The following is a 63,293-nucleotide window of genomic DNA, read 5'->3' as shown; positions in this document are numbered from 1 at the left end:
ATTTTTGTTGCTTATAAGATTCCATTAAGAGCAAGAGTGGAAATATGAATTTGATTATTTCATTTGTGGTAGTGTCTAAATTTACCAAATAAGGAAAGATTCTCATCACCCAAGTTTCAGTTGGATAGAAACTTGGAATCATGCCAGTTGTATAGCATGATGAATGAGAACTTTCAAGCATTGGAAAATTAAGACTAATTACTTGTTCACATGGATGTGTGAGTCAAGTAAAGGACTAAGGGATCGAGTACACATTCTTGTGCACTGGTTAAGTCCACCACAAAATATCGATAAGGCTATTCATCATGATTTACTAAAGTTTAGTAAATATGGTTATACTTACAGGTTTAAGTGTAATTCTGATACATTAGAAAAATTCCAATGTATGGCAGAGCGAATAAGAAGAATCAACTTAGGTAGAAAGATAAAAGTTTCTTAAATTTGAAAAAATGGGAGAGTACTTTAGTATTATGTTATATGATCATCTCAATGATGAAGATACCTTATCACAATTCATCCTCTAAGTGCATTCTGATAGATAAGAAGAGGAGCTATGAATTGTTGAAGTGGTCAAATCAAGAAGATTAGTCATACTTCGTTCCAAAACAAGTCTTAGAGTCATACTCCAATACTGTAAGTTGAGTGACATGTCTTAAAGAAGGTTTAAAACACTTGTCAAATGTAAGATTAAAAGTTTTCTACTCTTGTACATTTGAAATTGGTAAGTTGTGATGTTTTGGATAAAACAGAGACCAACTAAGGCCAATTGTGTGAAGTGTTTATCTTGATAAAGAATCCGCACTATATTTTGAATATTTGAAAAGAGAGTCTTATATGTCAAGAGGACAGTGGGAGTCTTAAAGGTCTCGAAAGTCTCAAGAACTAATCAAGAATAAAAACCTGAAGTCTCTTCACTAGCACACGACTTGAGGTTTATAACCTATCGTGTTGACATATTCGTTGCCTATTCCAATTAAAGTTGGATTTGCATATGAGTTCTTAGAGTTCTCAATTGGTTGCACAACAACTTGGAAGCAATGTCAGGCCCTTGAGCTGCCAAATGGCAAGAAGTTAAGATGACACAAGTTCAATCCATAAGAGTTTGGATTTGTCACTAACCATGTCTTGTGATTATGGTTTTGACAATTCACATGGATAAGAACACATACACCATTAAATCTAAGTCTCATAAGGTTTCTCTCCGATTCATGAAAATGATGGTGAGAAAACATTTTCACTAAGTAGATTTTAGCTAGATAGCAATTGTAATATTTGCATTCTCAAAGTTGTTAGTGGAGCATGTGTGGTTAACCGACACACTAACATGGACTAGTGAGAAGTGGAAAAGGTATAAACAATCAAGACTATGATTATGACATCCCTTTTCATAGTTCTTAAAATTGTTTAAACACACATGTGAGCTATCTAAGATAAGGTGTATGATATTGATAAAGTTTTATCAAAGCAATATAGTATCAGAAATCTGAACTTTGGTAAGAAAGTCAATAAAGTATTGATTTATAGAAGTCCAGCTGATTTCTGAGTACATGTCAAAGCTAGTGGGAGCATAAGTGTTATGCTAATAATCATCATGTTAGTGGGAGCATGATAATTATGATAAAGGTTGCAATTTAGCAATGTTAGTTATAGAAAACAAAAGGTTTCAATTGGGAAAAAGTTGTTTTGCTATAATTAAGGGAGAGGAAATTATACTTCATCTCAAATCTAAAAGCTTAGATTGAGGTTTTAATCATATTTAGTCAAGGATATATATATATATATATATATATATATATATATATATATATATATATATATGAATTTCATGTTGGAATGGCTCAACATAAGGAAATTCTATATATGGGTCCATTATTTTCTTTCTAAAATTCGATTATGATTACGGCATCCCTTTTCATAATCTGAATTATGAGAACTTGGCAAATTGAAATGGAAATATTATAGCAAAATACTGGTTTAATCTTTATGTGAGACATCATGAATCGTGTCCCATATGCTTCGGATATAGGATCGATTACATGTGCTATATTCATCCTTTCTAAAATTTTCCAAATGCCTGGGGCATTAAGAAGGGAAAAGGTCTATAATTGGATGTGACTAAAAGGATTAAGCAATCGTCGAGGACAGTCTAAGGTTTACCAAAGATTGGTTGCTCAAGGACAGTTGGAAGTATAGTGTTAATTGGTGGAAGGACCATATTGAATTATTCTGAAACAAGGAAACTCGTGTTCAGAAGTGGTAGTCAAAATGGAATATGGAAATGTTTCAAAGTTAGAAATTATTCAATCTGTGTAAGATTAGGAAACTTAATGCAAGAAGGATGTTTCCAAGGAGTTGATCTCCTTTGGAATGTTCTGTAACGTTTGTTGTCAAGTCTTTCTGACTTTGTGCATAATCATTACAAGAGGAATAATGCATATAAGTTTAGAATCTAACAAATTTTGGTAAATGGCATGAATTTGGAATTCTTGCATTTGCAGTAAGGATTTAGGAATGTGAAAATAGGATCATTGGAGTTATATTCAATTTATCTATTTCACAAAGTAAAGATCATAGACAAACATAGTATGCATACTTGGTGTGTGGCATGACTAGTGTTTAGAAAACATAGTGTACATGCTTGGAGCATGGGGCAGCTATTGTTTTAATTCAAGAATAAAGTTGATAGCTGAAATAGTATACAATGAATAATGTGTGATCATATGGTGATAAATAAAATGTGTTTTATTTATATTCATAAGTTTTGAGACCATATTGGATTCAATTATTCTTGTGTTTCATTTTGCATGTTTTGACTTCCAGAATAACTAGGTCGTTCTTCCTGATTGACTAAGTTATTCAAACCATCAACATTCGGTCATATGTTGGAAGTATATATGAATCAATACTGTCATGGGTTGTCTTGTAGAGGTCCAAGTTTGTAACACTAGTCAAAATAGGTCTATAGATAATCACATGTGATTATGCAAATCATATAATGTGATTATATTAACCTAGTAATGTGGTAAGAATGTTATGTAGTTCACGATAAATTCTAATACAAATATTAACTTCCTTTATGATATAAATCAAAGTATATGTCCATACGATTCCAAAAATATAGAGAACGTCTAAATCGACTTCGCATTAAGAAGTTATGATAAACCGAACACTATAAATCTCTATAATAAGAGGAATTTAAAATAGACTTAGAATTAGCTATTTAAGTCTAAAAGGGAGTTGTATTACTCGTAAATACCTACGCATGCATATAAATAATGTCAAAAACGGAGTTCGTATGCAAAAGTTATGGCATTCCGAAGATTTAGCTTTTAAAAACCCTAAACTAGCTAATTCACGACGTGAGTTTTATGACGCTCACGACATTCTGTCATAATTCGGAATCTAGAAGCTGCGAGAGGATAAGATCCAATTCACGACGTGAGCTTTATGACACTCACGACGTGAGGTGTCATGGCCACCATCCGAAGCTAGGGACGCAAATGGCAAGTCTACGGAGTGAATCATGAGACTCACGATGTGAGTCTTATGACACTCACGACGTGAGTGTCATAAAAACTTACTATAAATAACAAGATCGACCCATTCACTTCCTTACAACATTTCCTTTCTCCTCTCTCATTTGCTGAAGCCCTCTTGCATCCCGAGCCCCGACAATCTTGCACGCTGACCGTTTCTACCTAGATTACATAAAATCACGTTACTAAGGTGAGTTTCACGGTTCCACTTTCTAATATTTCGGGGGAAAACGCATGCTAAATATTATATATACGTTATTATTATGTCTATATGATAGTATATTAGTATCAACGTAGATAGTTATAATAACCGGGATAAGTCTTATTTCGTATATGAAATTATACAACTATCGTAAACTTGTTAGCATGTTATTATACTAATGTAGACCTTAAGTTATACTCAGGAGTTCTATGTATAGTATGTGTGATATAGCCTCGATGCTATACTCGAGAGTTATATATATTAGTTTCTAAGTATATTATTATTGTTGGTTTTATGTCAAGATAAAACCTGGTGTGTTATATGTTATTATTGTTGGTTTTATGTCAAGATAAAACCTAGTTTTACTTCAAGTTATAGTTGTTATACTGCCTAAATGTTATGAAATTAGGAGTAATGTTTAAAATCATAGTCTAGTAACTTAGAGTTTTAGACACGAAAATGCTTTTGTTGTTAGAACCATAGAACGTCGTCAAAGTCTACCTGAGCTATTGTATTCATCATCTAAGATTGGGGATCTTAGTGAAAGCCCTCTGACCTGTATTCGTTAATCCCGTGTGAGCGAGGAAGTCGTGTATAAATAGTATACGGGTTGACCACCCCACTCGTGACTGTTAGCTACAGTCAACCAAAAGCGAGTGATGAACTATCCTTTTATTTGTTATTGTTCCGGCGTTGATGAAACGTGCGGAAACTACCGCAATGTATAATCCTTGTACTACCGCAAGGTGTGATCCTTGTACTACCGCAAGGTGTGACCCTTGTACTACCTCAAGGTGTAATCCTTGTACTACCGCAAGGTGTGATCCTTGTACTACCGCAAGGTGTGATCCTTGTACTACCACAAGGTGTAATCCTTGCACTACAGCAATGTGTGATCCTTGTAATAATAATAAGAGGTATAAAACTAAGTCATACAGTCACGGCTACAGACTCATGGTAGAACAACTTTAGAAGCATTATACTTTGTCGATATACAAGTATGAATGTTAAGTATAAGTTTCCTAAAGACTTATACTCTAAGTATAAGAATCTAGTAGGTATATCACATGTATATTAAGTAGACCACTATACCTATCCTACTTACTCGTATAGAATTGAAATAAGATTTATACGTAGCAACTTAGTTTTTATGGAATTACAAACATTTATATTTATAATATATGAGACTTATAGGTATATACTTATTTGGTAAGTAAACCATTATACCTAGGATATATATACTAAACGTTGGGAACTCAAAATAATACTTTCAAAACTATACTTTTGAACTTGGAAAATGTATTATTTTTATATGGAGTCAAAACCTGTGAACTCACCAAATTTATGTTGACGTATTTTAAATTGCATGTGTTTTCAGGAAGTTGATAACTATGATACGAGAAATGACGTTACACTGCCCGGTGTTTCCGCCGACGGCCGGGGTGTGACAAAGTTGGTGGACAAAGTTGTGCTACAACACTCATGAGTGCTCATAAGTTCTGAGTATTGGATTCAAACCGCGCTCATTGGAATCACTTCATGGATTTTATCACAAGTAATCATGAGACGGTAATATCTTATATTCTTCAAACCTTGAGATATGAGTTGTTACTATGACTTGGTTATACATTGATTGCAAGAAAACACGTTGGTAACTCGATGTTATAAAACGTGCATTTGTGTATGATTCAACAAGTAGTAGAACAAGCCATATGAGTCGAAGTTTATCCATTCCTTTTACCTTCAGGATAAAAGCGATATCTGTGGGCCCCTCGATGATTTGGTGATGACAAATGTAAGTGCTCGGCCGGGCCTGGACTGATTTGATTTGTTCAATTAGTCAGTCGTCATAAATCGGAAATCGGGAAACAACAAATGGACAGAGAGAATGATTATAATCCATGTCTCGGTCCATATGATATCTAGAATGGAGGAATATATGATCCCTTATCTAATGGACAAGTCATTGACAAATGTCAGAGATCATCGGCAAGGTCAGAGTTCGACAGAAGCTTTTGAGAGCTACGATTGCCAGTCGGTTCTTGAAGTCATACTTGATGGGTTTGAGCCATAAGAACTTTCCTATGTGCACATGCAAACCCTAATTGCTTGGATCTAGGTTTCTCTAATTGAACATGCATTGTATCCAATACTTACAATACTAGATCTAATGTAAACAATTGAATCTAATCATATGAATTAGGATCTAGAACATTACCTTGGATTACTTGCTTGATACTTCTTCTTCTTGGAGCTTAGAGTCCCAATTGTCACTCCTCTAATGGCTTACAAACACCAACTAGCAAGAGAATGATCTTGAGAGAGAGGGAGGAGGGTGAGAAATCAGCTCTAGGGTTCCTTGCCTTGCATGAGTGGTGATTTCCCTCACCCAAGGGATCTATTTATACTATGCGCCATTAGGGTTTCACCTTTAACCCTAATTGAATAACTTAGGCCCTAAGCAATCCAAGATCCTTCTAGATATTAGGCTTGGACGATTTTATGGTCTCCCAAACCTAAAATCTGTCCACCCTTATATCCATAAGGATACATAGCCCAAAACACAACTATCACACATTTGACAGTTTATGCCCCTTTATTCAATTAACCTCTTTAAGCCACCAAATTAATTCTCAATTAATATATGACTTATATTAATCAAATAACATTATTATTCCTTTAATATATCATTCTCATAATATATTAACAATAATATCTCTTCTCTCTTAACAAATCATCCTGTCAAGTTGCTACGGTGAAGGCAACCCAAAAGGACCATGCACAACCGGGTCATGTACTTACCAAATATAGTTATAGCCTTAGACACTAATCCAACAGTCTCCCACTTGGATAAGTCTAGTAACTATATATGCAAACACAATCCGATTAGCAATCGTATCTCTCAAAGACGCTGTCAAACTCTGATCTTATCAGTATCCTGTCCTTTAGATAAGGGATCGTACAGTCCTCTGTTTAGATATGGTGCGGACAATCTCATGGAACTTATTGTCCAACAGTTGGTTTCTCGATCTCAGATTCATTTGACATAGATCTTAATTGAACACATCAATTCAGTCCTGACCGGGCCCGACACATAAGTCAAATCAAATCATCGAGGGGCCCTGATATCGTTTTTACCCTCTTAGGATAAAATTAACAGATAAACTTCGACTTATATGCATTTATTATTTACTAATCAATCATACACAACAATGCGTTTTATGACATCAATTTACTGATGCGGTTTCGCATTGTCAATGCACAACCAATTACTAAACAATAAACCATATATCTAGGTTTTAAGACCATATGATATTATCGTCTTGTGATCACTTGCGTCACATTCCATAAAGTGATTCCAGCAAGCGCGGGTTTATTCCAATGCTCAAAACTTGTTCGTAAGCACTCACGAACGTTGCAACTAACCTTTGCTATGTCTAATACCTTTTAGACAATCTACACACCAATTCATGACAATCTTCATTCATACCTACTTCCAACATATGAACGATTGTGGACCATTTGAATAATTCGATTATTCTTAATAAGTCAATTATTCAGGAAGTCAAAACATGCAAAGTGAAGCAATAGTTAAACAATTAACATAACACAATAGCTTTACTTATAAATAATACTCCTTTATTTAATCATCAAATGTCAATTACATTTATCTATTACATGTTTCTAAAACTATCTAATCTAAACTAATATCGTCTTTCAGCCTAATGCTCCTAGTGTGCTGCAAATGCTTAACCCTACTCAGTCCCTTCGTAAGCGGATCTACTGGGTTATCTTCTGACGATACCCTCTTTACTACGAGGTGTCCTTCTTCTACTCGATGTCTAATAAAGTGATATTTTCTGTCGATATGCTGAGATCTACTATGATCCCTTGGTTCCTTGGTCAAGGCAACCGCTCCTTCATTATCACAGAAAATTTCCATAGGCTCCTTTATGGTAGGCACAACTCCAAGATCACCAATGAAGTTCTTCAACCACATCGCCTCCTTTGATGCTTCGCTCGCTGCAATGTACTCTGATTCGCACGTTGAATCAGCTACGGTTTCTTGTTTGGTCCAAGTCACTGCTCCTCCATTAAGGGTAAAGACCCAGCCCGACTACGAACGGTAGTTGTCCCTGTCGGTCTGGAAGCTGGTGTCACTATACCCTCGCACCTTTAAGTCATCACTCCCTCCGAGGACTAAAAACCATTCATTGGTCCTCCGAAGGTACTTAGGTATATTCTTGACCGCAATCCAATGATCTCTGCCAGGGTTCCCTTGATATCTACTGACCATGCTCAAAGCGAAGGCCACATCAGGGAGAGTACAAGTCATAGCGTACATGATTGAGCCAACTGCGAAAGCATAGGGTACTCGGCTCATCTCAACTATCTCGACTTCTGTACTCGGACTTTGAGTCTTACTCAATTTGACATTACTCTGTATCGGTAGTTCTCCCTTCTTCGAGTTTTCCATACTAAAACGTTTTAGTACTTTATCCAAGTAAGTATTCTGACTAAGTCCTATTAGTCTCTTACTTCGTTCTCTCACTATCCTTATTCCCAAAATATAGGAAGCCTCTCTGAGGTCCTTCATAGCGAAGCACTTCCCGATCCAGGACTTAACCTCCTGCAAAGTTGGGACGTCGTTTCCTATGAGCAGTATGTCATCGACATACAAAACGAGGAAGCTAACTATACTCCCACTTGCCTTGACATATACACATGATTCATCTTCACTTTGTACAAATCCAAACTCTTTGAATTTCTCATCGAAGCAAAGATTCCATCTGCGAGATGCTTGCTTAAGTCCATAAATGGACTTCTCAAGCTTGCACACTCTATTGGGATGCTTCGGATCGACAAAACCCTCTGGCTGAGCCATATAAACATCCTCAACCAACTTCCCATTAAGGAAAGCGGTCTTGACATCCATCTGTCATATCTCATAATCATGAAATGCAACAATGGCTAGCATCACCCTAATAGATTTTATCTTAGCAACTGGTGAGAAGGTCTCATCATAGTCAACTACAGGAGTTTGAGTAAAGCCCTTCGCAACCAATCGTGCCTTATACGCGTGCACCTTCCCATCCACGTCGGTCTTCTTCTTGAAGATCCATTTTCATCCAACCATCTTACGTCCGGGCACATTGTCTACCAAATTCCAAACTTGGTTGTCATACATGGACTGAATCTCGCTATACATCGCCTCTTTCCATTTTACAGACTCTGGGCCTGCCATGGCTTCCTTATAGCTATTAGGTTCATCAAGATTTACTAGTGTACCATCACTAATATACGTGTCCCCTTCGGTAGTAATATGAAAACCATAAAACTGGGGTTGAACTCTAACTCTTTCGGAATGCCTAAGAGGTAAGGACTCGTCAATCGGTTCAACCGGAGTTTCCTCCTCGGGTTGAGCGCGAGCGTCAGAGGATCCTTCATCGCTCGACTCTTGAATCTCTTCAAGATCGATTTGCCTCCCACTGTCCCCTTGGCGTATGAGTTCTCGCTCTCGGAAAACCCCTCTCCTCGCAACGAAGACAACATTGTCACTCGGTCTATAGAAGAGATATCCAAAGCATTTCTGCGGGTAGCCGATGAAAATACATCGCCACTAGGAGATTTGAGCTTGTCGTGATTTTCTCGTCTTACGAAAATTTCACAGCCCCAAACCTTGATATGTGCCAACGAGGGAGCTTTCCCTGTCCACATCTCGTGAGGTGTTTTGGCAACCTTCTTTGTAGGGACTCGGTTAAGGATATGGGCGGCAGTCTCTAAGGCATACCCCCAGAATGAGATAGGTAGTGAAGCACGACTCATCATAGAACGGACCATGTCTAACAGGGTTCGATTACGCCTTTCTGCCACACCATTCAACTGTGGTGTCCTAGGTGGCGTCAATTGCGAAACTATTCCGCATTCCTTGAGATAGTCGTGGAATTCAAGACTTAGGTACTCTCCTCCTCGATCGGATCAAAGCATCTTGATTTTCCTGCCCAATTAATTCTCCACTTCATGCTTGAACTCTTTAAACCTTTTCAAACGTTTCTAACCTGTGCTTGATTAAGTAAATATACCCATATCTACTATAATCATCGGTGAAAGTCACGTAGAAGCGGTTCCCATCCTTTGGTGGATCCAAAGGGCCCACACACGTCGGTGTGTATGAGATCCAATAAACCCTCACCCCTCTCACAAGTGCCAGTGAATGGTGACTTGGTCATCTTTCCAAGTAAACAAGATTCACACGTGTCATCTTCCCTAAGGTCGAGTGACTCCAACACTCCATCCTTTTGGAGTTGGGTATGCGCTTCTTGTCGACATGTACAAGACGACAATGCCACAAAGATGCTTTATCCATACTATTGGAAGAATCCATACACAACACATCCTAGGTTATCTACAACCATAACAGTTTCATAAATTCCATTACAAGGCATTGCTTCAAAATATAAAACACCATTTAGATAAGCATAAATCGAACCATTCTCATTATTAAACGAATATCTAAATCATTGTCTAAATAAACCATGAAAAGAAATGATGTTTCTTGCCATATCTGGCGAGTAGCAACAATTATTTAAATCTAAATTCAATCCATTACTAAGCACTAAAGAATACACTCCAATCTTGGTAACAGGCGACGATCTTCTGTTCCCCATGATTAGATTTATTCTTCCAAGCTCCACATCCCTATTTCTTCCTAGTCCCTGCAAATCAAAACAAATGTGGTAACCACACCCTGTATCAAGAACTCAAGAAATAGCATGAGATGAATCATTAGATTTGATTGTGTAAATACCTGCGAAAGATGGCTTGATCTTCCCATCCTTGATGGCTTGCAGATATTCCGGGCAGCTTCTCTTCCAATGCCCTATTTTGTGGCAATGATGACACTCTGCCTCCTTTGGGTTTGGGTTGTGCTTAGCAGGATCAACCTTGGTCCCACTAGAAGAGGAACCATTTTAGGACGTTCCCTTGCGGTGGTTCTTCGAAGAAGCCTTCCTCTTCTTGCCCCTTCCCTGTCCAATAGCCAAAACAGGAGCAGCGGGTGGATTGGGAGTTGGTGCAACAGACTTGTCCTTAAGGTTGCTCTCAGCAGTCCTTAGGAGCCCCTGGAGTTTGCTTAGGGTGGCCTCTTCCTTGTTCACGTGGTAGGTCATCCTAAATTAGTTGTAGCATGAGGGAAAGGAGTGAAGAACAATGTCGATAGCCAAATCTTCCCCAAAGTTGACATTCAACTTGCGAAGACGATCAACATACCTTTGCATCTTTTGCAAGTGCACGGTTAGAGACTCTCCACTTCCCATTTTAGCAGTGATCATATTCGTTATGATCTCATAGCGCTCTTGCCTCGCGCTTTGGTGATATCTCTCCAACAAGTCTAGATGCATCTCATAAGGATACATGTCCTCATAGGACTTTTGGAATTCAGAGTTCATTGTGGCTATCATGATGCAATGGACTTTCGTTGCATCATGCTCATGGGTCTCAAAGACAACCATTTCTTTGGGAGTAGCAGTTTCTGGATTGATATTCTCAAGCTTCTCATCGAGAACATACTCTTTGTCCTCATAACGCGCGATCGTGAGAATGTATCTTATCCATTCGCCAAAGTTCGATCCATCGAAAGTCACTTTTTAACAAAGGCTCATTAGCGTGAATGAGCTAGCAGCAGCGTTGTTTGCGTTAGACATCTACAAATAGAAAAGAACAAAGTTGATTAGAATTAAGTCCCTAATTAAGACCCAAAATGAAAATTTAGGGCTAGGACCCAACAACATTATTTACACATTAGAAAAGGAATGTCGTGATCCAACATGCAAATAATTTGGAGGTAAGTGAATGACGATTCACTAATTCTTCACCATGAAAAACATAAGCATAAGTTTTAAATGTATTGAGAATTCCAAGATTTCTTTGAGATTCATTGAACTTTTCAATGGCATGTTTAAATCTTGATATGCCCCTCTAGTTTGTGAGTGAGATATCGAGGATCACAAAGCGGGTGTGAATAACCATGCAAATCTACATGGCGCCTTCTTTGTTACAATCACCTATTCAATGTGCCGGTAAACCACACACGCTCCACCGAACTATGACAAACAAAGAATCACCCTTTGCCACCTTTTCTTAGAACCAATTAGTGTGCCGGTTAACCACACACGCTCCACTAACATCTAAACAAGGGTGCAAAGTCTAATTTCATGGGATTGCATCAGTTCACTTTTCCTAAAGTAACTAAGATTGGGAATTTTATGAAACATGTTTAGTTACTTTAAATAGATTCATTATACTTATTAATGAGAAGAGGTTTGTCCTATCCTACCCGTTCGGCTAACGACCCTCCACCAGTCAAGCAAGCGGTGGGTGTGAGTGTACACCCATTAAACGTCATTTTATAGGCAGCAACCTTATACCCACCTTATAGACCGGCTTCGTGAATGAGGCCTACTAACGGTAAGACTAGCATTTTTAATCATATATATATATATATATATATATATATATATATATATATATATATATATATATTAAGCTTGTAATAATATATTAGTATAGTGTTGAATTTTAAAATTGTAAAATTGTAGGGTTTGAAATTTAAAATTTTCAAATTAAACTTTTAATCACAAAAATTAAATTTCAAAACTTGAGGACAAGTTTTAAACTTTTTCAAAACATAAGGATAAAATAGCAAATAATATAAATCAACTAATTAGATTATCTCAATTTGATCTTATTCAATTTTACTTGCAAGACAATTCACCAATTCAATTCAAATAAACAATTATTATCATATAAGGAAATTATTATTCAACTAATTGGTAATTATCTTTTGTTTGGTCAAGAATATACTCATATATATGATTAAAATCGGATTTTAATGACCCAAAACAGTTAAGGAAAGTATCCTCAAGAAAAACAGCAAGAAATCCTGAAACTACCTCCTTCTGACGCTCGAACTCGCCGAGTCCACAATAGAACTCGCCGAGTTCATCAGGCAGAATAACAAAAATCGAATTTTTCAAGCAACAAGCGATCAACCAATGCATCAATTCAATAGAAATCAATCAAATATTTGATACCACTGATGGGTTGAGCCATAAGAACTTTCTTATGTGCACATGCAAACCCTAATGCTTGGATCTAGGTTTCTCTAATTGAACATGCATTGTATCCAAGACTTACAATTCTAGATCTAATGAAAACACTTGAATCTAATCATATGAAATCGGATCTAGAACTATACCTTGAATTACTTGCTTGATACTTCTTCTACTTGGAGCTTAGAGTCACAATTGTCACTCCTCTAATGGCTTACAAACACCAACTAGCAAGAGGATGATCTTGAGAGAGAGAGAGAAGGGTGAGAAATCGACTCTAGGGTTCCTTGCCTTGCATGGGTGCTGATTTCCCTCACCCAAGGGATCTATTTATACTATGAGCCACTAGGGTTTCACCTTTAACCCTAATTGAATAACTTAGGCCCTAAGCAATCCAAGATCCTCCTATATATTAGGCTTGGATGATTTTATGGTCTCCTAACCCTAAAATCCGTCCACCCTTATATCCATAAGGATACATAGCCCAAAACACAACTATCACACATTTGACAATTTATGCCCCTTTATTCAATTAACCTCTTTAAGTCACCAGATTAATTCTCAATTAATATATGACTTATATTAATCAAATAACATTATTATTCCTTTAATATATTTTTCTCATAATATATTAACAATAATATCTCTTCTCTCTTAACAAATCATCCTGTCAAGTTGCTATGGTGAAGGCAACCCAAAAGAACCATGCACAATCGGGTCAAGTACTTACCAAATATAGTTATAGCCTTAGGCACTAATCCAACAGAGTTGTTGTTTACGAATTGGTTGTGCACTGATGATACGTAAACACATCAGTGAACATCCTGGTGATCTCCGTCACCGACTCTGAATCCTGCTTCAGCTCCAGGAACTCCTGAGCCAACCTCTTTCTCTCTCATCTCGTGGGACATAATGAGTGCTGAACATCTCCTGAAACTGATCCCAAGAAACCGCAACCCGCTGCGCATCCGAATATGACCCCGTGGTCAATCTCCACTAATCCTTCGCCCCGAGCCTCAACAGGTTCAGAGCACACCTCACTTTCTGATCAGTAGGGCATGAACACGTGAAGAAACACCCCTCCACGTCTGACAACCATCTCATAGCAATAATCGGGTCCTGAACTCCATCGAAGGTAGGGGGCTTCGTATTATCAAAATCCCGATACTGAAAACCTCTACCGGCTCCTCCCCCTGCCACTGCTACAACCGTTGTAGCCGCCGCGATAGCCGTCTCTATAAGAGCTGCATAGCGCTCATCAAAATACTTGATCATGACGGTCTTGATTGACCCGAACAGTTCCGGCAACTCGCCCCGGAACATAGCAGCAACCTCATCATGTAGGATCTCACGAATCCTAGCATCCAACTCGTCTGTGCTCATCTAACCAATAACCTCGGGTGGTGCTGATCCACCATGACCTCCCCCTCCTGCTCCCAATCCTGACCCGGATCCGCTCCCAGCATGCCTCGAAACCACCATACTGATATTACCGCAAAACATCAGATGCTACTCACTAACCCGAGAACCAACTCCCAACCCAGCCCTAGGGGTTGTGACTTCCTTGATACGCGTATGGGTCCTATGCTTTCAGTAGTATGGGCCCATACTACCTTCCACACCTACCCATGTTTGTATCAAGTATCACCACAACACCCTAGTGAAGAACATGCATAACAAGCACTCAACCCTCACTCCTAAAGGAACACTGGAAATCTCATACAGAAAGAAACCATAGGCTAGAAGGCATCATAAATCAGGCAACTCTATCATGCAATTCCTGAAGATCGCTAGCCTAGTACTAGCATGTTGTTCTATCATATCTCATAAACAATTAACTTGTATGGTATTTTGGGGTTACTTACTGGCTCCGGCTGATCGTACCTCCGCATCCTCCTTTACTTATTTTGAAAACAATTTTAAATTCTCTTTTTGAAAACTCTCCTTGATTTGAGACTGGATTCACACGAATGTTCCTCCAATTCACTCAAACCAAGGCTCTGATACCAACTTGTAACACTCTAAAAATTCCAACCAAATTTAAACTTTTCAAAAACCACCCAATTTCATTAAGTTACTACAAAAAGGTTTTCAATACATTTATTATCAGAGTATTCCCAGAACCATATCATAAAACATCAACATGAGGAGCGGTACGATCACGCCTTTGCCTTGCCACGGTCTCCTGAAGTACCTGAAACATTTAAACCACAACTGTAAGCCCAAAAGCTTAGTGAGATACCCCCAAAATACCAACCACATATACCATACACATAACATATCATAACATAACAACCATGCACTTCGGGTCCACTGTGTGACTGGTCCGCCGCACCGGGCCTACAGCCCACCTGGTCCACCCTCCGAGTCTAGACATATACACCGAGTCTACAGTGTGATTGGTCCGCCTGCACCGGGCCTTCAATCCACCTGGTCCAATCTCTGAGTCTACAGTATGACTGGTCCACCCGCACCGGGCCTTCAGTCGGCCTGGTCCACTCCCCGAGCCTCGGCACGTCTGGACCGCCCTCTTGGGGCCTACAGCCTATCCAGACCGCTCGCTGGGACTTCGGGATAACCGGTCTGCCCTGGGTATATTGGCCTACTGTGACATCCCCAAAATCACGGCCAGAAAAGACCGGTTTGTTTATGCTTTATAAAAATCAGAGTACTTCATTTTATAAAAATGTTGCGGAATTTGTTCCCAGAAAAACATGGTAAATACGTTATTAAAACATTTTCGAAGAAACGTATTTATTTCATTTTAAAACGTTTGGGATGTCATCGTTAATACAGAAACATAAGCATAAACAGAACTTACAATTACACTAGTGATCTACATCTCTTTAAATCTCTCTGTGTAATGTGACTTCATATCAACACCTGTGATATAAATAAACTGAGTGGGTCAGGTTGGGAAACTTGGTGAGTACATAGGGTTTTCAACCCACAATAATATAATTATTATTTTTAAACATCAAACAATCAACCCAATTACCCATTCCCGTTAATACGTCCCTAAAACATCTAACACAAGGGACCTAGTCAAAGGACTATCATTGGGATGGAGTATACCTGGTGAGCACACAGTTCACACAGTTCGAATAAACACACAGTTCGAATAAACACACAGTTCGGTTAAACACACAGTTCGAATAAACACCTACAGGTTGCGAGCCTGCTAGTGTTCCACTGGACTGTCTAGAATAGTCCGTGGTTGTCGTCTATACTCCGCTAGATGACTAGATCATCAAGAACAGCTATAACGAGGTCTCTCATTATTTTATTTTGTCACACAGCAACTATTATATCTACCCGTGTTTTACCCCGCACATTATGTAGATATAAAATACATATACAGTTTGGATCACTGAAAACATGTATAAAACGTTCTTCCAATATAGATAGCAAGTATACAGATAATATACACACACAGCACGTAAAATACTTCATATCTATGTGTAAGCTGAAAGTAACTATGCACTCACTTGAGTAGGTGGTGACTCAGCACTCGGACAGCGCTTCGATACTCTCAAAACGATATTCCTTCGATAAAACCTAGTACCGATACCACTAGGGTTTAGTTTAACGATAACCGCGACAAATTAATTAGTCTGACTATTATTAAGCGTTAATAACGCTCAATATAACTCATAATAATAGCCCAAATAATTATTTTAAGGACCTAATAACATTCCTATAATTATTTGAAAGCTATATAAAAAATTGCGTAAGCGTAGCACACTTACAGCGAATTTTATCGAAAACCGGGACTTAATTGGAGCGGCGTTTCAAAACCGAAAAACTCTTTTTTTTTCGGGACTCCGGGAGCCTCGGGGCTTCCCTCGGGAGCTAGGGATTTTATCTAGGGCTAAGGGGTGGTTTGGGGTTGTAGAGAGAGAAAGAAACTAGAGAGAGAAAGAGTTTTGGTGTGAAAATGGAGGCTGACTTCGGACCCTTTTATAGACTGCGAAGCCTCTGTCTACGCGGGGCGTCCAGCAGCGCTACGCTGGGCGTAGCTCGGATAAGGTTGCCAGCTCGCACCAGCTGGCTCGCACCCGGACTCGGAAGGATAGGAGCGAAGGTACGCTGGGCGTATAGGCCTCGGACGCGGGGCGTAAGCGAGGGGTGGCGTGTCGCAATCCGAAGCAAGGACCGTGTTCAGCAAGCGACGGTCAGGATCTTGCCACGTCATCGTTCTAGCATCAGATTTCGCAATTTCGAGTTACAACTTCAAAAATTCGTAACTTTCGCGTACGAGCTCCGTTTTCGACGTTCTTTATATCCACGCGAAGGTGGGAACGTACTCTACAACTTTCGTTTAGACTCCGTCGGCTAATTTTGGCTCGATTTTCAATTTTATATTATTAACGGGCCGGGACACGATTGGTCCGTTAAATCCTCATAACTTCTTCATCCGACATCCGTTTTCGCCCATCTTTTTCTCGTTACGCTACTCTCAATGAGATCTTCGATTCTCGTTTAGGTCGTGTCGGCTAAAAACCGCTCGATCTAATATTCGAATTTCGGGCTGTACACTGCTATTCCGAAACTTCGAAAAATCATAACTTCTTCATACGAAGTCAGATTTGGGCGTTCTTTTTATCGACGCTCTTAGTTTAACATATCCTACGACTTTCGTTTAGATCTCTAAGGCTAAATCTCGCTCTATCGTAAATTCACTATTTACGCTTCCCGGTGCCGTGCCGGTTTTGCCGTAAAACTTCGACGGGCCATAACTTCTTCGTTATAACTCGGATTTCGGCGTTCTTTATATGTACGGAAACCTCGTGAAATATACTACAACTTGGTTAAGATTATTTATTCTAAATAATCTTTTGTCGAAAAGTCGTTTTCGACCCCTATTGCCTCTAATTTGACTAGCCCGGATTTGCGGGCGTTACAATTATCTCCCCCTTAGGATGATTACGTCCCGGAATCATCAACGAAACATGATCGTATAATTTTAGGAAATGCGATGATTGTGAGGTGTGAGCACTAGATTATTTTAGGAATTATGCCTAAAATGCTTTTATGTGCTAAATACTTGTGCCTGATATGCTGTTAGTTGTTCGGATCTATGGTCTGTTGCCGACCGGATCTGGAAACCTTATGTGTGTAGGATTCTAAACGTACGACTACGATATTAGAACTAGCATATAAACGTTTCAGAGTGATAAGGATGATTTAAACGTCAATCCTAAGTAAAGGTCTAGATTCACCTCATTCGGTGTATAGATCAAGATGGTAAGAACACGTAGCGGGAACGTGAATGCAAATGGGAACCGAGATCAGCCCCCAGTGATTGAGCAAATACCGATGATGGAAGCCATTGCTGAGCCAGTCACAATGGCCGGAGTGCAAGCGATGATCCAAGCGATGTTGGATCGTCAAATGGAGGAAACTAGACGTTTGCTCCAGCAAAATCGAGAGGAAGCCACTATTCAGATCGAACGGCCCGAGTTGAATGAAGGGCAGACTGAGGAGGAGAACTACAGTGGGACTGTTGGTCAAGTCAACCCGCCAATAGTTCGACAAAACAACCAAGATGACGAAGTCGAGAGGAATGGATGCAAGTACAAGGATTTTCTGACTTGCAAGCCATCAACTTTCACTGGAAAGGAGGATCCGATTGGGGTCATGGATTGGATCTCGGAGATGGAGTTAGCTTTCATGACGTGCGGTTGCAGAGGAAAACAACAGACCACATTTGCAGTGCGTCAGTTTCGAGGAGGCGCTGTACGTTGGTGGAATACCTTGGGGAAAACTCTGAGCCCCAATGAGCCCCTGCAACTAACATGGGCAGAATTTCTGGTGCAATTCAAACGAAAGTACTGCTCAGCTCAAAACCTGCTTGAGCTAGAGAACCAGTTTCTAACCCTGAAGAAGGGAAGCATGTCTGTTGATGAATACACCAACAATTTCACAGAGAAGATGGAGTTCGCCTTACGTCTTGTTCCGGATGAGATGACGAAAATCGACAAGTACGCAAAGGGACTTCCATGGGAGTACGCGGTGCCAGTGCGTCAGGCACCTACTCTGGAGGCAGCTATCTGGGCTGCCAAGTCTGTGGAAGATATGATTAAGGGAAGAGCTGCCAACAAGATTGAGGTTGGCGAAAAGAGGAAGTTTGAGGAATCTACGAGGCCCAATAAGAAGATCAAGTATGGTTCAAAGGAGTCTAGCGGAGGAGGAAACAAAGTGAAATGGTGCGAGAAGTGCAAGAAGAATCACTTTGGGAAATGTAGCGAAGAAGTGACTTGCTACAAGTGTGGGAAGACCGAACATTACGCCAACGAGTGCAAAAGGGTGTGTTATGAATGCCGTGAAGAAGGGCATGTTGCTAAGGATTGCCCGAAAAAGAAAGAGGCGGCAAAACCAAACATTCTGCCGAAGGCAAGAGCATTCCATATGATCCTGGATGAAGCAGATGACAATGCGAGGATTCAGGAATGACGGCTTGCCATCCAAGGATCAAGTTATAAAGTAGCCATAGAATCATATGATGTAGCCTATTAGAGGCATAGTCTAGGGTGAACTTGAACACCTATGTAACCGTTTTAAGAAATAATATGAAACCTTTGTTTTGTTATCTGATGTGTTAAGTTGTTATGTGGTTTTCTTGTATGGTGACTTGGAAAGACTGCGGGACAATACTTGGAACGAGTATGAGTAGGTGTGAATGGTAGTAGAGGCCTATACTACCGGAAGCACAGGACTCACACTTGGATCAGGGAAAGTCACAAGGTTACCGACAAGCTAGAAATTGATTTCGTTTTATTCAAGTATGTCGTTACCATCGTTTCGGTAATGACTAAGAAGATTGTTGATATTCCGACCCTTGTGGTCATATCAAATCAAGTCCGACTACGATGAGTATGTTGTGTGGTTCAGAGAAACAAGTTTGATGTAGCGTCCGACATTAAACCAAACAATTGAAATCAAAGAGATCAATAGAAATATCGCGCTCGTTGTTAAAGAAGTTGGTAGCTAGAAATGCCTAATGTTAAAGTGTGATTATATCACATTAGAACATGAAAGAAGGCATAGTCTGTTTTAGAATTTAACTCTAAGAGACCTAAGCCTAAGTGTTGCAACATACGATGATAGGTCATTAGAATATGACACATCGATCCATAGTAGTAATAAAAGAAGTCATCTCAAGTTCGTATCCAGTAAGGATCGAGATTTTGACTTGAAGATCATAATTTGGAGTCTAGCCTGAGGAAGAGAGCAGGTGCACGATCGAGTACTACATACAGTCAATAAGTCTGAGAGATAGACTTGAAGGAATGTAGAAGTTATAATTATTACCTAGGATGAAGAGACGACATATGGAGTCATTATACGATCATGTTTCGTTGATGATTCCGGGACGTAATCATCCTAAGGGGGAGATAATTGTAACGCCCGCAAATCCGGGCTAGTCAAATTAGAGGCAATAGGGGTCGAAAACGACTTTTCGACAAAAGATTATTTAGAATAAATAATCTTAACCAAGTTGTAGTATATTTCACGAGGTTTCCGTACATATAAAGAACGCCGAAATCCGAGTTATAACGAAGAAGTTATGGCCCGTCGAAGTTTTACGGCAAAACCGGCACGGCACCGGGAAGCGTAAATAGTGAATTTACGATAGAGCGAGATTTAGCCTTAGAGATCTAAACGAAAGTCGTAGGATATGTTAAACTAAGAGCGTCGATAAAAAGAACGCCCAAATCTGACTTCGTATGAAGAAGTTATGATTTTTCGAAGTTTCGGAATAGCAGTGTACAGCCCGAAATTCGAATATTAGATCGAGCGGTTTTTAGCCGACACGACCTAAACGAGAATCGAAGATCTCATTGAGAGTAGCGTAACGAGAAAAAGATGGGCGAAAACGGATGTCGGATGAAGAAGTTATGAGGATTTAACGGACCAATCGTGTCCCGGCCCGTTAATAATATAAAATTGAAAATCGAGCCAAAATTAGCCGACGGAGTCTAAACGAAAGTTGTAGAGTACGTTCCCACCTTCGCGTGGATATAAAGAACGTCGAAAACGGAGCTCGTACGCGAAAGTTACGAATTTTTGAAGTTGTAACTCGAAATTGCGAAATCTGATGCTAGAACGATGACGTGGCAAGATCCTGACCGTCGCTTGCTGAACACGGTCCTTGCTTCGGATTGCGACACGCCACCCCTCGCTTACGCCCCGCGTCCGAGGCCTATACGCCCAGCGTACCTTCTCTCCTATCCTTCCGAGTCCGGGTGCGAGCCAGCTGGTGCGAGCTGGCAACCTTATCCGAGCTACGCCCAGCGTAGCGCTGCTGGACGCCCCGCGTAGACAGAGGCTTCGCAGTCTATAAAAGGGTCCGAAGTCAGCCTCCATTTTCACACCAAAACTCTTTCTCTCTCTAGTTTCTTTCTCTCTCTACAACCCCAAACCACCCCTTAGCCCTAGATAAAATCCCTAGCTCCCGAGGGAAGCCCCGAGGCTCCCGGAGTCCCGAAAAAAAAAGAGTTTTTCGGTTTTGAAACGCCGCTCCAATTAAGTCCCGGTTTTCGATAAAATTCGCTGTAAGTGTGCTACGCTTACGCAATTTTTTATATAGCTTTCAAATAATTATAGGAATGTTATTAGGTCCTTAAAATAATTATTTGGGCTATTATTATGAGTTATATTGAGCGTTATTAACGCTTAATAATAGTCAGACTAATTAATTTGTCGCGGTTATCGTTAAACTAAACCCTAGTGGTATCGGTACTAGGTTTTATCGAAGGAATATCGTTTTGAGAGTATCGAAGCGCTGTCCGAGTGCTGAGTCACCACCTACTCAAGTGAGTGCATAGTTACTTTCAGCTTACACATAGATATGAAGTATTTTACGTGCTGTGTGTGTATATTATCTGTATACTTGCTATCTATATTGGAAGAACGTTTTATACATGTTTTCAGTGATCCAAACTGTATATGTATTTTATATCTACATAATGTGCGGGGTAAAACACGGGTAGATATAATAGTTGCTGTGTGACAAAATAAAATAATGAGAGACCTCGTTATAGCTGTTCTTGATGATCTAGTCATCTAGCGGAGTATAGACGACAACCACGGACTATTCTAGACAGTCCAGTGGAACACTAGCAGGCTCGCAACCTGTAGGTGTTTATTCGAACTGTGTGTTTAACCGAACTGTGTGTTTATTCGAACTGTGTGTTTATTCGAACTGTGTGAACTGTGTGCTCACCAGGTATACTCCATCCCAATGATAGTCCTTTGACTAGGTCCCTTGTGTTAGATGTTTTAGGGACGTATTAACGGGAATGGGTAATTGGGTTGATTGTTTGATGTTTAAAAATAATAATTATATTATTGTGGGTTGAAAACCCTATGTACTCACCAGGTTTCCCAACCTGACCCACTCAGTTTATTTATATCACAGGTGTTGATATGAAGTCACATTACACAGAGAGATTTAAAGAGATGTAGATCACTAGTGTAATTGTAAGTTCTGTTTATGCTTATGTTTCTGTATTAACGATGACATCCCAAACGTTTTAAAATGAAATAAATACGTTTCTTCGAAAATGTTTTAATAACGTATTTACCATGTTTTTCTGGGAACAAATTCCGCAACATTTTTATAAAATGAAGTACTCTGATTTTTATAAAGCATAAACAAACCGGTCTTTTCTGGCCGTGATTAAAAGCTTGTGATTTAAGGTCTCCAACATTGTCAAGTTGAATTTTCTTAACTGAGTAATCGGGAAAATGTGTTCTTAGGCGGATTATTTGTGCATGTAATCTTGCAAAAACGAGATTACGACTAGACAACAAGCATAACTATGACCATCTAGTTGATGCGTCAATTAAAACCATAAAATATCTAAATGGTCCAGATGGTGGATAAATTGGTTCACATATATCCCTTTGAATTTTTTCTAAAAAACTAGGACTTTCATACCCAGATTTGTTTAATGATGGATGGGAAATTAATTTTCCTTGAGAGCATACAACACAAGACAATTCATTAGCTTTAAAAATTATCTGGTTTTTCAAGGAATAACCACTTGAAGTTTCAATTATTCTACACATCATAATTGATCCGGGATGGCCCAACTAGGCATGCAAAACTTTGAAGTTGTTATCATACCTTTTATTTTCAATAACATGAGATTCAATCATTCTAATATTTGTATAATACAATTTGGAGGACAATACGAGTAATTTTTCCAAAAGTCTTTTCTTACCCGATATAATTTTTGTAATGTTGAGATAATCTTTATTACCATCATTAGTTGTTTCAACATGATATCCGTTAGACCGGATATCCTTAAAAATTAATAAACTTCTTAGTGATTTTGATGAAAATAATGCATCATCAGTTGTAATTATTGTCTCTTGTGGTAATATTATATTCGCTCTTCTGGAGCCTTCAATTAATTTTGCATTACCCGTTATTGTATTAACATTTGCTTCTCTAATTGATAAGTAAGTAAAATAGTTTTCATTATTAAAAATGTTATGTGTTCTTGCACTGTCTCCAAGACATATATATATTTTTTTGCGAATGTCCATATTTCTCTTCAATAAATAAATAAAACATAAGAAACATTCGACTGAGAGAAATAAAGTCATATTTTATTACTTTGAGAAGATTGTGATGACATCATTTCTCATGGAATGAATATGACATAAAAACGTAATAAATGACATGAACCAAAACTACATATTATTCTTTCATCACTATACATAACACCAATTATCCCTTTTGGGTAGATAACAAAATCGCCAACATCAAAATGTGTCATTTTTGGTTGATCTTTGTGAAAATCACTCTTAATAAAATTTGTTTCTATATTTTATTTTTCTTTAGATTTAAAAGAAGTTTGATTAAAATCAACAAAATGCTTTAGAGAGCAACATGTACGAGACCAATGACCAGTCATTCCACATCGGTGACAAATATTTTCAATTTTCTTTTTGCCTTGACCACTTTTATCATTAGGATGTGAGTTTTTGTTATTTTCTAACTTCTGGTGGTTACTTGCAATCTTGTTATTATTGTTATGATAATTATGACGATCTCCACGACCTCGGTTAGACCCATGATTATTATGATTATATGATGTTGCATTCACTTCAAGAAATAGACTAGAACCGGTCAGGCGTGATTGATGGTTTTTCATCAATAGTTCATTGTTTTGTTTAGCCACTAGAAGACATGAAATTAATTTAGATAATTTTTAAACCTTTCTCATCATATTGTTGCTGCAGAAGCATGTTAGAGGCATGAACAGTAGAGAAAGTTTTCTCTAGCATGGTTTTCCATAGTGAAAATACTAATCAAAATAAAGACTTACATGCTAAGCAATCTTAGTTAAGAAATTTTATAAAATAATTTGTAAGCATTGTACATGTAAACTTATAAAAAAACACATACCTGGAAATGACAAGAGTAATAAGGAGTTAAAGCTCTATGGTAGAGTCGTGTTGATAATGTGTTATAAAATATGATCAAACAACAAGATAAATTATAGAGTAAAGAAAGACATGAGAGTGAATATAACTTTTATTCCAATACTTGTGATGAAATCATCAACTTTCTAATACATATGGCTCACTATTTATACAACCAAAATAAGATGAAATATGAATGCACATTATGATGGTGCATTATTACACTCATAAAACACATTGGAATGATTGTTACTAATGCTAAATAATGATAAAGAGTTATGAGAGAAACAGGGAATCCAATGGTCATTCATAAACTAATATTTCATAACATAAATGAGATTTTTAGAGTTCTTAATCTTTTGGGTTCTCATTTGAACATATATATATATATATATATATATATATATATATATATATATATATATATATATATATCTTGTTTAATAAATAAAGAAATTTTTGCCACATGTCACATTCTCATTGATTTGGCCACATGTCATTTTGTGCTTGTTTTCAATTAATTTTTTTTTTCCACATGGCATTTTGTGGTTTTTTCATTTTATTAATTTCCATATAATATTTAAATGTAATAATTACAATAAATGTAATAATAAATGCATATCAATTTCATTAGTTGACTTCTTTCTAATTTCAAGTTTTCTAAATTAAAGTTTCATTACTTTCCTTTTATTTATTTATCTAAATTATTTGTTTAATTTAAATGAAAAACAAACAATTTAATTTTAATAATTCAATATTTTTCCTTTTTTTTTTTTCTTATAAATTCAAATTTCTTAAATGTTTAGAATTATATATATTTTTTCTTTAAAATGAACCCATGTAATACATGGGTCTTACACCCACTCTCTCTCTCTCTCTCTCTCTCTCTCTCTCTCTTTCTCTCTTTCTCTCTCTCTCTCTCTCTCTATATATATATATATATATATATATATATATATATATATATATATATATATATATATGGGCAATATGATATTTTGGAATTTATATAGACATTAGCGAGACAAAGATGATACTTTGATGTTTATATAAGACATATTTGAAATTCTACCTAAATAATCTCACAACTTGAAAAAGAAAACATAAAAAATTAAAACTAATGATTTATTAAAGATTCAAGATACAATATATCAGTATGGATTTATAGATTACACTAATACTTATCTCCAGATTAATGAGAAGTTTCCTAGAAAGTAATGACAAAGATTACAAATAAGATATACAAATCATTTGGTCGAATTTGAGAGAACTTTGGTATTGTTTTGATAATGGTACGATATATATATATATATATATATATATATATATATATATATATATATATATATATATATATATATATATATATATATAACAAAGAAGTTGGATTATATAGGGGCGTTCGTTTTGCATTTCATTAGTCACAAAATCTGTTTTCGCTATTAACAAATCAGAATGTTGAAAATATGGTGAAACAAAACACCTCACTTTTGGTCATTTTGTGATTAGTTATCCCCTCACTATTCTTCATATCATATTATCAAACCACCGTTACCTTAGTCGCAGGGGGTTTTAAAATCCCTTACAGAACCTGTTCCCACGAGTATCCGTTTCCATATGGAAGGTATTTTTACAATATTTTTGGGTTCAAGCACTACATGTTTTACCCTTTAGTTTTCATTAGCTAGGGTGGGGAACCCCATCCAACATACCAAGTGTGCACGAAATCACCCTATATTTAACTATTTTTATTTATAAAACGAAATATTAAACTTAGAATAACCATAATGTAATATATGTTCAATATTTTAATAATTAGAGTAACATGTAAAGTTAAACGAAATAAACGAGTGAAAAATATGGTAAAGGGAGGATTTTAGGTCAAACGGAAAGATTCAGGGGAACAAATAGGGGCAATAAGAAATTTCTTAGCGCGAAGACGGTGGTGGGAAAACATGGGATTTCGGGGTCGGGGGTTTACCCATCATTCTTTTTTGCCTCATTGACATCCCTACCTAGTCAAACCAATCACCACCTATTCCCCTCCCCCCAAAATAGTTAAATGTGATGCCATCTTCACCCATTCCCCTTCATTCTCCATTGCTCACCATCTAACCCTAAACCCTAGGCCTAAGCTCTCATATTTTTATGATGTTCATAAAACTAAAACCAATTTGCAGCGTGGAATTAGGAACAAAAAAAAGGATTTATCTAAGCAACGATTACGGTCACAATAAGTTCCACCCATATGCATGGGTATCAATCTTTCGTAGGATTCAATGGTCAAAATCAAAATATAGGCTATAACTCTCACTGCACTACGATTTTATGTATCAAATCATAAATTATTCAACAGTTTAAGGACAATATCAAATCATAAATTATTCAACAATTTAAGGAGAAAATATAATGTTTCAATCTCAGAAACTAACACTGCTGATCTCCAGGGTGTCACTTTCATCGTCAAAACTATTTTGATTTCTTTCCCTGTTTCTTCTTTTTAACTTCATCAACATACATAATACCTTTCCCTTTGTAAACTTCAGGGGGCTTACAACTGCGAACAACAGCAACAAACTCGTGCACCCTTTGCTTGTCGATTCCAGTGCAACATACAATATTAGGCTTGAAACAAAATACTCGAACTGCATGAGGAACTGTCAATTCCACCTCATGACTGTAACCCAATTTCAGAAACAAAAGACGCCCTTCAGATTCAACTCTTGCTTTGAAACCAACTCCCACTATCTTTAGAAACCGAAAGAACTGAGCTTCCATTTCACTAATTTCTGCTAAAAGTAAGAATTGTATTGGTTAAGATGGGGAAGAGAATATTAAAAATACCAAAAAATTAAGCCCTTTTCGTTGCAAACATTTGAAACTTGTTAGATGGTTTTCCACCATTACTTTACAGAAAATTGGCTTCAGTCACCATTACTAACTCCCAAAGCAAACCCCAGTTTCTTGATTCTATTGCGAAGTATTTGTCATTATACCTCCTAAGATTTCACATCATTCAAAATCTAGATCAATAAAAACAATCTGCAATTCCATTAGTAATTTCATGAAATTAAGCTCAATATCATAATGAAAAATTCACGAACAACGACGACTTATATGTGAAATTGATGAAAAGAATAAAACATAAATTTTCTGGCAATGCACGTGCATTTACAGTGGGATGCATCAGAACATATCGAAATCTGATAGCAATGAAAACCCACGATAAAGAAAAGGAGAAACCTGAAAATTATCTTCATTCTTTGTCTTTTTTCCTTCTTACTGAAGAATGTTCAGCAATCTTCATGTCTTTTAGGTGTTGTTTGTTTTGGAAGTGGTTAAATGTGTTTTGTCTTTTTCCAAGTTTGCGGAAGAAGACGTGCACTTGTGAAACGTCTACCCGTCAGAAGGGAAAAATGCTCAAAAAGTACTTTTGTAGAAAAACAAACGAGGCCTTAGTATGTCTGATATCGCCAGAATACTACAGAGGATAACGAGAGACGGCGAGGACACTTCACCACCTGAGGGTACAGTTACGGTTAAAACGTATATAAACAAACCAAATTCGGCTAGTTCTAAAAAATAAAATAAGCAAATGTTTATGCCAATTAAAAAAAAATAATAACCATTTTTTTAAAATAGTCAATAGGTCAAATATGAGCCCAACCTGTTTTGCTTGCATCGTGTTATGGACTAAATAACCATTGTTTAAGGTATTTCGAAATCTATATCGAAATAGTTTGTATTTTCGGCTACTTTTGCTAAGAAAAAAATGTCATCCGATTTCGGTGGATTTGGGGTTTTATGGGTAAGTTCTTGGTTCCTTTAGTTGTATTTGTATTTTTTTATCAACGATATTAGTATAGTCTAAAATGCGAATAATATATAAAATTTAGTGTTAATTCATATTCAATGCCTTAGATAGCTAGATAGATACTTAGGTGGCGTTTGGTTCGTAGAATTTTTTTTAAAGGAATGGAATCTTACGAAGGAATTGGAATATGAAGGAAAATGAATTGGAATTTGATATGTGTTTGGCTGACATGAAAATGAATGTGATTTTTGTTTGGTTTATTGATTTGTCAAAGGAGAGATAATTTAATCAAGTATTTGATTGTGTTTTGAGAGAAGATCACGTAGATGATTTGTACATGGAAAGAAGGTCAATTTTGTGTTTTTTATGAAAAATATCTCATGGAATCTATTTTCTTGATGATTTACTAGAGAATTGTAATTCACTCAAATACGGAATATAATTTTAATTAAGGAAAACAAATTCCTTTTCTTTGGTAAGCCAAACACACTTTGCTATGGATTTTAAATTCCGTTTCCTTTAAATTCCTTGAGAATCCATCAACCAAACGACACCTTAGTCTTGGTATCGCCTCACTACATCAAATAACTAATTTTGTTTATTATAAGAATCGCATACATAGAACTTTTCCTATTCTAAAATATGAAGAACAAGTTCTTAATACAAAAAGCGGTTTAGAATGTGTAGAATAATCTAATTCGGAATGACATAAAGTGTAACTCCTTTTAATTCAAGCCAAAATTTTCATTTTAAAAAAAATAATTTATTATTCAATTTCACAATTTACGAAGAACTTAGATAAACCATTTAACTCAAAACATTTATCAGAGTATCATCAAATTTTAACATGTTCACAAATCTCCCTTGGATGCGATGCAATCGAGCCGTTGTAATATCCCAAAAATCAAGGTTAACATTGTTGGATTAGTGTCTAAGTCCATAACTATTTTGGTATGTACTTGACCCGATGGTGCATGGTCCTTTTGGGTTGCCTTCACCAAAGCAACTTGATTGGAGAAATAAATAGAGAGAGAGAGGTTATTATGATTTATTAATATGTTATAAGAATAATATATTAAAGGAGAAATCATATTTGTTTAATTAATATTGGTCAATAATTAATTAAGAATTAATTTTGTGATCAAGTGTAATTAATTAAACTAGAGGGGCTGAATTGTAATTATGTGATAGTTACAAAATAAGGTAAGGATTATCTTAAATATAGGGTGAACGAATTTAAGGTGATAATGCGTTAGAATTTGACTAGGATAAGGGTTTCTAAGACTTATCTTATGGTTGCTTGGTGGGCAAGCAACTAGATAAGGATAATGACTAAAACCCTAATCTTTACAACTATATAAACCCCCTAAGGCACATGAATTCGTCTAACCCTTCCCAAGAAGTCCTAGAGACGAATTCTAACACCTCTCCTCTTTCTTTATACCTTCTCCACTTGCTTATGGTGTTTGTAAGCCATTAGAGGAGTGACACTTATGACTCTAAGCCTTCCAAAGTCAATTCAAGGAGGAATTGGGATTGTTATTGCTACATAACAATCAAGGTAATATCATAAACCTAATTATATGTTAATATTGATTTCCTTATGCTAGAATTAGGGTTTATAGTCTTGGATTCAAAGCATGTACAATAGAGAAACCTAGATCCAAGCATTAGGGTTTGTATGAGCACATACGATGTCTTATGACCAAAACCCATCAGTGGTATCAGAGCCTAGCTTGGTTTCAATTATATTGATGCATTGTATATCTAAAAAAATTCGTTTTTTGGTATTTTGGGGCTGGACTCGCCGAGTCCATAGCTGAACTCGCCGAGTCCAAGGTGACTCGACGAGTCCAGGCTTGACTCGACGAGTCAACTCGTCAGATAGAGCTTATCTCGGGATTTCTTGCTGTTTTTGCATTGGGATAGTTACCTTATCATGTAAGATCAATATTAATCCGATTATATGATATATTTGACTATAATTTTGATCTAATTGAAGATATTTATCAATTAAAAAGATAATTGTTTCCTTATAAGATAATTGATTAATTATTTTTGACTAAATTGGTAAATTGTTTTGCAAGAAATCATTAAACAAATCAAATATGGATAATTATGTGATTAAATGTTAATTTAAATTATTTTTTATTTGATCCTTGTTGTTATGAAAAGTTTCATATTTTCCTCTTAGGTTTTATAGTTTGAATTTGAACCCAATAGTTTTGTTGTTTTGAAATTTAAATAGTTAAAACCCTAATTTTTTGAAAAAGGTTTCAAAATTTGCCCTCAAGTTTTGGAATTTAAATTTTGATTAAATGGTTTAATTTTGATGTATATTTAAATTCTAAACCCTAATGTGTTGAGATGTTTCAAAACTTGCCCTCAAGTTTTGGAATTTAAAAGTTGATTAAAAGTTTAATTAGGAATGTTAAATTCTAAAACTCTAGTATTGTTTTGAAAAAGTTCAAATCACACCCTTATGGTTTTATTAATTAATTAAGGTGTATAATTAAGAGAAAGTTCAATCCATAAAAGTTTAGGTTTACAATTTAATTGAATTAAAGGTATAATTGTTAAATTAGACCACCTAGTATTTTGAAAGTATAAAATACACCCTATACTATATATAGCATTAAAAGTCTAACATTATATATGTGTATGAGTAAAAGTCAGTCTTACCGTTAGTAGGCCTCATTCACGAATCTAGTCTATAAGGGGTGTTTAAGGAAATTGCCTATAAAATGGCGATTGAATGGGTATCCACTCTTACCCACCGCCCTCTTGACTAGTGGAGGGTCGTTAGCCGAACGGGTAGGATAGGACAAAACCTTCCATTATAAGTATAATGAAATATAAAAGTAACTAAATGTTTTCATAAAATTCCCAATCTTAGTTACTTAGGCAAAAGTGAATTGATGCAATTCCATGAAATTACACTTTGTGCCCTTGCGAAGACGTTAGTGGAGCGTGTGTGGTTTACCGGCACAGTAAATGGTTCTAAGCAAAGGTAGCAAAGGGTGACTCAATGTTTGTCATAGTTCGGTGGAGCGTGTGTGGTTTACCGGCACATCGAATAGGTGACTGTAACATGTGAGGGCACCATGTAAGTTTGCATGGTTATTCACACCTGCTTTGTGATCCTCGGCATCCCAGTCACAAACAAGAGGGGCATATCGAGATTTAAACATGCCATTGAAATGTTCAATGAATCTCAAAGGATCTAGGAGTTTTCATAGATTTAAAACTTAAATTTCTTTTTCGTTTTTCGTGGTGGAAATTAGTGAATCGTCATTCACTTACCTTCAAATATTCTGCAATTAGGGTTACGGCATCCCTCTCCCGAGTTGTAGAATATTGTGTTGGGTCCTAGCCTTAGTATTTCATTTGGGTGATTTACTAAGGACTCAATCTATCAACTAACTTGAATTTGTTTTTCTCCTGTATTGTAGATGTCAAAGTTTGACAACTATGGTCTTCTCAAATCCCGTGGAACAAGCATTCCACATGAAGATGATATTCCACGATTCGATCGAGGAACAAGAGATCATACTTCACTTCCTCCTCCTTCTCAAATTATTCTCCCTAACCCACAAGTTCAAAGGCTTGAAAAGTTCAAGATCACTCAAGCCCTTTTGGCAAGTAAACATAAAGAAGGAAAGCCGCTGTGTGCACACGTCCTAGGGATGAAGTCACACATTGATAGGTTAAGAATGTTAGGATCCGTTGTCTGTGAGGAAATGGCTGTTGATTCGGTTCTTCAGTCACTTCCTAACTCATATAGTGAGTTCGTAAGAGAGTACTATATGATGAAATACGACGTGACCGTTATAGATCTCACCTACATGCTTATTGCTGCTGAATCAGCAATGATTTGGCGCAATAAAAAAACAAAGTTGATTGTTGAATCTGCCTTCGAGACCTCTATGGATATAGACAATGGCAACGAAAGACATGCTATGATCGAAAGGTTTGATCATAAGAGAAAGGCAATGTCTGAAGTGGTTCCATGTCCTGTTCCAAAAGAGTCAATTTGCTTTTATTGCCAGGAGAAGGGGCATTGGAGACGAAGCTGCCCTATTTACCTAAGAAATCTAAGAGATGGGAGAGTCGAAACGTATGGCTCTAATATAGGTAAAATCCATTAACTAACTCTTTTAAGCTTCTATTCTAGATTCTTAACACATAATGTGATAAGATTACAATTGATGTTTTGTAAGATCGAAGAAAAGAAAGGAAGCTTAAGGGAAGAAGTGAGCAAAATCTAACCGTGAAGGAATGGATTTCGATCGCATTTCTCGAAGATTAGATTCTTGAGCTACTACTTAGAGTTAGAATTAGATTGCTAAGAGAGATGTATTAGCATAGTTTTTCAATGAGTTGCATTGTAAGGACAAATTTTTCCGCAATAAAATAAATTTTGATTTTATAATATTTATTTATCCTTGGAATGGCGTATATGAAAAATTGATGTTTGAATATTAGCAATAATGGATTTGGTTCTTATTATGTTATTTATGGAAAGTCGAGAATTTACCAAATAGGGAGAGTTTCTCATCGCCCAAAGTTCCAATTGGACAGAAATTTGGAATCACGTAACTTGGTTGCACGATGAATGAGAAATCTCATATTTGATAATTAGACTAATTCATTGACAAAGTGTCAAGTGAAGGACTAGGAGATCGAGTACACAATGGTTATGTGTTGATCAAGTCTACCATAAGAGTAACAAAGAAATTCGTCATGATTTACTAAAGGTTTAGTAAATGTGATTATACTTACAAGATTAAGTGTAATTCTAGATTGATTGAAAAAGGTTTAAATCAATAGTAGAATGAATAAGAAGAATCAAGTAGGCAGAAAGATAAAAGTTTCTTCATTCTAAGAAGAAGGGAGAGTACCTTTTATGCTTTATGATGGGTCTTAATGATTAAGAACCATATCTCAATTGATCCTCTAAGTGAGTCTTAGTACAATTGTATGTCTAAGAAGAGGAATCAAGAATTGAAGAAATGGTTAAATCAAGAAGTCAATCATACTTCGTTCCAAAACAAGTCTTAAAGTTAAGATTGTGACAATGAGTGACAAGAATTAGAAAGGTTTATAACGTTCATCAAATGTGGAAAGTTGTGATGTCTTGGATTAGACAAAGATCAACTAGGACCAATTTATGAAGTGTTTTGAAAAAAAAGCTACACTAACTCTTGAATATTTGTTTGTCAAGAAATGTTTTGACAAGAGAATCTTATATGTCAAGGAGTCAGTGGGAGTCTTAATGGTCTTGAAAGGTTTCAAGAACAAATCAAATAAACCTTATCGATCATCACTAGCACACGAGTTGAGGTTTACAACCTATCGTGTTGACATTATTTTGATTCTGTGCCAATCCAATCGAGTTAATTATGCATGTGAGTTCTATGAGTTCTCATTTTGAACGCATAAAAGGCAAAGCACCTTAATCAATGAAAGGTACATTGATAGGAAAGGGTGAGCTGCTTAACTACTTGGAAGACATGGTGGGCAGCTGTGCTACCATAAAGGCAAGAAATCGAAAGAGTTTGAATTTGTCGTAAACTTTGGTTTTGACAAATTCACATGGATAGGAACAAATACACTGTTTAAATCTAAGTGTCATAAGATTTCCTCCTTCATGAAAATGATTGTGAGGAAATGCTTTCACTAAGACAGATTTTAAGAAGACAGTGATTGTAAAATTGCATTCTCGAATTCAATTATGGTTACGGCATCCCTTTCCATAATTTGAATTGTGAGGTTTGGCAATTAGTCTTAATTGTTTAGACACACATATGAACTATCGAAGGCAAATGTGTATAAGTTCAAGAAACCTTGATAACAGATTATCAAAGCACCAAGTATTAGAAACATGAACTTAAGAAATTCAATAAGCATTGTTTTTCTGAAAGTTAAGATGTTTATGAATACATGTCAAATCTAGTGGGAGCATAAAGTGTTATGTTTTATAATAATCATCAAGATAGTGGGAGCATAAAAGTTATGATTGTATGATTATTAAGGAAAGTATTGCAAGGTTAGCAATATTAATTATAGAAAACAAGAGTCATACTTTGCAAAGTCGCAATAGTTGAAGAGTTGTTTTGCTATAATTAAGGGAGAGAATATTATGCTTCATTTCAAATCTAAAGGATTAGGTTGTGGAATGTTAATAAAATTTAGTCAAAGGTACATAGTGTGTTCTTAAAATTTCGATTATGATTACGGCATCCCTCTTCACAATTCGAATTTTGAGAACATAGCAAATAAAACATTATGCGTCGTGTCCCATACGCTTCGGGTATAGGATCGATTGCAAATGCTTTAATGTTTGACCATTCTAAAATTTTCCAAATGTCAAGTGCATTTAGAGGGAAAAAGGACTAGAATTGGTTTTGACAAAAACAATTAAACAACTATCAAAGGACAATCCAAGTTCGACGAGGATTGGTCGCTTGTGAGTAGTTGGAAGTATAGTATTGGAAAATATGGAAATGTTTCCATATTGGATGGAACATATCGACATCATTACGAATAGATAAGATTATATTAAGAATGAGTTGTCATATGGAAAATATGGAAGTGTGTCCATATTGGGAATTGAATATTAAAAAAAATCAATGACTAGATTAGAAACTTTTATACAAAAGGATGTTCAAAGGAATGTACTTTGAGTGAGAGACATCATATCTAAGGAATTGTCTTGTAACAATCTATGATAGAAGACTTTGTAATATCATTGGCAATAGTCTTTGTGACTTTACTGCAGTGACATTACGAAAGGATCGTTGCATAGAATATTAGAATCTAGCATATTCTATAAGTAGCAAGAATTTGATATTCTTTCACTTATGAAAAGGATTTAGAGTTGTGAAATGAGAATGATTGGAAATGTGTTCAATGTGATCTATTTCACAAAGTAAGAACCATAGGTAAACATTGTGTGCATGCTAGGAGCATGGGACAAGTGTTGTAATTCAAGTAAGAAGTTGATTACCCGAAACTACAAATAATGAGTAATCAATATGGTGATAAATAAAAGGTGTTTTATTTATGCTCAAAGGGTTGAGGCCATATGGGATTAGTATTATTCTTGTGTTTCACATTTGCATGTTTTGACTTCCAGAATAATTGAGTTTATTAAGAATAATCGAATTATTCAAACGGGCCACAGTCGTTCATATGTTGGAAGTAGATATGAATGAAGACTGTCGTGAATTGGTGTGTGGATTGTCTAAAAGAGTATTAGACATAAGCAAATGTTTGCTGCAACGTTCATGAGTGCTTATGAATGTGATTTGAGCATTGGATTAGACCCACGCTCACTTGGATCACTCCATGGATTGTATCACGAGTGATTAGTGAGACGATAACATCTTATATTCTTGAAACCGAGATGTGTGAGTTGTATCTTGCAAATCGGTTGCACATTGATAATATGTAAACGCACTAGTAACTTGGTGTTATAAAACATATTGCTGTGTGTGATTCGGTGCGTGAGTGCAAGCAAGCATTGTATCAAAGTTTATCCATTCCTTTTATTCAAAGTAGAATAAAAGCGATATCTTTTGGGTCCCTCGATGGTTTAGTGATGACAAACGTAAATGCTCGGCCGGGCTAGGGCTAATTTGATTTGTTCAATTAGTCAGTCGTCATAAATCGGAAATCGAGATATAGTACAAAGAGAATGATTTGAAATCATATTTCATATGATATCTAGAATGGAGGAATATATGATCCCTTATCTAAGGACACGCGTATTTGATATGATAAGAGTTGACAACGACTTTGGAAAGCTACGATTGCAGAACGGGATCCGAAGTCATACGCAGAATAGTTGTTAGACTTATCCAAGTGGGAGATTGTTGGATTAGTGTCTAAGTCCATAACTATTTTGGTATGTACTTGACCCGATGGTGCATGGTCCTTTTGGGTTGCCTTCACCAAAGCAACTTGATTGGAGAAATAAATAGAGAGAGAGGTTATTATGATTTATTAATATATTATAAGAATAATATATTAAAGGAGAAATCATATATGTTTAATTAATATTGGTCAATAATTAATTAAGAATTAATTTTGTGATCAAGTGTAATTAATTAAACTAGAGGGGCTGAATTGTAATTATGTGATAGTTACAAAATAAGGTAAGGATTATCTTAAATATAGGGTGAACGAATTTAAGGTGATAATGCGTTAGAATTTGACTAGGATAAGGGTTTCTAAGACTTATCTTATGGTTGCTTGGTGGGCAAGCAACTAGATAAGGATAAGGACTAAAACCCTAATCTTTACACCTATATAAACCCCCTAAGGCACATGAATTCGTCTAACCCTTCCCAAGAAGTCCTAGAGACGAATTCTAACACCTCTCCTCTTTCTTTATACCTTCTCCACTTGCATATGGTGTTTGTAAGCCATTAGAGGAGTGACACTTGTGACTCTAAGCCTTCCAAAGTCAATTCAAGGAGGAATTAGGATTGTTATTGCTACATAACAATCAAGGTAATATCATAAAACTAATTATATGTTAATATTGATTTCCATATGCTAGAATTAGGGTTTATAGTCTTGGATTCAAAGCATGTACAATAGAGAAACCTAGATCGAAGCATTAGGGTTTGTATGAGCACATAGGATGTCTTATGACCAAAACCCATCAAACATTTCATTTTTGTTATATTCAAAACACTATTGTAACTTGTTCAAAACATTGGAAAACATTTCAAATAAAACATGAAACATCCAAAAAATACGGTCCAAATTTTTTTTTTATTATTTATGAATAAAATCGTAGTAACCTAAATAATCTCATAAAAACATAAGTGATAGTATCTCAAAACATTGTATCAAAATCACATGTCCAACACATCAGAGTTAATCGCCCCAGACTAAACGTTGTGCTGTGTGCAATGCAGTCATCCCGAGCTCTTCCCCTTACTAGCCTACCTGAAACCAAAATTGAAAACTGTAAGCACGAAGCTTAGTGAGTCTCCCCGAACTACCACATACCATACACATAATCATGCTACTAGGAGATACGGCCCCGCCCACACTCAAAGAGATACGACCCCCGTCCCCACTCTGCTAACTAGGAGATACGGGCCCCGCCCACACTCCGCTGACTACGAGATACGGGTCGTGCCCACACTCAGCTAACTATAAGATACGGTCCCCGCCCACACTCAGCTACTAAGCATGCATACAAGTATCATACAGACAACAAGTATAATTAAATCTATCGATCAGTCTTATATCCATACTCAAATAATGATATGAGATATGGGCCTCGCCCACACTCGGCTATTTATGAGATATGGGCATCGCCCACACTCAGCTACTAATCAAAAGATATACGGGCCGATCTTGGTGCCTTCAGCCCATTCAAACCAGGAGGAAACTCACATCGCAAAGCTGACTGTGAAATCTCGCAGTGAGGAATCTCTAACGGCTGCTCCAACGACTCTCTGACTATCATTATCATAATAATACTTAGTCAAAATCCAATAATCCTTCTTAGGGTAAAATGACCATTTTACCCCTGGTCAAAGTCGACATTCTGTTCAAAGTCAACACTTGGTCAAAGTCAAAATCAACACTCTGAGTTGACTTAGCTTGTCGAGTCATCCCCCCTGACTCGCCGAGTTCCCTAGCTACTCGCAGTCATGATAAAGTGAGTCAACTTGTCGAGTCCCTCCTCAGACTCGTCAAGTTCTACTCTCTTCATAATCGGGACAATTCGACTCAACTCGTCGAGTTCCTTTATGGACTCGACGAGTTCCTCAGTCTGTTTGGTCCATCTTAATGGATTAAGCCCCTACTCTTCAGATCTAAGCTTCATACTTCTCATATACACTGAAAATGTCCTTTTAAGGGTAAAGTTTCCAACTTTACCCGTTAATACCTTTACTTAATGGGTTTAGCTCAAACCCTAACTCTTTATGAACTATATATTGATCCTAAAGCCATCAATACTCTAAACCAAGGCATATAAACTGAGATCTGGACCCTAGACACCACATGAACATGTAAAGTTTCCACCTTTCCCTTCATGCATGGCCTTTTGGAGCTTAAAAGGCCAAAATGACATCCTATAGCTTGCATGGGGATTCGATGGCCATAAAGTTTGCACCTTTATGCCATGAAAGCCCTCCATGGTTCCAGATCTGATGGTATACTCACTTGGGACGTCCATATCCCAAAGATCATGCTTATTGGACCAAAAACCCAATAAAATGATAATAAAGAGATCTAAGAAGTACCTATGCAAGTTTGAGACTTGCTTACTAGAAAATAAAGATAAAAAAATGGAGTCTCTGGATCTACTAGCTTCTTCTTGGATCCGCAAGCTTCTCCTTCCTTCACAAGCTTCAACACACACAAATTTTCACTCAAAAATGGCTCACAAGATCACAAATGCATTAGGGTTTTTGAATCTAGGGTTTGGGACTTGGAGGCTAGAAATGAGGCTAGCATGTTAGGATGAAAATGCTTAAATAGGGTGCAAAACCCCGAAATTAGGGTTTCATTCTGGTAGCCCTACTCGTCGAGTTGAGGGCTCTCAACTCGTTGAGTAGGTTACTAAAGCCCCATGTCACTTCTGGTTTCTACTCGACAAGTTCCGGGCTCCCAACTCGACGAGTTGCTCTACAAAAACGAATAATTTATAATTTAAATGCGTATCAGGAACCAGGCGTTACAAAAAAATTATCAGAGTTCAATCCAAAAGATCACATTTTGCGGAAACCACGGGTGTATGAGTTGCGATCGTCCCAAGCTCTTCATTTGAAACTCGAGTACCTGAAACATAAACTTAAAACCGTAAGCACAAAGCTTAGTGAGTTCCCCAAATACCGCATACCATACAGTAAACATATAGTGGGCCTCGCCCATCATCGGAACCTGTCGTGCATCGTGCCCCGCCTAGATACTACCGAGCATATCTGGGTGTTGGCCTCCCATTCGGTCTATTTCAACCGGATATTGGGTCTATTTCAGCCCTACCACTACCACATAATAACATACACAAATAATCACATAACATTAACAAGTAGTGGAAAACCATACAATTATCACAGAGACAATCATATTAATATAAACATCAACTAGTGGGCCGACATTGGTGCCTTCGACCCCCAAACTCTACGAAGGGAGACTCACCTCGAATGCAAAAGCTTCCTGAAGAAATTCCCCAGTTGCTGCCCTAACGACACCTCCAAACTAACAGATTAAAATATCACCTAATTAACAATTAGGTTCCAATCCATAACCAACTTCATACCTAGGGGTAAAAAGACCATTTTACCCCTAACCTAGCCTTGTCCAAAACTAGAACCCGAACTTCAATCTGAATGGCCCAATGGCCCACTAATCAACCATTGGCCCAATTTTCCAAATTGGGCCCAATGCCATATGGGTCTTATCCTAGCCCATATTTTCCTCGAATACAATTCAGGATACCTCAAACACCCCTTGGGAAAATCTTGGTCAAAAGCGTAAGTCAAAAGTCAAAGTCAACGCTTCGAGTTGACTCAACTCGCCGAGTTGTTCCTTAACTTGTTGAGTTCCCCCATTAATCACGAAAATCGTGAAAAGTCGGTCCAACTCATCAAGTTCACCCCAAACTCACCGAGTTTCCTCTTTAGTCTCCAGAATCGGGAAAAATCATTCCAACTCGCCGAGTTCACCCATGAACTCGCCGAGTTCTTCATTCAGCAAAACATCTTAACCCATTAAGTCACCAATCTAAAAAATAAAAGCTCCACAACTCAGATCTTAATCTGAAAATATCGCTTGGAAGGGAAAAGTTTCCAACTTTACCCTTAAGAACCATTCTAATGGGTCAAAACCCCAAACCATAAGCTTAAGAGGTTAAAGGCTTACTCCATAATCACCAAAACATCAAAACAAAGCTCATAGATGCAGATCCAGACCTTAAAGGCTAAAAGGTCATGTAAAGTTTCCAACTTTACTCTCATGCAAGGCTAGAAGAAGCTCAAAAGCTCAAAAGAGGCTAAAAGAAGGGCTTAATGGATGCATGGAGCCCTTAAGACCATAAAGTTGGCACCTTTATGCCAAAAGAACTTCCTAGGACCCTAGATATGAAAACGGTTTGTCCAGATGGGACATCCAACTCCCAACAACCACTCCATTGGACCCAAACATGCAAAAGAATCTTAAGATAGAGATCTATAAATTCACAAAGCAAGGTTGAGACTTTTTACCAGCAAAGTGTCGAAAATGAAGCAAGGATCCGAGATCTAGCAGCTCCTTCTTATATCACCAAATCCCACCAAGCTTCCCTTCCTTCCAAAGGCTTCAAACACACCGCAAAATCACTCAAAATGGCTCACAACATTCAAAAATTCCTTAGGTTTTCGAGGTTAGGGTTTAGGACAATGGTGGCTGGAAATGAAGTCAACACATGGGGTTTAAGTTGTTTAAATAGGGTGTAAAACCCCGGAATTAAGGTTTCCCAAACCATGTCCAACTCGTAGAGTTGGTTTTCTCCAAATCATTGAGTTGGTCTTCAAAAATACACGCAACCAACACGTCCAATACATCGAGTTTCTTTCCCCAAACTCGACGAGTTGGCCTCTAGAAATGAGGTTTTATTTCCATAATTGACCTTCTAGATTCCGGATGTTACAACTCTCCCCCGCTTACATTAGATATTGTCATCGAAATCTCTCCTTATTAACACTCATATCAAAACAATCATCCTGCTGATCATGATTGGAAATTCTGCACAAAAATAGCCTTCCCAAGGTGACCGAAACCCAAACCGAATCTTATACCCCGAAAATAACACCCAAACCTTCAACCCTTGCAAACCACCTCTACTTTCTGAGACCCGAAGTCTACAATGACCTGACTTCCCAACATATTGCCCGTGCTGAAACTGTTGGATTAGTGTCTAAGCCCGTAACCATATTTGGTAAGTACTTGACCCGGTTGTGCATGGTCCTTTTGGGTTGGCTTCACCAAAGCAACTTGACTGGAGAAATAAATAGAGAAAGAGGTTATTATGATTTATTAATATATTATAAGAATAATATATTAAAGGAGAAATCATATTTGTTTAATTAGTATTGGTCAATAGTTAATTAAGAATTAATTTTGTGATCAAGTGTAATTAATTAAACTAGAGGGGCTGAATTGTAATTATATGATAGTTGCAAAGTAGGGTAATGGTTACCCTAGACATAGGTTGGACGAATTCAAGGGATAAGGAACCTTGAAATCGTCCAAGGATAGGGCTTTCAAGGCTTATCTTTTGGTTACTTGGTGGGCAAGCAACTAGATAAGGATAAGGGCTGAAACCCTAATCTCTACCTTATATAAAGACCCCTAAGGCTATAGAAATCGTCCACTTGATTCCTAGGGTTTCTAGAGCCGATTTCTACCTCCTCTCTTCTCTCTCGATTGCCTCTCCATTTTCTTGTGGTGTTTGTGAGCCATTAGAGGTACTACACTTGTGGTACTTGCTTTCAAGACTTAGGGTTTGAAGATTTGAGTTGTTATTGCAATATAACAACAAGAGGTATGTGATCTATCCTACTATATGAATTTCGAAAATACTAGGAGCATTCTAGGGTTCTTCATGTGTTCATAATGTTGTGTATCTAATAGAGAAAACATAGATCCAAATCTAGGTTTGCATGCACACATATGATTGTTTGTACAAAACCCATCAGTGGTATCAGAGCCTTTGGTTAATTTGTTTTCAATTAGTATTATACAATTGTATGAACTTGACATATTAGGGTTTATAGCCAATAAACCCTAGGAGGCAAGATTTTCGAGATTAGGGTTCCTAAACCCTAATTTGCGAAATTTTGGTAAGGGTTTTTTCAAATCCTTTCCTTAGGTCCCAAGATTTCGAAATCTAGGGTTTGTAAACCTTAGGATTTTCGAGATTAGCCTCCTCCCCAATATAAGATCCTAAATTTTAGGGATTTGGATAATACATATCTTGTAATTATCTTTTAATGGTTAAATATGGTAATTAAAGATTTTGAATTATCTCATCCCATGATTTTCGAAATTTAGAGGGATTAAAGGGATTAGGATAAGTTAATTGTTTAAATGGTAATTATCCTTTATGATTTAATAATCTCTTATGATTTAATAATTTAAATTAATAGTTTAATTGAAGATAATTATTAAATCAAGAGTTTTAATATTTAAAATTTTAATTTAAAAGGTCTTAAATTTCGAAAATTTTAAATTGAGATTAAAACCCTAGTATTTTAAAATGTTTAAAATACACCCTATACTATTATATTATTACAAGATTAATAAATATATATGTATAACTAAAATGATAGTCTTACCGTTAGTAGACCTCGTTCACGAAGCCGATCTATAAGGGGGGGTATAAGGTTATGGCCTATAAAATGGTCATTTAATGGGTATCCACTCTTACCCACCGCTTCATTGATTGTGGAGGGTCGTTAGCCGAACGGGTAGGATAGGGAAATCATCTCTTCATTAGTAAGTATAGTGAATCTACATAAAGTAACTAAATGCTTTTCAAATTCCCAATCCAAGTTACTTTAGGAAAAAGTGAATTGATGCAATCCCATGAAATTACACTTTGCACCCTTGCTAAGAAGTTAGTGGAGCGTGTGTGGTTAACCGGCACATCGAATAGGTGACTATAACAATGAGGGCACCATGTACATTTGCATGGTTATTCACACCCACTTTGTGATCCTCGGCATCCCAGTCACAAACGAGAGGGGCATATCGAGATTTAAACATGCCATTGAAAAGTTCAATGAATCTCAAAGAAAATCTAGGAATTCTCAATACATTTAAAACTTAAGCCTTTATGTTTTTCATGGTGAAGAATTAGTGAATCGCCATTCACTTACCTCCAAATTATTTGCATATTGGATTACGGCATCCCTTTTCTAATGTGTAAATAATGTTGTTGGGTCCTAGCCCTAATTTTTCATTTTGGGTGTTTAATTATGGATTTAATTCTAATCAAACTTTGTTCCTTTCTATTTGTAGATGTCTAACGTGAACAACGCTGCTACTAGCTCATTCTCGCTAATGAGCGTATGTCAAAAGGTGACATTTGATGGATCGAACTTTAGCGAATGGATAAGATACATTCACACGATTGCTCGCTACGAGGACAAAGAGTATGTCCTCGACGAGAAGCTTGAAAAGATCAATCCGGAAATCGCTACTCCCAAAGAAATGGCCGTCTTTGAGACCCATGAGCGTGATGCAACGAAAGTTCATTGCATTATGCTAGCCACAATGAACCCCGAACTCCAAAAGTCCTATGAGGACATGTATCCGTACGAAATGCATCAAGACTTGATGGAGAGATACCACCAAAGCGCAAGGAAAGAGTGCTATGAGATCATCACGAACATGATCACCGCTAAGATGGGAAGTGGAGAGGCTCTAACCGTGCACTTGCAAAAGATGCAAAGGTATGTTGATCGTCTTTGCAAGTTAAATGTTTACGTTGGGGAAGATTTGGCAATCGACATCATTCTTCACTCCTTGCCCTCGTGCTACAACCAATTTAGGATGAACTACCACATGAATAAGGAAGAGGTCACCCTAAGTAAACTCCAAGGGCTCCTAAGGACTGCTGAGATCAACCTCAAGGACAAGTCTATTGCATTAACTCCCACTCCACCCGTTGCTCCTGTTTTGGCTATTGGGCAAGGGAGGGGCAATAAGAGGAAGGCTCCTTCAAAGAGCCACCACAAGGGAAAGTTCCAAGATGGTTCCTCTTCTAGTGGGACCAAAGTTGGTCCTGCCAAGCCCAACTCGAATCCAAAGGAGCCAGAGTGCCAGCACTGCCACAAAATAGGGCATTGGAAGAGAAGCTGCCCGGAATATATTCAAGCCATCAAGGATGGGAAGATCAAGCCATATTTCGCAGGTATTTACACAATTAAATCTAATGATTCATCACATGCTATTTCTTGGGTGCTTGATACATGATGTGGTTATCACGTATGTTCTGATTTGCAGGGACTAAGAAGAAATAGGGATGTGGAGCATGGAAGAATAAATCTAATCATGGGGAACAGAAGATCGTCGCCTGTCACCAAGATTGGAGTGTATTCTCTAGTGCTTAGTAATGGATTAGGTTTAGATTTAAATAATTGTTGCTACTCGCCAGATATGGCTAAAAACATCATTTCATTTCATGGTTTGTTTAAACAAGGATTTAGATATTCGTTTAATAATGAGAATGGTTCGATTTATGCTTATCTAAATGGTGTTCTATATTTTGAAGCATTGACTTGTAATGGAATGTATGAAACTGTTATGGTTGTGGATAACCTAGGAAATGATGTATTGTGTATGGATTCTTCCAATAGTATGGATAAAGCATGCTTGTGGCATTGTCGTCTTGGACATGTCAACAAGAAACGCATAGCCCAACTCAAAAAAGATGGAGTGTTGGAGTCATTCGACCTTAGGGACGATGACACGTGCGGGTCTTGTTTACTTGGAAAGATGACCAAGTCACCATTCACTGGCAATTGTGAAAGGGGTGAGGGTTTATTGGATCTCATACACACCGACGTGTGTGGGTCCTTTAGATCCACCACAAGGGATGCGAACCGCTTCTACGTGACTTTCACCGATGATTATAGTAAATATGGGTATATTTACTTAATCAAGCACAAGTCAAAAACGTTTGAAAAGTTCAAACAGTTCAAACATGAAGTGGAGAATCAATTAGGCAGGAAAATCAAGATGCTTCGATCCAATCGAGGAGGAGAGTACCTAAGTCTTGAATTCCAAGACTATCTCAAGGAATGCGGAATAGTTTCGCAATACCTAGGACACCACAGCTGAATGGTGTGGCAGAGAGGCGTAATCGGACCCTGTTGGACATGGTTCGTTCCATGATGAGTCGTGATTCACTACCTATCTCATTCTGGGGGTATGCCTTAGAGACTGCCGCCCATATCCTTAACTTGGTCCCGACAAAGAAGGTTGCCAAAACACCTCACGAGATGTGGACAGGGAAAGCTCCCTTGTTGGCACATATCAAGGTTTGGGGTTGTGAGGCTTTCGTAAGACAAGAGACGACAAGCTTGAACCTCGTAGTGAGTGATGTATTTTCATCGGCTACCCACAGAAATCCTTTGGATATCTCTTCTATAGACCGAGTGACAATGTTGTCTTCGTTGCGAGGAGAGGGGTTTTCCGAGAGCAAGAACTCATAAGCTAAGGAGACAGTGGGAGGAAAATCGATCTTGAAGAGATTCAAGAGTCGAGTGATGAAGGAGCCTCTATTGCCGGCGCTCATCCGTGCTGAAACTGTTGGATTAGTGTCTAAGCCCGTAACCATATTTGGTAAGTACTTGACCCGGTTGTGCATGGTCCTTTTGGGTTGGCTTCACCAAAGCAACTTGACTGGAGAAATAAATAGAGAAAGAGGTTATTATGATTTATTAATATATTATAAGAATAATATATTAAAGGAGAAATCATATTTGTTTAATTAATATTGGTCAATAATTAATTAAGAATTAATTTTGTGATCAAGTGTAATTAATTAAACTAGAGGGGCTGAATTGTAATTATATGATAGTTGCAAAGTAGGGCAATGGTTACCCTAGACATAGGTTGGACGAATTCAAGGGATAAGGAACCTTGAAATCTTCCAAGGATAGGGCTTTCAAGGCTTATCTTTTGGTTACTTGGTGGGCAAGCAACTAGATAAGGATAAGGACTGAAACCCTAATCTCTACCCTATATAAAGACCCCTAAGGCTATAGAAATCGTCCACTTGATTCCTAGGGTTTCTAGAGCCGATTTCTACCTCCTCTCTTCTCTCTCTCTCTATTGCCTCTCCATTTTCTTGTGGTGTTTGTGAGCCATTAGAGGTACTACACTTGTGGTACTTGCTTTCAAGACTTAGGGTTTGAAGATTTGAGTTGTTATTGCAATATAACAACAAGAGGTATGTGATCTATCCTACTATATGAATTTTGAGAATACTAGGAGCATGCTAGGGTTCTTCATGTGTTCATAATGTTGTGTATCTAATAGAGAAAACATAGATCCAAATCTAGGGTTGCATGCACACAGAAGATTGTTTGTACAAAACCCATCAGAAACAACCCATGACCTATCTCAACGGATAGCAAACCAATGATAATCCTTCCAACTCTGATCACACAATGGCCTATCCCGGTCTACTAAGACCATCCTTAGAATAATTCTTCGAGCTCGGAGAAGGACGAATCCTCAATATTTGAGTAAAACCCAGTCCTATCTTGCATGAATTCTGAAACCTACAATCTCAATGGTCTGACTCCCTGTCAAACGTCTCACACTGAACCATCACCAAGCCAACCCCATAGAGTTTTGAACCAAAGAAATGCTTCAAAGGGGAAACAAAATCACTGACCATATACAATTACATAAAACTTACTCAATAGAAGGCTCATATAATCATTCGAGTAGAATGCAAATGTTAGACTCAAACGAGAGCTGGGCAACAGGGTCAGATCAATTACTGTGAGATTATTCAATCCCGCTGTGAGTGACTTAGCATTACCCAAACACCAAGATACTTCTCATACAAAAGAAAACCCAAATCGCTAATACTGTCCGAAACACAGAAACTGCCTGAAACACTAAAACTGCCCGGAACACTGAAACTGCCTGAAACACTGAAACTACCTGAAACACTGAAACTGCCCGAAACAACAGGCTGTCTTCTGGCAGCTTTCCAAAATCCACCGAGACCTCCCCTGGTCCCAATTCGTCGGCTAATTGTCTGAAATTACCAGGTTCCTGCACAGTTGTTGAGCCAAGAGACTCCTGCATCGTCGCCCCTCGCGACTTCCAAAGGAAAGCCTCACATGAAATAACTATCTAACCCATCTCGACATCAACTTGATGTTAATCTAAACGCTACATGTCCAACTATAATCTTACCTCATACCCGATCTTCCACGACCTACCACTTCCTGTTTTCATACATGTTGCGGTCTTCCAACGACCTTACAAATTGAACCATTCTAGGCTAACTACCCGAAGAAATCTTTGACCAATCAAATAATGCAACTTATCTGAAAATCCGGAACCCCTTACTAGCTTGGCCCTACACATACCGGGCCACATTAAATCACAGGAGCCTGACCTGCCAATAAATTAAAACTATTTATTACCTATGAACCCTTCCATATATGCCCTCGACACATTGATACCTTATTCCAAAACTTCCAGAACATAAAACCTTACATATAAACGCCCGCAATACCCAATGAGAGTTCTCACTAGGAACCAATTCGGTACCCACTCATAATCCGAGACCCAAAGATCTACACTTAAAGTTCTCTCAAAATTCTCTGATTCAAGACACCCTCCCGAAATAGGAAGGTAAAAGGTTCCCAACCCATCGCTGAGACTACTAGCCTCGCACCTGATCCAACCACCCATTCCTCAAGAGTCCAAATAATTAGGCTACCCAGCCTCTAAGCCCTTATGCGTCGCACACTAACTACACACCAAGTCCTGCAACTTAAGATTCAAAACCTCGACCCAACGGTCTCTACCAGGTTCCACATATATTACCATAATTACACAGGCCTTGCCCATGGGGATGCGAAACCCATCCTAGTTCCATACTCGTTCCTGTGCCTGATTACCTGAATGATTCTCCCCCACTTTGATTCGACTAAGTCCTCGCAGCACACTAGAAATGAAGGATTCCCAATCCTTATTACCCTCCAATGATCGATCTATTGACAAGCGGCGCCTACCACATCTAGGGATCCAACGTTATCCATTCTAAATACCACACAACCCTTGAAGCAGTTGAGCACTTCCCAAATCCAAACAGTACTGATAACCCTGAATACTATAAAATCATACCACACTGAAATCCTGAAGCCCAAAGAATAGATACTCAGACCAAAACTTCTGCAATAGAACACTTCCTTCGGCGCATCCAAAGGCCAACCCAGCACCATGATAGAACCATCAAACCCTGATAATGTTGGAGAATCATCGTGCTGAACCCGGACCATAAGTCTCCAACACAATACCCCTGACCAAGCCCGACCGAATACTAAAATAATACTCGAACACTTGAAATCCGCTACACAATACATAATCCTTACTAATCCACTAACAATTCATGGCATGCAAAGGCATATAACATTTCTTGAAGATAGAACCCAAACATAAGTATAGAAATAAACCAGATATACACCTTCCCAACCCGATACAATATTCCAAAACAAAGCAAAATTCCACAACAAAATGCAGCTAAAACTGAAAGGAAGCAAAAGATACGTACGCGCAACATTGCCTGCTGTAGTCCTGACTTCTCCTGTCTGACTCTACAAAGTCTGAATCCTCTTGGCTGGGGCTCCTGCCCTACCTTCTCAACTATCATAGACTTGAAAAATAGTCAGAGCAGGTGCACTCACTGCTCCTACCCTCCTTCTTCGACAGACGGGTTTCTTGTGCCCTACTTGGTTGTAGAGAAAACATAAGGGGCTTGCCCCTTGAGGACAATCCCTGCTAATACGATCAACCACGCCACACTTGAAGTAGCCCATACCCCTGGAACGACAAACTCCATCGTGTCGGTTCTCGCACGTGCTGCACTGACTCTAGCCCTGTCGACCCCTCAATCGATGGTCTAAGACCTTGGGTCTCTTCCAGGGACCCTCTCCTGCCTGCAACGGGTGTAAACCCCTCTTCACTAAGTGCTCCAAACCAATCTCTTGTTCATAGGGGGACGAAGTGCAAGCTCCAACAATGGCCACGACCTCAATGCAGATTGCGCCCAAGTGCTCATCCAAGATCTCTGAAACGCAACGAGAAACCTTAGATGAAATGAACTCCCGTAACGGCCCACTAATCGGCTCAACACCCGCACCTGAGCCAGGACTGGAATCAAAACTACCCCCCTGAGAGCTCATCTCCACCCTGAAACACGGCAAGCCAACAATCAGAACATGCCCAAGAACCCTCCTCTCACCAGTTTCTTAGATTCTCTAAGACTCTCAATGATTCGAATATAGATCCTGTGCTTTCAGTAGTACGGTCCCAATACTACCTTCCACACCTATCCATACTTTCCTCAACAATCCTCCTGAATTCTCTAAGTCACTTCCTCAAGCCAAAGCACCAAAAACCCTTTAATCCGCATCACTACCCCACTGAAGCAAACCCTTGGCTCTCCTAGGCTACCAACCCCACCCAACCCTCAGCTGCTGAAGGACTCCTGGTGGTTGTCGAGGCCAACAAAATTAATAACCCTAAATCTTTTACACTAAAATAATGTATAGTGGTAAAGGGGTCGAATCCACGGAGATTGGTTCAATTTTATAACTCTATGAAAAATCTCTTTGTAAAAATACTTGTAAAATGACAATAAAAGTAAAAATGGGGGTTTTGATCTTTTCAAATACTTGAAATAAACTAGAATTAAACTAAGATTTAAATGGACAATTTCAACAAAAACATGAGTTTGATGTAAAATCAATAAGGGAAAGATGGTTGACTAAAGGTTTCCTCACTTTGACTTTTTTATGAACATATCATTACAATCCAATGGTGCAATACTTGTTTTAAATCCTTAATTTGGCTATAATAATCCAAGAAGCTTGAGATTACTTAGACTTTTCTTAGTTATTAAAATAGTTAGAGAAACTCATAACAATTTCCTTAGTCAAAGTCACAATTTCCATTAAGCATGTAATTAGTGAAAATCAACTAGCATTAAGAACCAAAAAGTCACCAAATCCAAGAAGAGTCAAATGCTTTCACTACCATGTTCGAGGAAATGTTTTATAATTGTGTGAAGCAAAACTAACATAAAAATCATATGTTTCTTGCTAATTTGAGGATATTTTACTGAATCAAGAAATTATCGAACTAATCACCACAAACACATTTAAACTCATGAGTAAAAACATATAAGTAGTGATAATATATCAAAACACAAAACACTCCATAAAGATTCAAGAACATGTTTATGGAGTCTTCAATATTCAACAACTAGTCAAAGGATTCACCAAAGTCAACTAATTTTGGTTTAGCCTAACATGGCTAAACATAAGAAAACAAAGTTAGAAGAGATTGTACCAAACATTAAACAAGGTTAAGAGAAAAAATGATGAAGTTCTTGAGGGTTCTCGGCCTTCCAAAAGCTCCAAAATCTCCAGAGAGTTGTTCAAATTTCGGATGTCCAAGATATTGATAAAGTGGCCCACCAACCTTCCCAATATAGAGCTTTAAGTAAAATTCCGAAAATGACCTAGTAGGAACCCACACGGGCCACGTGGGTATCTTACGTGGACCGCGTAAGTGTGACGGGTTTTTTGGCCTTCTTCAAGTGTTGGGCCTCCACAGCTTAACCATTGGCCCAGTTTGAGCCCGATCAATTTATAGCCCATTTTCTTCAAGATTTCTTTAATTTGAGCCCAATTTGTCTTCTCCAAATCACTCGTAGCTTCTGCAAATGCTCGATCATCAATCCCCGCACACTCAAAAATTCTCCTGCATCTTGCAAATTAAAAGTTCAATTCTTCCAAGCATTTAAGTAATTGACAAGCCCACTCCATGCATCACCTCCAAAGCCATCAAGCCCAAAATCCTCATTGTCCTCCAAGTCCAATTGCTTCCCAAAGATCCCGCTCCACTAGTCTCCTTAAAATCTGCAATTATACTCATGAAACTAGAAAGTACCCGAAAGTGGTCATAAAATAACAAAAAAGAAAATATGCATGGAAATTAACTAAAATGCGAATGAAATATGCTAAAATAACTATAAATAGAAGTAAATAAAATGAAACTATCAAATCACCCAAGCTTAAACCTTACTTGTCCTCTAGTAAGACAAGACTAAAATGAACTCGGGATGAACTATTCTAAGAAAAAAATAAAAATAATGGACAGAAACGCGGAACCTGATCACCGTTAGTCAACACATTCATATCTGATCTTGCTATTATCTCACGAGTTTTTCATCCGATGACAATGGAACCATAAACTACAGCCATAACAAATCATATAGGTGAGTAAGGAGGGATGTTCAGTCGCAGCCCTAATGAAACATGCATACAATGAATAACATCTGTAGGAATCAATTCACTTAGTGTTAACCCAAACTTCCCGTAGTATCCGACTCGACAGTCTCTCTAACATCACCAATTTTCAAAAAGAAACAACTCGATCTGTATACAATAAAACAAACCTATATAAATGAATATCAAATGTCGGGTGACCAAAATGTAAGAAAATTTGTTCAATAATTGAACCGGTCACCTATCTAAGATAATTACAACATGGATTTTTTTCTTACAATGAAGGTAATGCACTAACTTATTGAATTTTTGCTTTTTATCAAGAAACCTTTTTGGCTCAAAATTTGGTTCCCAAAAGTATGTAAGTAGAACCGAGAGGATAATAATATAATTCGAATGGTCTAAGTGTGAAAATGACCATGTGTGGAGTGTAAAGATGCAAGCTCCTTTTCAAACTTGTGATTTTTCAAAAATAATGAAAATGTCCAAATGTGGACTAAAAGACCCTCTAGAATCCTAAGAAAATCCACAAAAAGAACAAGGTGATGTAAAGAGACCGGATATGGATTTTACTTTGGGACAAGCACCGGTGCTTCATCCTAATGGTTCAAACATGATCAAGTGTGATCCTCTTGGCGGTATGGACCGCAAGGCTAAGAACATCCATTGCTATAGTATATCCTACAGTTATTATATTGCATGCATAATTCTTCATGAAACTACTTGTCCATGATCACTTACCCCATTAAGCTCCAATAGTTGATCCCAAGTATGATGTCCCAAACTGCAGCTAGTGGTCTTGATTCGATGGGTGAGATAGCAATAAGATCATGGAACAATAACGATACAATAACTATGAACCTGTTCCATGGCATCTAAGGGGGTGAGAATAAACAGACAACAAAAATGCATGAATGCTAATGCCCTAAGCTAAATGTTATGCAAAAATAAAAAGTGGAAAAGAAGAAAATAAAATCTTTTTGGAATTTTATAAAATAAATGAAAAAAAAATTGAATGCAAATAAGCCTAAAACTAAAATGATATGCAACCTAACTAAAAATGCATGAAAAAAATAAATAAAAGTAAAGGGGAAAAGCCCCAACCCAAACTTAAAAACAAGCATTGTCCTCAATGCTTAAGGAAAGGGCGGAAATGACCTAAATTGGAGGATCGGGCGGCAGAAAGTGTCTGTGGCGGTATTGGTAATTCCACATATCCTAGACCTGGCGGGAAGTGGGTGGGAAGGATTGCTCCAGCCGATCAACACGGGCCACCACATCCTAGAAGGCTCGGGTGTTCTCCTGCGTCTGAGTATTGATGCGTTGAATGGTGGATAACATTGTGGCGAACTGGTCAAAGAAGTCAGGTGGGAAATATGATGGGATCTAGTGTCCCCCCTGTGGCTGCAAATGATGTTGGGGCTGGTCAAAATGTTGTGGAGGCTGAAAATGGTCATCTCTTGATCGACATGCGCGGGGGAGGGGGGGGGGGTAATCGAATGGAATGATCCATTGATCGGGGTCAGTTTGTTCAAAAGACCTCCCATACTCATGAGGGAGAATAAGGTATGGCTGATTATCAAGATTCCATATGTGACCACCGACTGATTTGCGAATGATGAGCATTCGTCGGAGTGCATTGATGTCAAGACGAAATGGGACGATCGCTTTTTCAAATGGGAGGGTGGAAAAATGAAGTTGAAGTGGGGGTCTAGATGCAATGAGTGTGATCAAACCTCCAATGGAAATGTCCTTGGTGTCCATGGTGATGGTGTTGAAACATTTGGTGAAAAAGAATGTTGCGAAGTCCTGATTGGGTGTCCATGGTGGTGGGAACCACTTACTTGGCCGATTTCACGCATCATACCCCCTTTTTTTTAATTAAAATTCCTTTTTAATTAAATGTTTATTTTATAAAAAAATCACCAAACCCTCAGTTTGAGTTCAGGCACACCCAAGAGCATGCCCAAATCCATCAAACTAATGCTCTGATACCAACTTGTAACATCAAGGTTAAAATTTCATTTTTATTATGTTTAAAACACTATAGTAACTTGTTCAAAACATTGGAAAGCATTTCAAATAAAACAATTATCATAGTTCAGTCCCAAAGATCACATTTTACGGAAACAGCGAGTGTATGCGTTGCGATCGTCCCGAGCTCTTCATTTGAAAACTTGAGTACCTGAAACATAAACTGAAAGCTGTAAGCACAAAGCTAAGTGAGTCCCTAAAATACCACATACCATACAATAAAAATATAATGGCCCCCGCCCGTCATTGGACCTCACCCGACTTCGGACCCCGTCTGGCATCGGGCCCCGCCCGGATACTACCGAGCATATATGGGTGCTGGCCTCCCCTTCGTTCTATTTCAACCGGATACTGGGTCAATTTCACCCCTACCTGTAATGCCAGTGTTTCTAGGCTAGGCATTAATATTGACATTATAGTCTAGGTTAACCTTTGTAACTCATTTTGAAGAAATGAAAAGGAATTATGTGAATATTATGTGAATTATGTGTTTTATGCTTAATTATTAGGGTTTAATTAATTAAGAATAAAAATAAGCGTCAAAACTAAAGTGTGAGATAAGCCCGATATCTTTACATAAAGTTGTAGTGGTCGAAACAAGGATTTCGAGGATATAAAGAATACTAAAATCCGAGTTATAACGAAGAAGTTATGACCTGTCGAAGTTTCACGACAAAACCGGCACGGTGCCGAATGTCGTAAAAAGTGAGTTTTTGATAAACTACTTTTTAGCCTTAGTGATCTAAACGAAAGTCATAGTATTCGTTAAACCGAGAAGTTCGATAAAAAGAACGTCCAAATCTGACTCTGTATGAGGAAGTTATGATTTTTCGAAGTTTCAGCTTAGCAGTAGACAGCTAAAGACTCGAATTTTAGATCGAGTGATTTTTAGCTGACACGACCAAAACGAGAATTGAAGGTCTCGTCATTAGTAGCACAACGGTAAAAATTCTGACAAAAACGGACGTCGGATGAAGAAGTTATGAATTTTTAACGGATTTCGTGTCCTGGTCTGTTAAAAATAATAATATAAAAATTAAACTCAAAATTAGCCGACGAAGTGTAAACGAAAGTTGTAGAGCGTAATTTTACCTACGCGTGCATATAAAGAACGTAAAAAACGGAGCTCGTATGCGAAAGTTATGGATTTTAGAAGTTTTGGCGTGAAAAACGAGAAAAATCCCCAAAACCGAGGAATTTCACACACATGGACTTCGGCCACGTCACCCTCGCTCAAAACGCGCCACGTATCGAAAATCTGCTGAGTCACCGAAGCCAACTGGCGAGACGTGTCGCCTGCCCTCGCATCCGAAGTCCAATCCAATGGGTGTCCGATGCGTGCCCTTTATCACATGTCCGAGCCTCGCAGGAAGTGCCATGTCCGAAGCCTCGGACTAGACCGCGGTCCAATCAGGAGGCGACAGGGAGCCCTTCGTATGCGCAACCATGTGTGAGCCCACGTGCGAGCAGGTGCTGCGAGCCCTTCGGATCTACGGCGCATGGCTTCTTTCTAGCCCTTGGATCAGAAGCCTCGCCCCTATAAATAGAAGGGTGCGAGACCTCCCGGGTATATTTTGGAAACTTGTCACTTTTAGCCCCTAAACCCATATTTCTTTCATCTTAACATCCCCCAAAGCCCCGATATCGATTATAAGCCCCGAAATACTCCACGAAGTGCCCGAGAAGCCCGAAAATTTTATCTTTACGGTTTCAAAGCCCGAACTTTGTAGAGCCCGGTTTCTTAATAAAACTCTCGGTTTTATTAGAAACAATCTTTTTAGGAAACGAATTGCTGCCCGATTATCATCAAATCATGTGAGTGTATAGTCGCCTTCATCTTACACCTAGATATGAAGTATTTTATATGAAATATGTGCTACGTGTAATTATATTAATTGTTTGACTGAGGTGACTGTTGAATTGATGTTTTATACAAGTTTTAAATTGTATATGTATTTTTATCTACAAATATGTTGGGTAAAACATGGGTAGATAGTGATGTGTGATAAAATAAAAGTGACGAGAGGCCTCGATGTGATTTGAGATCAAGTCATCTAGCGGAGTTTGGATGACGACCACAGACTTTCTAGATAGTCCAGTGGAACACTGGCAGGCCCGCAACCTGTAGGTGTAATAAACTAAGAGTGTTCATTCGCTGTACTCCATCCCCCTCATGGTTGCCTTTAGGACATGTATGGCTAAGGAAACCCCTTAGCAGTAGTGTCCATCCCGATGATATTCTTTAGGCTAGGTCCCTTGTGATAAGTGTTTAGGGACGTAAAGTGAGGATAACAGGAACGGGTAATCAGGGTTATTGTTGATTGGTGAACTTAATAAGTTTATTATTACTGTGGGTTAAAAACCCTATATGTTCAGCAGGCTCCCAAGCCTGACCCACTCAGCTTTTTATGTTACAGGTAGTGGACCCCGAGCATAGTCGGAGGACAAGGAGAGATTTTTGGATTATAGGCCAGTAGTTGTAAATAACTGTTGAAAGACTTATAATGTCTTGTTTATGCTTTTCATTTGTATCAGAACATGACATCCCGAGGTTTTGATATGAAATGAAACTATACATTTCTTAAAGAAAGGTTTTGCTAAACTTTTATCATGTTTTTTTTGGGGACCAATTCCACAACATCTTTTAAAAGGATTTCTCTGATTTTATTTTAAAAAGCATAAATTAAATCGGTCTTTTCTGGCCGATAAATTAGGGGATGTCACACTACCACTACCACATAATAGCATACACAAATAGTGACAAAACATCAACAAGTAATGGAAAACTAAACAATTATCACAAGGATATTCATCTCACTATAAACATCAACTAGTGGGCTAACATTGGTGCCTTCAACCCCCGAACTCTGTGAAGGGAGACTCACCTCGAATGCAGAAGCTTCCTGAAGGAATTCCCCAACTGTTGCCTTAACGACACTTCCAAACTAACAGATCAAAATATCACCCAATTAGCAATTAGGTTCCAATCCATAACCAATTTCATACCTGGGGGTAAAAAGACCATTTTACCCCTAACCCAACCTTGTCCAAAACTAGGACCCAAACTTCAATTTGAAAGGCCCAACGACCCAATAATCAACCATTGGCCTAATTTTTCAAATTAGGCCCAATGCCATATGGGTCTTATCCTAGCCCATATTTTTCTCGAATACAATTCAGGATACCTCAAACACCCCTTGGGAAAAGCTTGGTCAAAAGTGTAAGTCAAAAGTCAAAGTCAACGCTTCGAGTTGACTCAACTCGCCGAGTTCCCCCATTAATCACCAAAATCACGAAAATTCAGTCCAACTCATCGAGTTCACCCCAAACTCGCCGAGTTTCCTCTTTAGTTAGTAGAATTGGGAAAATTCATTCCAACTCGCCGAGTTCACCCATGAACTCACCGAGTTCTTCATTCAGCAAAACCTCTTAACCCAAGTCAGCAATCTGAAAACTAAAAGCTCCACCACTCAGATCTTAATCTGAAATATCGCCTGGAAGGGTAAAGTTTCCAACTTTACCCTTAAGAACCATCTTAGTGGGTCAAAAACCCAACCCTAAGCTTAAGAGGTTAAGGGCTTACTCCATAATCACCAAAACATCAAAACAAAGCTCAATGATTCGGATCCAGACCTTAAAGGCTGAAAGCTCATGTAAAGTTTCCAACTTTACTCTCATGCAAGGCTAGAAGAAGCTAAAAAGCTCAAAAGAGGCCAAAAAAGGGCTTAACGGATGCATGAAGCCCTTAAGACCATAAAGTTGGCACCTTTATGCCAAAAGTGTTCGATTAGTGTCTAAGTCCATAACTATTTTGGTATGTACTTGACCCGATGGTGCATGGTCCTTTTGGGTTGCCTTCACCAAAGCAACTTGAAATGATGAATTATGGAGAGAGAGGATTAATTATGATTTATTAATATATTATGAGAATAATATATTAAAGGAGAAATCATATTGTTTAATTAATATTAGTCAATAATTAATTAAGAATTAATTTTATGGCTAAAAGAGATTAATTAAACTTAGGGGACTAGAACTATCAATTGTGTGATAGTTGAATACTGAGCTAATGGACTCCATATTAGAGGAGTGGACAAATTCTATAGGGAAACCCATTAGAAATCGTCCAAGGCCTCTAAGGAGGGAGTCCATGGGCTGCTTAGGGCCTAAGCAGTCATATTAGGGTTTCCTTGTTAGATAACCCTAATAGCCTCACTATTTAAGGACCCCTAGGGCACCAAAAACGTGGCTAAGAGTTTACTTAGGGTTTCTAAACGTTTTTGAGTGCCTCTCCTCTTCTCCTTCTTCATCCTCTTGCTCTTGGTGTTTGTGAGCCATTAGAGGTGTGACATTTGTGACACTAAGCTTTTAGAAGCCAATTACAAGGAAGAATTGAGATTGTTATTCCTACATAACAATCAAGGTAAGATCTAAACCCTAATTCATATGTTAATATCATTATTGTATGTTAGATCTAGGGTTTATGTCTTTGGATGATTATTGCATGTTCATTAGACAAACTAGATCCAAAGCTTTAGGTTTTGCATGTACACCATAGGAATGATGTAGTGCTCAAAACCCATCAAAAAGAGCTCCCTAGGACCCTAGATCTGAAAAGGGTTTGTCTAAATGGGACATCCAACTCCCAACAACCACTCCATTTGGACCAAAACATGCAAAAGAACCATAAGAAGGAGATCTATGAATTCATAAAGCAAGGTTGAGAGTTTTTACTAGCAAAGTGTCGAAAATGAAGCAAGGATTCGAGATTTAGCAGCTCCTTCTTGTATCACCAACTCTCACCAAGCTTCCCTTCCTTCAAATGGCTTCAAACACACCACAAAAGCACTCAAAATGGCTCAAAACATTCAAAAAATGCCTTAGGGTTTCGAGGTTACAGTTTAGGACAATGGTGGCTGTAAATGAAGCCAACACATGGGGTTTAATTTGTTTAAATAGGGCGCAAAACCCCGAAATTAGGGTTTCCCAAACCACTTCCAACTCGTGGAGTTGGTCTTCTCCAATTTGTCGAGTTGGTCTTCAAAAATAAACGCAAACAACACTTCCAACACGTCGAGTTTCTTCCCCCAAAATCGATGAGTTGGCCTTTAAAAATGATGTTTTATTTCCATAATTGACCTTCTAGATTCTGGATGTTATAGTCGTGCCCTTCATTTAATATAAGAAAACGTGAAAACATTTAAACCAAAAACTTTATGCACAAAGTTTAGTAAGTTTCCCCCAAAGTACCACACACAACACAACACATAGAACAACTATGGATTATCAACAACCATTAAGACTACTCGAAGTCTCTGTGGAAAATAACACGCCCGATAGGTTATCAGCAACCCTAGAGACTGTTGGATTAGGTGTGTAAGTCCATAACTATAATTGGTATGTACTTGACCCGAGAGTAGCATGGTCCATTTTGGGTTGCATTCACCAGAACAATCTGATAGGATGGGTATTTGAGAAAGAGGTTTATTACTTAGTTAGTATTGATCAAGAATTCATTTGGAATTAATTTAGTGATCAAAAGAGACTAATTAAATATATAGGGGATGATTGTGTAAATCAATGATACATATAGGTTGGGCTAATAATCCATGTTTGATTAGTGATGGGCTAAGCCTATGAAAGGATCCATGAAGTGTTAGTCCATTACAAGCCCAAGTGTCAGAATTAGGGTTTACACATAACCCTTGGAATTCTACACTATATATATATATATATATATATATATATATATATAACCGCTTGGCCTAAAAACTGGTGACACTAGTCTTCTTAGAGAAGCTATAGCCGATTTTGAGTGCCTCCAAGTCTTCTCTCAAGTCCTACAATTGTTGGTGGTGTTTTGTGAACCATTTGAGGCATCACACTTGAGGTGCTAAGTTCTTAAAGGCTAAATACAACAAGCTACAACAAGAGGTATTCTTCTAACTAGTTTTATGATTCATATACCAAATATTTGTATGCTAGTTTAGGCTTCATGCTTTGGAAACAATATTGCATGTATAATTAGAGAAAACTTATATCCAAAACATTAGGGTTGCATGTGCACCATAAGGTTATTATAGTGCTCAAAACCCATCAATGGTATCAGAGCCTAGGATTGTTTTCTGTTATATTGATGCTTGGTTAATTTTCAAAGCTGAAAAAATCACATTTCTGGCCTCTGACTGATGTACTCGACGAGTCCAATGATCTGAGTTGACGAGTTCACTCACAAACTGGCAACTCGACGAGTCCAGTTCATGCACTCGTCGAGTAGAACCTTCTGCTTGCAGATTTTCGAGCCTTTTGGCCAGAATTTGATTTAAGATCATTACCACAAACTATTTTGTATCATAAAATTTGTGTATTCTGATATGGTAATGATAACCTCATCCAGTTGAAGGAAAATTGTCAAATTTTAAGATAATAAGTTAATTATTTGTATTATTTGATATGAATTGCCTTGCCTTATGAGTTAGATTAGATTAATGACAAAATTACATAATAATTTTATTGGTTAAAATTGATCTAAATGCTTTTAAAGAATTCCATAACTTGTCCTCTAGTTATGGAAAATGAAAAGTCTCGTTCATAAAAAATGCATTAACTCATAAGTTCTGGAAACCAAGAGTTTCGAAGAGTTTCAAAACTTGCCCTCAAGTTTTGGAATTTGTAACGTCTCATTTATGAAACATTTAATCCAAACCATAGGATTTTAAAAGTTTAAAATTCAACCCTAATACTATTATAATATTAAAAGTTTAATAATTGTATATATGTATAAGACAAGTCAGTCTTACCGTTCGTTGACCTCATTCACGAAGCGGTCTATAAGGAGGTATATGGTTACTGCCTATAAAATGGTGGTTTAATTGGTATCCACTCTCACCCGGGTCGTTAGCCGAACAGGTAGGATAAGAAATTAATTCTCATTAAAATTATATTGATACTTATAAAGTAACTAAATGTTTTATTAATTTCATAATCTTAGTTAATTTAGGAAAAATGTGAAAATGATGTTATTCTATGAAATAGCACTTTGCACCTTGCCAAGTCGTTAGTGGAATGTGTGTGGTTAACCGACACACTAACTTGGACTAACAAGGGTGGCAAAGGGTAGCTTGATGTTTTTCATAGATCAATGGAGCGTGTGTGGTTTACCGGTGTAACATCCTAAAAAATTAAGACCGAGTTCTTAAATTAATATGGATAAATAAATAATAGGTGAATTATTTAAATAAATAATCAAGGTATAATCATATTATTATTCGATATGAAGCTTGCAAAGTTAAAGGTTGAGATGCTAACATTTCAAAGTTAAGGGACCCAAAGTGTCAATTTAGAAAAGTATGTTTGACCAATAGTTGACTCACCAAGGTTAAATGGATGAGGAATGTTACGAATGGGATGTTCAAGGACTCATTATGTCAACCTTTTAAGCAAATGTGAAAATAAATGAAGAAATGGTAAATTTGCCAAAAGATGTAAACTAGAAGGACCAAATATGACAAATCCGAAAATAAGAATGCTTCCTCCTCATTTCAGCCAAACAAGAACGATAGGAGGAGCAGAGAGGAGATTGGATGGTGATTCAAACTCAATAGAAACCCTAGGGGTCGATGTTAATCCTTTTTGGTTCATTTGGAGCAAGTTTTGAAGAAATCAAGTGGTTCAATGTATAATTTCTCTTCCTTTTCACCTAGAATTCGGATTTGTGAAGTGGGTTTGACCCCATGTTGAATTTATCTTATTATAAGGGTTAGGGTTTTGGTTTCTCACCTCCCTTGAGTTGTTTTGATGATCCCAATCTCAATCCAATCATCCTATTGATGGATTTGAGGATTTGGGTGAAAACACTCATGAACCCTAGAAATTCAAAATGAGGATTTCATGTTTATATGTTAGATTGAAATGGATTCAATAATCTAGATGAGGTTTGATGGCAATGAATCCAATCAGAATGATCAAACACATTTATGATGGGAGAGTTTTGCATAAACATGCGTTTTAGATGGTTATGTGAGAAATTATGATGAAAACAATGAAATTCTTGGAATGTGAGCATTTGATGAGTATATGATACTCATAATCATGAGTTGATACTAACAATATGATTTGAATGCAAGAACATGAAGGATTGAGTGATCTATAGTTGAATTTATGGAATAATTGGCTATAAGGGTATTTTGGGAAATCTATTGCTAATTACATAATGAATCTCATATAAGAAGTGAATGATATTCATGAACATGAATTGACACTCAAGAGATGATAGTGAAACACAAACACAAGGGGATGCTAGTAAGGTTCTAGCTCAAGTGATTGTTTGGGCAAAAAGGACAATTTAGGAAACATGGAAAGGAATTGAGGATTCCATAGTTGGATTAAGTATTTGCAATGAGATTAATGATGTTTTATCTACTTGACAACACCTAATGATGTATTAAATTATTTGGGAATAAGTCATATTGGATAAAGAGTGTTTTTGAGCAAACTGAGCTCTTAAACCTTTCATTTGAGTGTTTGTAAGCACTATAAACTTAACATGTTGATTGGGGACTTAATGAATTAAGTTGAATGTTTTGACATGATAAAACATCCTCTAGTAGTGCTTAAAGACCTTTATAGGTGTTCCAAATGGTTACCTAAAAGACCAAAACCATCTAAGCAAGTTTAAGACTCAAAAAGTGAGTTTTTGAGGGTGTTTGGGCTGCTACGGGACGCGACCCGAGTGGTCAGGCACGCGGCCCGCGCACAGGCAGCAGATTGCCCGGCTAGATGAATCTTTAGTATTTTCCTCATAACTTTTGCATACGGACTTGGATTTACACGCGGTTTTCACCTACATTCATATTTTTACATAAGAAATAGCATGAAACAATAAAATTTAGTAATGGAAACTTTGAGGGGTATTTTGGTCATTTTAATGACTTGTGTCCATGTTATATAGGTGTTGAATGAGAGTGTTTCTACAAGGAAAGGAACTATAAGAAGCTAGCTAGCCTACGTGTGATTAAGGTGAGTACGTGTTGGCATTTTTCCCACTTTGGGGTACATGGTAAAATGATTTTATGAAAATGAAATGCAATGTTTTGATAAATGAAATATTTTGAAATGAAAGTGTCAAATGTTTTTGGAAAGAGTATTTTGAAAGACTGCCTTAAAGGCAAGAATGGTTTTGAAAGAAAGGAACATTTTGGAAGATTGAATGATTAGAAAATATGGTTGAAATGTTTTGAAATATAGATGCTTTACTTTTGAAATGATTTTATGATATTAGTGTATGAAATGTGTAAAGCATGGAAAGTAATGAAAAGAAATGTAAAGTAATGAAAAGGAATGGAAAGTAATGAAAGAAATCGGAAAGTAATGAAATGAAAATTGCCCGGGTCATGATACCTCGTAAGAGGCCTTGGAGGAATCTATCGGGGTGGCGCCTCCCCTTCGCGGGATAGATGTCCTAATGGAAATGATGCCTTGGTGGATTGATTTGTTCTTTTCACCTTGGTCTAGACTTGGGAGTGGTTCCTTTATTGGACGTAGACCCTAAGTATAAAAATGGCAACGGTTTAATGCTGAAATTAGCCCTTAATGCTAAAAGAAAATGAAATATGGAAACATGGCTTTTGAAATGAAATGATATTTATGAAATGTATGAAATGAGTTTTCCTAGAAAATGTTTTATGGTCTAAAACTATGTTTTGCAAAGATGAAATGTTTGTTAAAAAGTGTGTTAAATGTTTTGGGTCACAAACCCACGTAGCTTACGAGACATTATTGTCTTGCATATCTCTTTTTAATGCCATGTATCTCAGGTTACCTTTAAGGAGAAATGATGATAGATGGAAGTTAGAAGTCAAATGATAGAGTATGGAGTGGGACTTGTTAAGTTCATTGTTAATTATATTGATGTAATTCTTATTGGCTTGCTATGGTTGTATTGATGCTTAATGGTAACACCCATTGTTTTAAATTTGCAAATGTTTTTGTGGGACCGGTTTTTGTTAAATGTGGGTTAAGACCCGAATGTTTTTAAAACCATAGCATGAAAAAGTTTTGAAAAAAATTTGGGGTGTTACAACCGGCACATTCATT

General features: G+C 37.6%; 1 pseudogene; it reads right to left on the bottom strand.

Annotated features, from left to right (window-relative positions):
- Nucleotides 1–26,759: 26,759 nt before the first annotated feature.
- Nucleotides 26,760–27,082, bottom strand: LOC145088246 (large ribosomal subunit protein uL6m pseudogene; annotated as a pseudogene).
- Nucleotides 27,083–63,293: the final 36,211 nt, after the last annotated feature.

Source organism: Lactuca serriola, chromosome 1 (assembly GCF_051521515.1).
Source record: "Lactuca serriola cultivar US96UC23 chromosome 1, Lser_US96UC23_V15, whole genome shotgun sequence".
In the NCBI taxonomy this organism is placed as follows: Eukaryota; Viridiplantae; Streptophyta; class Magnoliopsida; order Asterales; family Asteraceae; genus Lactuca; species Lactuca serriola.
This window is presented reverse-complemented; position numbering and strand designations above follow the sequence as displayed.